Source organism: Populus trichocarpa, chromosome 2 (genome assembly GCF_000002775.5).
Source record: "Populus trichocarpa isolate Nisqually-1 chromosome 2, P.trichocarpa_v4.1, whole genome shotgun sequence".
Taxonomy (NCBI): Eukaryota; Viridiplantae; Streptophyta; class Magnoliopsida; order Malpighiales; family Salicaceae; genus Populus; species Populus trichocarpa.
The window spans coordinates 7,580,195-7,641,142 of record NC_037286.2 but is presented as its reverse complement, the minus strand read 5'-3'; the positions used below and the strand labels follow the sequence as shown (position 1 = coordinate 7,641,142).

The following is a 60,948-nucleotide window of genomic DNA, read 5'->3' as shown; positions in this document are numbered from 1 at the left end:
GTCGTGTTCAAACCAAGAAGAAGAAAAAATTCCATGATTAACATGGGAAGATGAGGTGTCGTGATTGGTGGCGTTGATATTGATACACGAACACTAGTAGCCTCCCGAATTTCTAGCGGAGCTGAAAAGGGCCATGATGCACAACAATCACGCCGCTGGTGTAATGTCCTGAGATCCCAGCTCCATCCAACTAAAAAGCCTAGACCACATCATTCACGTATCGCCCTTGATTCAGGGATGTTGTCGCCTTTTACTCTTAACGACCCTTGAGAGGACCATAAACACACGGTCACGGGCCATTTGTGTTTTTCTTTTTTCTCTCTCAGTTGCCTGACTGGATGCAAACGCTAATTGCGCTTTTAGCAAAGATGAGGGATTGAGGTTGGGTAGCTCAAAGGGGACCCGCAATAACAAGAACAAGAACAATAATAAAAAAAAAGCCTAAAACGTAAGGTAGATTTACCATGCCCATAGACACGCATAGCCATGCACTGTAGTGTAATTATCATTTTGACTTCTTTTTTTAATCAATAATCTTCTTGTTGTTGTTGAGATAGTTTGGTCTTTTCACGAAACTGTTAATTATTATTGAATTGAGTGGGGTAGATATGTTTTTTTCACTTTTTACTGCACGATAAAATTAATCTATTACCTTTGAAAACCAGTATTTTTAAATGGGAATCAGGGTTTTTTTATATTTTCTTCACTTTTAAAATTACAGTAAAATAGCTTGATTACTTTTATAATAAAAAATCTTAAACCAGCATACATGGTTTTTTCATCATTTTTTTTTATTATTATCAAGTTTAAGATGAATTTTATCTTTTAATAAATATAAAATATTATTTAAATGAAAAACCGGTTGGCGCGTGTGGAACTTCTTTACATTATTCAGGCAGTGTGTATGGCGTATGAATTCCCCGGTGTGGCGCTAACAACTTTTTTTTTTTCTATATTTTCTCTATCTTCCTTGATTTTCGTGTATGAACCTCTAAATTTTAAAAACAATCCTTTAATTTTTTTTTTTAGATTTGGATTATGTACTCTTGATTGTTATTTGTTTTATTTGAAATGATTTATAGAATTAAGTTTTTTTAAAAAAAGTTTCACCTCCCTTCAATTTTTTCATATGTCATGTTTGGTCTCAATTCTTTTTATTGCTATTTATTTTGTTTTCAATTTTTTTTTCTAATTGAATTTATTTTTTAATTTAATCCATCGACATTTGATTTCATTCCATTTTTATATCAAGCTCGATCTTTATTATTTTGATTATTGATTTTTATTTATTTTGACAATTTTCTTAGATTGAGATGTTTTTTATATCTCAGTGTAAATTGATTGAGAATTAAACTTCTTGGTTGAACCCGGGTATAGAATTTCTTCATGGGTTGCTGGTTTGAAAACTTAACACGGATTTAAGAGATTCGCTCATGTTTTACCGCAAGGCTATACTTAATGATACCTGGACATTGATCCATGGACTTAGTGAAAAATGCTCTGGTTCGGTTTCATCCTTCTGAGTTTATTTATTTATTAAAATTCATCTCTAATTCTTTTACAACTCTTGAATTTGATTTTATATTTAATCAAATCCATGATCAATTAAGACTCAAATCAAGGCCCAACAAGGAAAAAATAAAGGAAAAAAAAAAAGACATGAACTGACCAACTTGGTTAGCTCATTGTGTCCATATCCATTACTCGAGTTATAAATTTTACGTGTTAATCCGGGTCAATATAGTGTGTTAAAAGTTTAAGTTTTTTATTTATTTAATCCCTTGAAAATCTATTATTTCACATTTAACATGGATCTAGGCAGAGGTTAGAATGAAGATGGCATGAATTTTTTTATATATAATAAAATCATTATCTGAACAAGGCTTTTTTTTGCATTTAATAACACACATGATGATCATTTTAAAATTTTTATCCTCGTTTTAAATATCTTATCATATGCAAAAGAAAAATGGTATTTGCATGTTTTTTTTTAATGTAATAATTGACTTTTTACGTGTCACGCGGCGAAGCGTGGACATCGGGTGTAGTCGTTTTATAATTAGGAAAGGGAGCCCATTTATTGTGAGATTTCAGAGCTGCTGCTTACTTCGCTGTTAGCATGGCCAACCCAACATTAAAAGCTTAGGCTGCCAGGATCGAAACAAAGCCCAAACATGATAAGATACGCGAATGCCAAGACTCCCTGATTACGTCACCTTTGTTCTTTCTTGCCAGCTAGCTCAGTGCGTCACGAGTTTTGTTTTCTAGTTGATTTCATGACATTATTATTTTTTTAATATTTTACTAGCTAGTGCACCCACTACGTGAACGAGATATTTTATTGTGTTCTTTTATTTTTTAATATTTAATAGCAAGTGCCTTCTCAGTCTACTGCGGATTAAGATTTCAAATTAATTTGTAACCTTGAAAGTGTCGGTGTTGTAAATATGCTTTTTGCTATTATGATATATTTTAAATTGAAAAAAATAAAATAAAAAGATTTAATTGATATAAAAAAAATATCACAACGGTAGAGAAATTTATGCTGGTCACTATAAAAGTGTAATAGCTTTTCTATCTCTTGATTTAAGAGTGTGTTTGATATTGCGGTTGCTATTATGATTGTGATTTTAAAAAAGTTATTTTATAAAAAATATTTTTAGTTGATGTTGATTTTAAAAGATATATATTTGGTTAAAATTATGATTGAAATTGAAGTTGAACAAAAAGTAGTTTAATGTGTTTGGTTAAAAAAAATACTTTTCAAATTAAGGTTATAAAATAATTAAAAATATATATATATTAATATTAATGATTTTTAATTTAAATATTGTTGATTTAACTACTGTTATTATATCATGAAATAAATAATACTGATATCAAATATTTTTTATTATTCCATTAAATTATGTTGACTTTTGTTTATTTTTTACTAAAACAACGTTGTTTTGATTTTTTTTTAAATTGACCCGGATGACCAGGTCAAAACCCGGAATTCGAGCCTTGAACCGGACCGGACCGGGTCTAAATACTATGTTTACTGGAGCTTGAAAATAATTTTACAAGGGTTGAAATTTTATACAAGGGTAATAACATCATTTTGCAAGGTTTGAAATTTTAAGTTTACTGAATATATAAAATGTAATTCATCAAATAACAGAGATAAAATGAAAAATGACCAATGTGATGATTTCTCTTAAAAAAAATTACAATACTAAAAACGTATCCAAGATGCTGGTGTCCTTTACTCTTGCATTATAAACATGTGTCGTGTAAAATGAGAACATCACGTGAGCCGTCCAATTGGGAAAAAAAACTCCTCTGATCCACGGAACCAAAAACCTAACGTTACCTCACCAAAATCCATATGTGTAAAATAAAATCAACTTTAAATTAAACACTATACTGTAAAAACCAAGATAAAATAAAACTAAATTAAATTAAAGGAAAAGCTACCCTACGCGGCGGCTCCCCTCCCCTCCCCTCCGCAGACATCAATCGATCCATAGACAACCGAAAAACAGAGGCGAGATAGAATTAAAAAAAATAATCATTGGATGTCAAATCCGAACACTGCAAATTCTTCCTCTGAAAACCAAACAGGAACAGTTTCTCGGATCCCTATAGAACACGAACTATCTTTTTAAATTTTTCTAGGTTTCTGACAGACAACAGATATCGGTAAACTTGTTTCTTAAAAGAGAAAAGAAAGCTGCTGATTCTCTGCGCATTTTGGTATTCTACGGCATGGAACTCGAGGTTTCCAGTCCGATATCTTCGTCGGCTGTGGATTTGGAGGAGAGAAACAAGCAAACAGACAAGGATCAAGTTCGCGTGAGGAGAAAAACCTTGGTGGTGGTACTGGAGCAGTGCCAGAGAGCTCTTGAATTGCTAAACAACACTGACAGCGTTGAAGATGACGATGAAGGAGATACCAGTGGCGCAGAATCCAGGGAAGTGGAGTCGTCTCCGAGCCGAGACTGCTCATCAACTTCTTTCGGCGATCGAGAAGCCGATGAGGTAGAGTCTTGCTTATTTTTGGCTTAGTTTTCTTACTTCAAATTATAGGTGTTCGATTACAAGAAAACTTCTTCGTTTAGCTAATACCTCGGAGATAATCGATGATTATGATGGTTTATTCATAATAAAAGATTGGTTGCTGTGAGTTACTGGAGTAATTAAATGGAGAAACAGAAGAGAAAGTACTCAAATTTGCTTCAGAGATGTTAACTATTTAGCTGGTTCAATTTTTTTTTCTCAATGTTTATTTATTTCGTGAGAATTGTGCAAGTGAAAGAGACAATTAGTATTACCTAGACTACTAATTTACTTGGATAATGCCTCCTTAACTGTAAAAAGATTCCATCAGTATTCCTTGGTTTACATATTGGTCTTTGATGGAATTTGTTTGGCTGTTTTATTTGGTTAAATTGCAAAATGGGGTGTTATTTAGTTATCTTGTCTCAATAAGACCGCAATTAGTTCCTTTTCAAAGTTTTATTTTTTCCAGATTTTGATCTAGGTATGATTGTGGGGGTCGTATTTTTTTTCCTGATGCAGTTATGCGACCTCCTCAAATCAAGAGTTGAATGCCCTGAATTTCTTGAGAAGCTAGAGTTAGAGTGTGCTCAACTGCCAGGTTCACAATACATTACTGGTAAGTGCTGAAAGACTGTTACTTCTGCAACATAGCTGATAGTTTGCTATCAACTGCATGCATTTTTTTATTTCTATGTTGAAGTTTAGCTTTAGAAACGTCAGTGCTTGGATATCTAGGATAGTTGTTTTCTGTATATAGCCTAGATGCTAATGAGTTCTTGTGTGGTGGCAGAAGATGGTAGTTCCTGGGACATGGTCAGTGGGGATGATCTCTGGGAAGGTGAAAATGATGGATCAGATCAGGAAGATTATGTTCTTGTCCAGCAAGAAGATATAGTAGAGGGTATCGCTTGCTTCATGGCTGCCTATTTGTTGTCCCTTAAACAGACAAAGGTATGTAATGTTATTACTTCATGGTACCTTTTTCACCATTGTTTTAGTAATAAACTATGCTAATCATGATGATCTGCTTTGCTGTCTTAGACCATCAACCTTTTGCCCCACCTGTTGTATCTGTAACACAACTGTTAAACGAATTCTCCAGGCTGGTTAATTCCCAAGAATTAATAAAACTTTAGTCTCGTCTATTCCTCATATAGCCACATATTAAAAAACATGGATGTATTTACATATGCACACAGGCTTGAACATACACATGTATACACAGAAACACAGAATATCGAGGGGCAATCATATTAGTGAAGAAGGAAGCAGTTGGAATCAACAGTCTATCCTCTGAGAAATAACCTTATAACATTTGCATGGTGGAAGACGATCGATGTTAATCATTAGAATGAAATATCTTGTTTGACCAATGTTCACAGCTGTTTGATTTCTTGATGCAAGAATTTTGAGCAGTGAACTGTGCTTGTTGTATCACCACAATGAGTTGGCCTTTAATCTGCTGTAGGCTGTAAGGTTTTATCTTGGTGTATTAGTGCTAACTAAAATGGATATTTTTTCTGTTATTCTTACTTGGGTACTTTCTTCTTGCAGGACTTGGCCCCTGCACAACTCCAGGAAGGTCAGTCCAAAGCTTCTCTAATTAATTCTCAGCCCATCTTCTCCGAGCACATTTTATTCTTCAGTTGAAATAAGTTTCTTTTTCAGCACTTTGTGCAAAGGAATTCTGACATCTCCTCTCATATTTCCTTTAGCCCTTAGCAAGACATTCTCAGTCAAAAAGAAAACAGGAAAGCTTCGGAAGGCCTGGGATGGAAGCAAAATCATTTATAATGCAGCCTCTTGGGGAGCAACTGCCATTGGGTAGGCTATCTCATTTAAAAATTTTAGTGGTTGTTTCTTTCTTGCATTAATCACACAATTAATATATTTTTTTTGTTTATTTTTTTGTGGATTTCTTGTATACAATCAATATCCATTTATGTTTTGCCCAGTAAAACTTTCTGTAGCATTTACTGTCGGAATTGCTAAATTTTCTTTAAATGATATTTTGACATGCATATGATCATTCAACTATTATTGCAAAGTAATATTTTCTGACTTTTTAATAACTTTTTTGGTTACTCTACTTAACAGGTTATATCAAAACCCTGTGCTCTTCAGGGCTGCCTCTAAAGCCTTCTGGACTTCCTGTCATGTTATGTCCAAGCTTCTCTGAAGTCCTTGTTACATGTTGGGATCCACTGTTGTATTTATGCGTGTGCTGTGATTGCCGCTTGGTGTTTCAGTTGTATGCCATTCTTTTCAAGCCACAGATCAATTGATTTCTCTGACATGATTTAATCTGTAAATATTCTTCCACAATATTTCCGAGTGCCAATTCAAATTCATTGGTAAGATGGAGATCTTGTTAGTTCCGTCCTGTCATCTCCCCTGGAGTCCTGGACTGTTGGCTCTAATGGCAGAAATGTGATCCACATGTATCTACGATGTTTCATTGGATGCATTTCCATGCTCCATCTTTTTTGGTTTGCCGAATTTGTTTGTATGGTGATAAAAAAGCAATGTTTTGGCTGTAAAAAATGGTTTGGATGCACTACGAAAGCAATTTTGCGTGTTACTGTTAGTGCCTTGTATGTGGAAGCTAATGGGGCTTTTTGTTTCAGAGTTAAGTTAGTAGCTCTTCCTAACGCCAACCATGTCTCCGAAGTAGGAAGCCCCCCAGGCAATTGGAAAAACCTCTACAAGATCGCCTTTTGCCAGCCAATCGTTCCGCGTTTTTCTTTTTCTGGTAAAATTCCTATAGTTTTGCGTTTAGGTAACAGAGTAAGAGAGTGATTGGTAACCATGCTTCTAAAAATTTTGATTTTTTTATTTAAAATAATTTTTTTTATGTTTTTAAATTATTTTGATGTGATGATATTAAAAATAATTTTTTAAAAATAAAAAATTTTATTTTGATATATTTTGAAGTAAAAAGCATTTTGAATCGTCACCGCTACTACAATCCCAAATAGATTTTAAGATAAATAACCTGCATAATAATTCTAGCTTTCAGCATGTTTATTTGTGTTTTAAAAATATTTTTTAAATTTATATCTTTTGAAATCATTTTAATATACTATATTTATATAAAAATAATTTTTAAAAATAAAAAATATTATTTTAATATATTTAATTGCTACTGTACTTTCAAATATCCTTCCGAGGTTCAAATATCCTTCCGAGGCTGGCATCCTCTTTAGTTGCTAAGATGACGGAAAGTACCTTGCCGTCAAGCGAGATTATTTTCTGCCCATTGAATTCTCATAACATTTTTGCACTTTTCTTCCTGTTATTATTTTTGAGTTGCGCTGACCTTGTATATTTTAAAGCCAGGCATCTTCAACTACTGGACCAATACCTGAACGACTATCAAGTGAATTTTCCGAGCACAGAATGAATTTATTGACCTCCCAAATGATCTTGAATTGTTCAGACGATTTTTTTCCCACGGAGAATCGCACACTCCTCATCTTTCTACATGGTCCAGTTACGTGATCATGTAGAAACGTGCGACGCCTGTGGGAAGCTAACCCACGCAAAACCCTTGCCTGCAATATGAAAATGGGACTCTCTCTATAGTGGTTTGATTGAAAGGCAGACTCCTCTAAAGACCAGCAATTTGCTTACAATAGTATATTGTTAATAAATGACTTGCCATTCCATGGCATAAGTTGTGTTTTCTTCTAAATAAGCTAACGTGACTCTTCAGGTGCAGATATTGTCAGCGCCGTAATCTCCCTCCCTACCTCCCTCCCTCTATCCTTTTGTTTTGTCTGAGCTGCAGCTTCTTGTTCGAGTACAAAAGTTTTGGCAACGTGGGAGCAGTTCTGGTCAAACCATTCAAAACCCCACAAGCTCAATGAAACGCAGGTGGTAATGGAAAGCTATAAGATAATAATATATTTGGAAATTACAATAAAGAAAAGAAAAGAGTGTGATATCGTCTTTCTGCTGCTCTATACAATTTTTATAATAATACTATAATGACAGAACCCCTACTATGGTGGGCAAAAGAAGCTTGTGAATCTTGAGCAGCCAAGTTGCGTGCTCTCCAGACAAAATTGGTTGTAGCCAAGAAGTATACCTGACGGCCATATTGCATCAGGCCGATGAGATCATCTCATCCCATGGGTGCTTCGCATAATTAATAAGGTTTTCCAAGTTCATACTCTACGACCACAGCACCATTACCTCCAAATTAAACCGATGTTTAATAGTAATAGGTGCTGTCTTTGTGATTTGGAGCATCCTTGCAGAGCATTGAGCGAACTTCCATGATCGATCTAGGAGGCTCGAGGTCTTTCTCCTGCAGTGCATTTCCGAGCAGCTGCTGCATGTGCGAGGCAAAGGTATCATCCAAGACCTGCAAAAATTGATAAAAGGTGAGGTTAGGATCCAATGGAACGCAGATATGGAGCTCTTCATTTAACTGAAATAGGATATTTGCTAAAGCAATACTTACAGACACTGCAATTCGTGAACCTTTATACCATGATCGATTTTCTTTCCTGTTCTCCAAGAAGCTCAGAACATCCTATGATGCAAATAAAATAAAAACAAAAATCATGACATCAGCAAAATGGCTGACCCAGAATCTAAAACAAAATTAGTGATAAAAGAACAGACTGATCCACTCTCACAAAATTACCTGCCCCATTCGGTCCCAGTAACCTCGGCAGATAGCAACAAAGACATGAGTCTCAAAAACAGATTGCAGGTGGGTAATTGTGTTTGTCAGCTGGTCTTTCAGTGGCTGCATCCTACTTTGAATATCAGATTCAACCATTGATTCCTTTGATTCTTGGAGAATCTTTTTCAATTTTGTAGGATTCTGTAATTTGGTCTGTAACCAAATAAAATAAGTAAAACTCGGACTCATTGCATCAGTATCTAATCAGACTCTCAAGAAAATAAAACAATAATCTGCATAAAGGAACAGACTCTTGTTTGCATTGCATTGATACGAAAAGACTAATTTAAGTCTAAATTTAAAAGATACTCACATTCTCTGCTAGCTTTTCTACAACAGCCTGCAGATAACTTCTAAATTTGGCTCTTAGCATGACAGTCACTTCACTAAGACGCTCTCCAGGAGCAGTGTGTCCACCATTAGGCATGCAAGAACCCCATGCCTTAAATTGAGTTTCTATCTTGGGACGCAGGACATCAAGCATCCTCTTCATGGAATTAAGCAGAATTCCAAGCTGAAGAGAATAAAAAATGCAAACCATAAGAATATCGCATAGCTAAAAGCATGCTAAACATTGAAAGAAGTGGCTCACCTCATCAGGGACAATATATGAGCAAACAGATCGTTTTGTAAGCTTCTTCACATACTTGAGGCCGAATTTCGAAGGTTCCAAGTTCTCCTTCAATGGTGCTAGAACGTCTGTATATTGCTTGTCCAAAGCTTCCACTATAGCCTTTTCGACATCAGCAATAGCCTTTTTTTTAAGCATAGCCCACATGCATCAAACACGTTCAGTAAATATCATTATTATTATAATTTCATTTTCATTAAAAAAAAGAGGTCTCCTATCTATGATAAGATAAAGAGGATCCACTGTGGGTGGGAAAAACATGAAAGAGTCAAAAAGGCAAATGAAGCTCCATATAGAACTACCTTAAGCAGCTACGCACAAAGTGTTACCAATTGACTTTCTTCTACCTTACTTTTGCTTTACTTACACAGAGGCAACATCATCATACTAAGGGATTGTTTACCATCTCCATTGGACATGGGAACAACCACCTATTTGATCCCTTAGCCCAAGCTTGCACAGAAAGCAAGGAAAATTTGATAGCCCAGTGCTGATTGGACTAGACTAGGCACCTTGAGGAAAAGGGTTTAAAGATTTTGTTGATTAAAAAACAGCAAACTCTATTCTAAGTGAGCTCACCGAAAACACAACCAGCACACATATATATTGCGAAGGAATATTCAGTCCATAAAGGCCCAAAACATGCTTTTGATTGTATTCAATTTGGGTGCATCTCATGCACAACTATTGATATATGTATTTAAATGTTGAAAGAATTGAACAAAAATTCTTCATTATGAAACCCTTGAGATTGAAAAAATAATGGAAAATAATTTGATTGGCAAATATAAAGGAGAATGTTGGATCTGCATGACTTATAGATGTTTAATGCACCTCATCATGCCACTTCAGTAAGCAAATGGTATATCTACACATGAAGCATGAGCAACAAGAAGGGTTGAAGAAACAAGATCACAAAATCATGGGAAAAGAACTGATCTGAAACTTACATTCTCTAGAACAAAGATATACTCTGGCCATCTGCATATAATTACTTCATACTGTTCCAGTGTATCTCTAAGGCGGTCATACATGTCATCCACAAAGGGGGTTGTAGAATGTTGCGTCCTGACACCTGACCATTTTACCTGCAATTAAATAAGCTGTTGAGATAATTCCAAGCACAATCTTCTTGAAACAAACATGCAATGAAGTCCCATACAATATTCTTTGCAGATATATAAATTTTAAAGAAAATAAAAAAAGATTTGCAGATCACCTTCAAATCCCACAGAAATTGAAGGCAACTCACACAAAACTTCTTTACAAATTAAACATTCAAATGCAATATGGTGATCAAGCCTGGTAAGTGAACCATTACAGATGCCTTGATGCAAACTTCAGGTCATGCACGATCACTTTAAGGTTTAAGACAGCTATAGTTGGATGAAAACAGTACTCATAAAATTACTTCCTCAGTCCCTAAATAAGTTTCCTCCTTTCTTTTTTTGGCAGTCCCGATTTAAATATCAAATTCAAAAGTCAGTATAATAAATAGCCCATTTTACTTTTTCACCATTTATCATATTTTAAATTTACTAAAAAAAAAAATAGAGATGGAAATGGAAATGGCGAAACATAATTAAGGGTAGAAATGGAAAGATAAATTATCGAGACGAACAATAATATTTTTTAATGGTTTCCTTAAAAATTTTGCATTCTTGAGGATACTTAATTACATACCTTGTCTAATTTGCACGATTCCAGCAAAGAAAGGCGCTTGTCTTGTATCCATATCATGATATACAGATGAAACAGTTCTTTTGCATCCACTCCTCCTTTCACAGGACTAGAATAAAATAAAATAAAATAAATGACATAAAATGACCTGAAAACAAGGTAAAGAAACAACAAAGTTGCCTCAAGGATAGTACTACCTAATGTTCCAGCTTGCAAGGTCCCTCTGAAAATCAGCTGTTGCAATAACAAGTTCTGCTACAGGGGGTGAAGGACCGGATGGGGGGCATGCAAGCAAGAAAGCACGCAGTCTACTACAAAGCTCTGTGCTGTATATGGACGAAGATAAAATTGGAAGGTCTATGAAACTGCAGGAAAAGAAACTCAAATATCAGATTCTTGCATGTCTGACATTGAATCGCCAAAGTGCCAAGCAAGAAACCATCCAAACATATACACAAATAACACAGTTCACAAAACTTAATTCAATTTAGGTGCCAAAATTCTGATGCAAGAAGATAAACTGACACAGACACTGGTAAAAAATCTATAGAAATATCCGCTGGAGGTGCAAACACCTGAGAAATTGATGAGCAACTGTTCTCTTCCAAAGGCTACCATTAAGAACTTGCACTCCAAAATATCAGACACTATAACTTCAATGCCATATTCTTCTAGCAGTTCATACTTGGGATAAATTTCTATATGACATGAGCTGTAGCATATCCTTGGCAGAAAATACATTTGATATCAAGATCTAATTAGAATCTAATACATTATACCAGTAAGGAAAAAACAACTATTCCCACCAAGAAAACATCATCTAATATGTATCAGTAACTTCATTATATTAGCTAGTATAAATGATGCAGTTGTTCTCCACAAATACGTCATCAGAAATTAAAAAAAGAAGAAGCTAATTCTGCTGTCATTTCAAAAAGAAAAGAAATACCTGGGAAGTATATGTTGATTGTGTATTTCGATGTCAGTCTGAATTTCATTTTTTATGTTCATACAAAGAGAACTCATCTTCTGATAAGCAGTAGACATAGCAACAGAATCCATCAATGTTGCTTCATTATTGTTGTTAACAAATTCATCTGTCTCGGTCAAGTGCCTTCTTGATCTTTTCTTGGCTGCAGCCTGAAGAAACAACCCTTCAATTATAAAGAAATAAAAAACCTACAAAAAGGTCATTACATGAAAATTCTCAATTGTCTGTACCTGGAAATAATGAGTTAAATTTGTTTGTGCCTCCGGAGACAGTATGTCGTGAAGAAGAGTATAAAGCTTGACAGCAGGCTCCAAGGCAGGTGCTGCAAGCCCAGTTGCAGGCTTGAACACATCCATAATACCAGACAGTGATGATTCATCAAGAGACTTGTAGTTCTCAAAACCAACAGAAAGAACCTGTTCAATCTGATCCTTGATTTCTCCCAGGATTCGGTTCTGGTAAAGCAGACAACAACAGAAATCATGGAAACATAACAGCAAAACAAGGACTTGAATACCACAAAGCAACAAGAATAATGACAGGAACATACATAAAACTGAATTTTTTTATATGTACCTCTTGATGACTCAGCATGCTCTTGTTGTGGCCCTTCATAATAACAGGCTTTAACAAATCATACACCAAAGTCAGGCAGTCAGCTGTTGGTGTAGCTACATCCATTATATATGAAAGGTACCTGTCAACATCATGTATTAATACCACCATTCTATTCAAATACCAATCAAGACAGAAACTAGAATTCAAAAGCAACGTTGCTCCATATGGCAGTCAAAAGTTCAAAATCAGGTCGCCGTTTTTATCTTTCCCTTTCTTGGGCCCAACATCCACATGAGCACCTCAAGGAATTACATAATGTTGGGAATCAAAATCTATGTAGAGTTAGTTGAGATCTTATATCCTACCTCAGCTTGGTATAGACATCGGATACTCCATAATATGTGGCAAATTCAGCTAGGAGCCATTTCCATGAACCATAAAGCAATAGATTCCTTTGTTGAAAATGTTGAACCTTCATGGCAACTTCTAGAACGAGGTCATACGCAACAGTTTCGGCTACAGAGCCACACTAGAATAAAAGAAACAGCAATAAATATCATAACACTATTACATAACCTATGAGAATTAATTTCTGAGAAACAGAGCACACAAAATGTAAAATCAATACTACACTGAATTCACACAGTAAAATACCCTCTACCTTTTCAGGTGGGGTGAGGAAAGACTTTTGCATAAAACTCCAATCAATTATGAGAAAACAGGTACTACGTATAGCATAGCTTTACCTTGAGATTACTGTCATCTGAACTTGTTGAGTAATTTATGTAGAGCTGCAGTTTGCCCACAAGCTCATGTTCTGGTTCTCGGTATATAGACCACCAGCGGAGCTTATCAACCTGCATCCAATTTCGATACGAGTCTTAAAACAAAACAACATACATTGCTAACTGATTTTATCCAAGCTTAAAGATTTTTTTAGATAAATACTCAGAGAAGATTACCGAGTCTTCAGCAATACTAGCGACTTGAGCAAGGACACGGCCATAATATTTCCCTTTGGAATCTAGTACTTCAACAATTAGATCATCCCCTAGACTATCTGGAAAGCTGTAGAGTCCACCAATACCTTTCACAATTAGAATTGGAAAATCATAAAAATTAAATTTAAAAAGGCGAATATTGGATAATCATACGTACAATACATGAGTTTCACCAGATCCAGGCTGCAACTTGATGGCATCCTCTTCTGCTGAACTTTTCAGTCTCAATGAGCAGGAGTAAGTTTCTGTTTACATTTATAGAAAGAAATGCTGTTAAGAATATGAACAGGATTCAGCAGGCTCAGATGTTTATGCACAGCAATGAACGAAGCCACCGGTTAACATTTGAACAGTACAATTATCTAGATGGTTTGGGATGGCCATCCGATAAGTTGACAAGCCAAGCACCTCTATCTGACCATGCTAGATAGCTTTCCAAATCATTATATCTGGGGTTCCTATAAATAGCCCATCAAGGTCAAAATAGTAACTCTCTGATTGGATGACTTACTGATCCAAAGAAAAGCTACTGCTGAACAATTCAGAGCAACAAAATAGTATGATCCCCATGTAAAATTCACATTCCCCACCGATAAGTTTGGGGTTTTGAACTATGCATACCTTGCACAACTTCATATGATGATGAGCTGTTGCGTAGACTAGTAACACCAATCTTCAGAAGTCCTGAAACCTGTTTGATGTACTGAGTGCTGGCATGCACATATGCCAAGCTTTGGCGTGAGAAAGAACCATTTGCAGGCACACGAGGGGCGACACGGATTTTTCGAAAAGTTTTCCAAGCAGAAGAAAGCGATGACTGAAACTTGGATAAGCGATACTGGACCACATCCAATTTTAGCTTTGGTGCTGAAAGAGCTGAAATACTACAGCCACTGGGAGGGTCGAGACTTGTTTTAACTTTACGGACTGCACAACAAATGAGATAAAAGGACAGCTGAGAACAAGTATTTTGATGGTGAAGATGTTGATTCCGGGATAAGTATTACCTTGCACCTTCATCTTCCCAATTATTTTCTTAGGCTTTGGGGCAGCTCCCTCACAAACAAGCTCAGAAGAGCGCTTTGCCAATAGTTCCTCTTCTGATTGTAGTAGCACGTGATGTACACTGTCATATACAAAAAATGGGAGCTACAGTGAGATTGTGGGAAGTTACAAATTAGGAATTTAAGGGATCTTCACAGTGATGCTATAACATGCATGGTTACCTTCAGAATAAAATGATATCACATAAAGATTCTCCAAGTAAGAGAGCAAAAATGAACTTTGTTCTTAAATCTCAGACACTAAACAACACATTGATATGCTATAGTAAACTTCTTCACAGACTTTGGAGGACTTCCATTAATTCATAAACCTCTAATTTATACTTTGGGAATTGATATGGTTTCATCTGGAAAATAAATTTGCTTCAAAATTCATGTTGTTGTCTAAAAACAAAATGAGCATTGCACTGTTTTCTCCTAATTATATACAAATTCTTACACATCAAACCTGATGAAAACGACCTGGATGGCCCTTGAACTAATGGCTGCTAAAGCATCTCATCATAGAATATCACACAAAGCAATTATAATAAAAAAAAGGGGCAGGCACAAGTGTCCAGGTCAAAAAAACTAGTATGTCAGTCTGCTTTCTTAATGCTCCAGCAGCCCTAGGTCTGAGCCAAAACATTATAAATGCATATCAAAATATAAAACTGGTAATACCTTGAAGGAAAAGGAACTAAAAAATTTTCTGCACTCTTGCAACAGTATGGTGGAATTCAAGAATTCTCAAATATTTTTAAGTCAGAGGACATCCCATTCACTTTGTTGCATTTGCCTAGTCAATCAGATATTCTTCTTTTTATAGGAGAAAAAGGAAAAGGAAAAGGCAAACTCACCTAAATGCCTCCCGTAGTAAAGCACATTCATTTTCCAAGAACATTGGTGCTTCCATGCAACCCCTAGCCCAAGCATGAAGGCAAAGCCGCACGCACCCATCATATGCAATTACAGCATGCCATGGCCCCAATGCACTGTGTTAAATTTATAAAAGTTATTAAAAATTTAATGAACAGAAAAAAAGGCAAAAGATGAAATATCAGTTTTATCTTCTTCAACATCTACAATTATTGCATTAGTTACACAATACCTTGCATGAAATGTTGGGACTCGAGCTGGGTTTGAGCCAGATGTGCCAGCTTCTGCACCAGCAGTTGCTCTGTGAATGAAGAAAAAATATAAAGAAATTTATATGATTTATTTAAAATAAACAATTAAAAAGCCCATTTCAGTGAAATACCAATAAAGGGACTTCTAAAATAAAGAGCAGTTGCATCAGTTCAGCTAATACAGAGCCACTATTAGAAAAGCTTCACGGACCTTACAAACTTATCTGGATTCTGGTCTCCACTATTGTCCTTCAGTTCAACTCCGGTTGCATTTTTTATTTTATTTGGATCATTATTGGTATAGAGACCATGTGAATTTTCAGGGCCAGCTGCTTCATGTATTCCAAATGCTTTTTGGGCACCTTCTTTAATTTCCTGACCTCCACAAAATGGAGGCGCACTGGGAATGTCATCATCATGAGAAAATTTATTATTCTTCAGGTTTCTGGAATGCAAATCCTGCAAACCAACAAGCTCAGCAACTAAAGTCTGTAAAAACATGAAAGTGCAAAAACCATGCAGAAAGCTTATCCTGTAAAAATGAGCAGGTAATAGATGAAGGATGGCCCAAACACAATTCATCAAGCCACGGTTCAGATAAAATTGCTAACAAGTTACAGAATTAGTGAAAATGATACTAGTTCATCCAACAGAAAGTTGAAATTCAGATTATACAACATGGACACAAAACAATCATCCCTCATTTTGGCTCTCTAGACGCTTGCTTTAGCTTCTGATTCTTGTAAATTGTATATCTACAATATGGTATGCCAACCTCAAATGGTGCCTCACATCTGCTAAGGATGTTCTATACCATGTATTTATCGAATTGAAACAGCACACATGGATGCCTAAAAAGTGTTACTAAATCCTGAGATTTCTATGCAGATTCTTCATGTAGCCTGAGCAACCTCAGTGTACAGCAACCAAATAACAGCAATATGACTACAGACATTCAACATCAGGCATCTAAGCACACATGCACAACCAATCACAACCCAACACACACAGCATACGCAAATGCAGCCCCAACTCCGAATTACAATTAAACTGAAGTAAACAAACCTTGGCAGCAACAGTTTCTACATTAGCTTGAGAAGGTACACTTGAAGCATAACCCTCTGAAACATGTAATTTACTCCTCGGCAAAGCACTACTAACACTCCCAACTTGACTGGCAGAAAACTCTGAACTACCTGCCGAATCTGATCCCTCTTCCTCATCCTCCGTATAACCATTCCTTCCAACAGAAGCATACCGCGCATTCCCTCTAACCAAACTCTCAGAGAAATTCCCCCCTCTACCTGCCACAGTCTCCATAGAAGAACTAACATCAGAGTACCCATAATCACTGGCATATCGCGAGGTCCTTCGGGCAGCATTTCCATATCTTCGTTGATTAGTGGTGGAATTGGGGACTTTTTCGTCCTGTGGAGATGAATCTAAGGAATACCGTCCACCATAAACATCATCCTCGTCTGACTCCGTGACCATGTCATTGTCTGAGACAGACCGGCTATCATCGGCATCAGGCGGTAGGGTTCTAGGTAACGGAATTGCCGAGGATGGCAAGTGTCCACTTCTGAATTTAGAAGCTGGAGGTAAGCCAAACCCTCGGCCGTTTCTAATTGGATCAATTCTAGGTCTTAAACTTGAATGTGCGAATGCAGTTGCTTCTTTCTGCTTCTCAATCAAGAAACATTATTAGATCTCAGTGAACTACGACTGTTTGATAGTAAAAAAATAAAATTAATTTTGTTGAAATTATTAATATTATTATCTTTACCTCTCGAGCCCAACGGCTGTCAGGTCCTTCACGGAACATTTTAAAAAAAAAAAAAAAAAAACCTACACAGCCACAAAAACATGAATCTCAGTTTACAAAACAGACAGACAGACAGACAGAAAGAGAAACAAATAAATATAATGTGAAATAAAAGCATTGGAAGAAACCAACCGAATCAAACCTCTAAGATTATGAAAGCAACAGGACTTCAGTGAGAGATCACGATTGAGTGAGAAGGACTGTCAGTGTGTGCGAGTGCGAGTGCGAGTTCGAGAGAGAGAGATGATGAAACGAAATCAACTTGGAGAAGTGGAAGACAGTGAGATTTGAGAAAAGTTTGCTTCTCTAATAAGCTTTTTTTGATAGTACTGTTATTTTTTTCCAGCCACTGCAAGACGCTTAAGCTTCTTTTTGCTCCTCTCTTTCTCTTTTATGCGGGTAATTAAATATGAGAATGAGAGAGACAGCGAGGGTTTTCTTTTTCTTTCTATTTTAGATTCTCTCTCTTCCAAATCACCCAGATAAGGAAGAGTATTAATGACATCAACGTGATCTGTAGAAAACGCCGTCGTCTACGTTAATAGTGAGGAAATACGACGCCGTGGAAGGACAGCAGATGGTATCAATAATCAACAAATATTCTATACATCAGGCGGAAAATAAAGCGCACGTAAGAGAGATGAGGAAATCGTGATTCGTGAAAAAAGTAACGGGTGAGTTGACGTGGCAAAAGAGCTCCGTTTTCTTGTTATTTTACATTTAACTAATTACCAATAAATAGTCGAACGTTGTAAAGTGGGGACAGGCACTCCTTACTCTAATTCCCCGCTAAGCACACATTCACTACGCTAAGGAATCACTCACGTGCTTTGGTGGGGTCCCCACGAGAACCGCAACACCACTTTTCTTCTTCGAAGTGTTCGGCTCTTTCTTTTTGCTTTGTCGTAACCAAATTCAATTGTAATGACCACAATGCCCATCATCAACCGTTTGATGAACAAATAAAATGTTGTTTAACAAACGCAAAGACACAAGCAGCTTCACATGGTACAGCATCAGATATCTAATTTTTGACGTCGGAGGCGAAAGAGGAAAGTCGATAGGGCTCCGGCTGGGATGTATTCAAATAAAAAAAAACCGTGTGCTTGACGACGACGACGACGAAGATGGTCCATGGTCGACGCATGTGAACTTCGGATTTTATTGTTTTTGGCTATACGTGAGTTTGGATCGTACAGCAACATAGGTGTTTTTTTGAATTTTTATAGTGATAAGCCAATCATTCCACTAACATTGACGGTGGAAATCAGAGGAGAATAAACTTTAATTTGAAATTTTTTGAACAGCTGGAAACTGGCCTCGTTTCATTTTCAATTTACCAATCTTGTTGACATGGGGTACTTATGGCATTAGGCTGGGCCACTACTAGCTTGCCAAAGCTAGAGTGCTTCACCAATCCAATTACCTCAATCAGGTTCGGTATCAAGGAAATGAAGCCAGGCCCCGCTGCCTCTCTGATGACCCACCTAACCACCTACCATTTTAAAAAGGTGGAACAGATAGTCTTGTTGATAGATCAGTTCTCCCTGTCCATAAAATGCTCCAACCGTTCAAACGCATCGATTGCAAGCCTAACCGTCTCTCCGTGTACAAGTTGATTCATAGTCTCATTGCCGTGAACAACCAAAAACTACGCATAAACCTTAAATTCAGCCTGCACAGATTGAAAGCACCAGAGAGGTGACTGCTTGATACGGGTAATATAGGCATTGCCTTCAAATTTCTTGCCCTCCTATCTGGTGGTTTTCTTTCATATCTTCTCCAATTTGTCCCGAGATCATAAGATTTATTCAATATATTGTCTGACATCTTGCATAAAAGCAGAGAATTTAGGTCACTTGAAACTTGAGGGCAACCCACCGGTATAATACAAGATGCTTTCAAATGACACTTGATCCCAAACAAATACGTCTTACAGGGGGCAACTTTCTTGACAGTGGTTCTAATCACACACAAGGACAATGGAAACTTTTTTATTTTGATGAGTGCTCAAGGTTTAAAAAAATCTCAGCTCATGTAATACATGCAGTTCAAAATCAGCTTATTGGAGTTCTTTTTCCGAACTTGAAGACATGTTTTGTTATGATCTTCACTGTTATAAATTTAGGCAAATAGCTCATCCACATTACACTCTCCAAGGAAAACTTTGAGACTGCGCGGTGAACCACAGCTGCCTTCAGCTATAAGTGCTCTGTCATTAGCAGCCATGTGTGCAATTATCTTGTATATCATTTCAATCTGCAATCAATGAAAGGAAAGTTTTTGATAAAAAAGGAAAGAGAGAGAGAAAAAGTGTTAGCTGGACATTCATCGCTCAAGCAAGCTGAAAGGAGGTTATTGTACATACATCTTCGGTAGCATGGCAACGATCGGCTACTTCCTCGATTGTCAATGGTTCCACGGGCTGTTTGCAGCTGAAAAGCCAGAGGAACGTGATTGCAATCAGCAAAAGGAAAACTACTTCCAATAAAGTAAAGAAGAAAGCACAGAGATTAGAAGTTATATAAAGTTGCAAAAGTTAGATGGTTCAAAAGGTCAGAATTCAGGTCTGGCTGAAAAACGGTTAGGGAACTACTTTTCATCCAAAAGAGAGTTCCTTGGAGCCAATAGTACAACAAAGTTGAATCATTCTTCTGGCCTTCATAATCTCGTGGAGCTGAACTGTTACTATAAACAATTTAGGCTGATGGAAAAGGTAGTAATTGTATAGCCAGGTTGGTTTGAGCACATGCTATTTGTGAGTGGGGGCAGGGGGTAGGTGGACAGTCCTCCACATAAAGACAACATCATGCAAGTAGATTTTGCAATAGCACTAGCACATCAGATAAAGTACAAATGGGAGTACAATTGTGAGATTGTCATATCTTACCTTGCCTCATTGAGCACTGCCAAAACCCGCTTCTGAAGAGCTAAAACTTCTCCTGCTGCTTTCTTCCCTGCTTCCACACCTGGGATGGCGATTAGATGTAGATACTAACACTAGTAAGACACAGATCACTCATCAAATATGCATGCATGTATAGTAAGATCACTTAGACTAGAGGGACAAGCAAGAGCAGCCACAATAATAACCTTCATTTCTAGAATCAGATGTGATTTATAGGCAACAGGATACAGCAGTATTTACCAGGTTGATGATAAGCATTGATGTTGACAAGTGAGGCATATATCCCAACTGCCCGCTCATAAAGCCCAATAAGAGCCCCAACAGATCTGGGGGTCACTTCTTGCACTGTGACTGTTATAGATTCCCTGTCCTTGGCATACAGAGCTGACCGAGTTCCCTACACAAAACCAAATCAGTTTTAGATGGGAGCATCTTGAGCATTTATTAAAGGAAATCAGTGGAGCTGAAATCTCATCTCCACCGTCTAGAACTAAAACCACTATTAGTGTTTAGATACCGTCTCTTGTTTGCACATCTACCTGTAACATTCCAAATAGGTAGTCACCACATGTGACACCTGGTTCAAGCTCCCAATCATGGCCAGGGGGTCTATCTCGTAGCACTTCAATGAACGTTACAAAGAAATTGTGCACTCCTTCTCTCAGTTGTTGAATGTAACTAAAAAATATAACTGTGTGCATCAGGACGCAGCAAGACAGCACCAACAAATAAATCATAGAAAACTATACATGATCAGCAAAACTTACGCATGCTGATCCGTGCTCCCTTTATTTCCATAGACGGTAAGTCCTTGATTTACCTGAGAAATCAGAGAAAGTCTCATCACCTAGGAAATTCTGGGAGGATTCAATAGGTAAAGGGTGCGAGAAACAGTTTATAGAGCTCGAGTGACATCCCTGTTCACAGATGGGATGCCACCCCGAGTCCTCACATAAGAGGCAACGACTCTTGCAATATTATACATCTCTACCAAATGTTTTTACAAGCTTTAATCATAAAGCAAACTGAACTAACAGCAACCTTCAAGATGAAAAACTTGGTGAAAAAAACGCAACAAGGCAATTAAAATTGATAATTTTTTACTGATTGCACATACCCGATTACCATCAAGATCAAATTCCTTTCCAAGTGATTCCATGACCAGCTGTTGCAAATACCTACTGAATAGCAATAGGCTGTCCTTGTATGGAAGCACAACCATGTCCTGCAGAAAGCAAACAAGCGAGGACAAGCAAAAAAAAATCAATTCTCATAACTGGTTTTGAATTTCTGATAACTTGTATAGTGCCAACATTTAAAAGGAACCCGTACCTTAGATCCCACCCCCTCAGAAGCCCAATACCAACATAAAGCTAGCAAAGCTGCAGGGTTATTCCTAAGCTGGAGGAGAACTGTATTGATCAGAAGGATGATCCCAATGCAATGCACAAATATAAAACAGAAGATAAAACTAAGACAATAAACCAGACATCAAGCCACAGTTAACCATGCAACTTTCTAGTGGCAAGCAAGGTAAAACCTGCAGAGTAGATAAATCATTGACCTCTAAACAAAGAACTGAGCATGTTCATAGAAATCACAAAATAAAATAATTAGCTCTCCCACAGAACTAAATACTACAGCAGTACTTCAGAAGGGGCAACAGGATATCGTGGTTGAATTTTCAGGCCATAACTCCAAAGCAACCTAATTGCAATCATCTAGAAAGCTCCTCGACTATGCCACTGGATCAATCCCATTTATGCAGCAATAAAAGGAAGAAGATGAAACAGCAAGCATGAATTGGTCTTTTGCCTGCTTGGTTGGAACAGGTGAGTGATGGTTAATGCAAGATCCACTTTACACCACATTTACATTTATGATATCCTTAGATGACTCATTTATCTCCTACATAGCCTGCTCAACAGAAGGGGTGGAAGCAGAAAATTCCCTGCAAAGTTACAATTATACTTAGACCACATAGTATTTTAGAGTGACATCCACATTTTTCACCTTCTTGTCATACATTTTTCATCATCCTAATAACTTACATGGTTCATTTGAAAAAGATAAACTTCACAACAGTCTATAACTTATTTAAGAAACCTCCAAAACTTAAAATGTTGGGGATGAACTGACAAGCATCTAGATTTGTAAAGTCCTGTCCAAAATGTTCACCAGGCATACCTAAAAACCACCACCATAAATCACGCTTGTTTATATTTGAATTGCATGAGCTGAAGTGCAAGGATCCTGTTTTGATGACACGGAATTTTCAAATAAACTGGAACCTCTGAGCAAATTAATATGGTTTTTCTCCAAGGTTCCAACAGGTCACCTATAATTTGGAACCTCTGAGCAAAACAGTAACTAAATTGAATCAAGAAAGTGTTCAAAAGTTCAAGCAACTAGCAATTCAAAAATCAAATATGACAAATTCATGGTATAGAAATATAAGAATCAATACTTACCACTGTGGTCCTATTTGCCTCATCCATCAATGCCGCACCAGCTAGCATTTCTCTGATGTCAATCCCCTGAAGGAAAGATCACCCATAAGGAATCATGTATAATAAATCAAGATAAATGAACACTTAAGACTCTGAAAATAACGGTAATTTACCTGAAGCGCTGCTGGAAGCAGGCCAACTGCAGACATTTCAGATGTCCTACCACCCACCCAATCAAACATAGGGAATCTAGCCAACCAGCCCTCAATTCTTGCAGTGTTGTCTAGTAATGAATTTTCTTGTGTTATAGCGACACCCTGCATCAAATACATGCAACAATTTCATAAATAAAAGAGTGGGGAGGGAAACTGCATGAAGAGTACAAGGAAATCTTATTCAGAAGTAACAACTTCAGTATTAAAAAACAATGCAGCCTATAATTTTAAGAGACAGGTCAAATATTCATCATTCAAAATCAATAAAGTCATCTGTCACATAAATAGAATCAGACAAGTTAGCATCTCACACTGCCATCTCACAATGGACAGCACAATCAATGATCTAATAACAAAGTTAGCAGCTCAACACTAACCCTGACTCAGTTCTTCTAACATAATTGATGTATGCGACAAATGTGAAAGCTATGTTATTAACATGTGAGACAATCCATAATAAGTGACAAGAAACTTCAGTTCTTAGGACAAGACTCTACTAGAACAGTGCACCGTAGCAGGCACTTGCATGCACTGATCATCCTTATAACTAATACTGGGACACTGTCAATGCAATTTACTCATCTAAAGGAGGTTTGACCATGTCAAAGGGTTACATGCAAGGAAATGCCAAAGAATAGAATAAAAAATCAAGAAATATAACAAAATGAGCATTACCTAGATTGTTTACCGCACGCTGTAGCATTTTATTCCAGCTTAGTTCCAATTTAGTGGTGAAAGAAAATTTTTAAAATCCCTTGATAAGAAGCAAGGGAAAATCACAAAAGCAGAAACAAGAACCTGAGATCAAAACCTGTTTTGCAAAATCCAGTCCAGCTTCACGAAAGGCCTGCTGTACTTCCAACAAACCATTTCTAGTTTCAGGGGTTCCTCCACTCTGAGAAGAAATGGCAAAAAGATTACATTGGCAACAAACTTACTTTGTAGCAAAATGTAACAAACACTTCTGAGAAGAGAAAACGATAACAATAATGGAGAATTGCATCTTCCTAGGAAAGAAGCAGTATGTCCATATGGACCTTTGAAATCACAATGACAAGAGTAGAAGCCAGCTCGGGTCCAAGCTGAGCAATCTGATGATCAATTCCAGCAGGGTCTGTATTATCAATGAACCTTATCTGAAAGGAGACAAAGAAAATATTTATCTTCCGCATTCAAAGCATGACATTTACAAGAAAAAAAAATATTTTCATGCAAAGAAACGACAATCAGGTCATGTCATCAGCATGCATGCTTTCTTGGTTCTAAAAAGTAACACAAAACCCCCACAGCAGTACAAGTAATGGCATTTCAGCAAACACTAAGCAACTCCCCATGTGAACAGCAGCAATGATAATGATGATGATGACAACGACAATAGCATAGAATAGAAGAATGCATATTCAGAACTAACATATTTTAGTGGCTTATTGGAAATACCTTGAGAGGAGGATTATCGGGCGCCAATGCCTCCGCAACAAACTGCGGACCGAGAGCTGAACCACCAATCCCAACAGAAAGTATTTGAGTAAAACGCCCCCCGTCCGGAGTCTTAATCTACATTTTATAATCAGCAAAAAAAAAAGTATCAAAAAGTACTTGAATTAACCTTAATAATCAGTCTCCAGTGATGAAAAAAACATATATTAGCCCGTAACTAACCTTACCACTGACGACTTGATCAGCAAAATCACAAACAGCATCAAGAGCCTTATCAATCTGAGTTTTCAAAAACGACTTAGGCGCTAAGGTTGAATTCCTCAACCAATAATGCCCAACCATTCTCCCTTCATCAGGATTGGCAATCGCGCCCTTCTCTAATTCCTCCATGTCCTTAAACGCCTTATGGAATCGGGGCTCCATTTCCGAAACAAACTCGTCCGTGAAACCGATCCGACTCACATCCAAATACAACCCTAATTCCTTGTGCTGGTAGAGCCAGTCAACGTATCTCCTCCATAGAGAATTAGGATCTTTTTCTAGTCCGAGTTGTTTAGGCTTGTTCGGAAGTTTGTCGTTTGTTTTTGATAAATCGGCGGGGATATCGCTAGCGATTGAGCGAGTAGGAGTGAGTAGAGTCCGAGTTCGATATGTGAGCGAGGTTTTGAGTAGGGGAGGATTAAGGGTGGTTTTCCAAAGAGAGTGCTTGGGTTTGAGAGAGGGAGAAGAGGAGCAGAGGCCAGAGAGAGAGGCCATTTTTTGGGATTTTTGCGATGACAGCGAGAGATTATTAAGGGATGGAGAGAGAAAGAGAGAGGTTTTGGTTTGATTTTAGGCCATGACTGACGATATTTTTTTAGCGAAATGAGGTAAAGGAAGTTTGGTGTTTTGGAGGCAAGAGGGTTCTGAGATGGGTGTGTGTGGGTGGGTGTACAGCAGGATTCACACGTTTGATTGGTTGGTTTCTTTTTGTTGTCTCATCGATGGCAAATGGACGATGGGAGGAGGGGCCTGCTCTTACAATGGTGTCCTCGTCTATTCCTCAGTTTTTTTCTTTTCCTGTTTTTTTTTTTTTTTTTTTTTTTTTGTCTGTGGAGGCAGTATAAACAAAGGCTGCAACTTTCCACCAATGAAAAGGCAGGTAGTGTTGCGTGGAGGTGTTCAGCAAAAGTCAGCCAACCAAAAAAGCCAAAAAAAAACAACTAAAAACACTAAACTAAGAGAAAAAATCAAAGAAATTAATCTAAAAACTAGAAAAATCACTCTCCCTGACCCTGAAACATTTTTTTCTTTTTTCTTTTTTCCTTTTTTCTTTTTTCTTTGACAGCAGCCGCATGGCATATCTCTCTCCCTCCCTGTTGACACTTGAAAGATCACCTTGAATCTATTGATTGTAAACCTTTATTTTTTTCTTTTTTGACAGCAATCGCACCTTCTCATCTTCCCCGTGTCTCCCTCTCTCTTTCTTCCCTTTTGATCGAAAACCCGATCTATCAATTCTTGATCTTGAAATCTAAGATAATCTTCAATTTTCTCTTTTAATTTATCTTAAAATGGACTGTAATTAGTAGTTATAGTTTTTTTTTTAATCTCTTCTGAGATTTATTAATTTAGACTAAGTTCATTGCATAAACCCACATCGAAATGAAATTAAGATCGATATTGAACACACCCGTCGATCTAGTTCCCGATGTTCTTTTGGGTCCTCGGTATTTTTTATCTCCCATTTGTTTTTGTTTTTGTTTTTTCTTATTTGTTTATTTTGATAAATATAAGGTGTGCGACTTTTTGGTTGCCAAAAAAACAAGGTTTAATGTAAATGGTAACAAAAAAAAATTAATTTTTTTTTTGTGGGGGGGGGGGGGGGGGGGGGGGGATTTAATTTGGTTTTTGTCAGCTTCGTTTTTGTGTGTAGTTAATTAATTTGATTCTTATATTTAATAATGGGGTGCCGAAAATGGGAAGAATCAGAGTCTTAGGATGGGGCTCTTTAGTTTTACATTTCGTGAGCTTGCGGCTGCAAGGAGAAAGTTTTGGGAGGTTAACTAAATTTGTTGCCCGTGTTTAAAAAATCTAAGAAAAATTTGACACCCGAAATAGTGATTTAATTAATAATTTAAATGATGTAATTATCAAATTCAATGATAGTAAAAAAAATAACATCAAAAAAAATAAAAAAAACTCGATTTAAATTAACTTTGATTATAAAACAATTTAATATTAGAGGGCATAACTAGAAAAAAAAAATGAAATCAGGTTAAGTCGCAAACTCTGCAACCATGGATATGTAATTGAGATAATCCCAAATAAAAAAACACGAGAAAAAAAGTTTGAATACCAATTATTAATAAATCAAATCATAGCATAATAACTTCAGGGAAAAAAAAGTGAAGCTCAACCTCTGAAAAATAAAATGTTGGAGGATAAAACATAAAAAAATATTTTTTTAAAAAAAAGGTTAATAAAACTCAGCATGAGCCCACTTGAGTCAAGATGTAAAATCTTTGACCCAGTAATGATACCAAAGTGACCATGTTCGAAAGTAAAATTAATAAAATCACGAAGCTCAATTATCGAATAATTTAATGTTAAAGGAAAAAAATTTTAATTAAAAAAAATCAATGGAAAAATATAAGTTAACTCGAGTTAACGTTCAAACCTCGCGACCATGAGAATCATGAAATTCTTGAACCGGGTTCAACCATTAAGCTTAATTCACAACCAGTTTATTTTTTACGGATAAGATTATGAAAAAAAAATATTAATTTAAAATACTTGTCGAATGAAAAAATATAAAAATAGAAATAACAGAAATCAAAATTGATAGGAAAGAAGAACCATGAAGGATAAAATTGCAAAAAAATAACATAAAAAACGAGGAGAATAGCCCAATAGAAAGGAAATAAAAAAAAGTGTGATTAATTTTAAATAAATCAAATGTTGAACGATGAAATTGAAATAGTTCAATTTTAAAAAAAAAGAAAAATTCACGTTAACTTTTGAAATTGGTAACTCTGATCATGAATCCGGGAGTAACCCTATAGCAACGGGAAGAACTGAGTTAACCTGCAGACCCCGCAATAACAGACATGAAATTGGGATAACCTATAAAAAAATAAAGGAAAAAGGGAAAACTAGAAAGACTAGATCTGGATAAATTAGATGTTAAAAGATGAAATTTATATAAATAAATTTAAAAAAGAAAGACCTGAAAAAATAAAAGTCAACCCATGTTAACTTTTAAAATTGATGACTCTAGTTATAAACTCAAGACTAATTTCATAGAAGACAAACTATATAAAAAAAAATCCAAAAAAAAGTAAAAAAAAATAGCTTGGAAAAATGAAAAAAAAAAACCAGCAACCCAATATTGGTATACCTCTTAAACTCGATATAATATTTGAAACTCGCAATCTGTGAAATATTTGAACTGAGTTCAATAAAAAAATTAATTATCAATTAATTTAATTTTGAATAATAAAATCATGAAAAAATATCAATTTAAAATACTTATAAAAAAAGATATCAATAAAAAAATTTAGAATCAAGTTTGATAGGGAAAAAAAAAACCACATGAGGAAATTAAGGGGGAGGAAATCATTGTTTGGGGCACTTTTAGACGACAAAACTTGTTACTACTGGTGTTAATGGTTCTATTCCACAATAAAAGTTTGGTTTTACTTGTTTTGAACCTTCCCCTTACCTAAAGAAATAGAACAAGATGGAAGGAGTCGTGTTTTTCAGCTGTTTTAAGGGTTTTGTCTTGTTAAATGATTTTCCAAGGTTTTAAAGATGTTTATTAGGTTTTTTTAGTCAAAATAGGTGAATATATATATATATATATATATATATATAAATATCAAAGTAATGAAAGGGATGAGAGTTTGTTTGGGATTATGGTAACGGTTTAAAGTGTTTTTTACTTGAAAATATATTAAAATAATTTTTTTTATTTTTTAAAAAATATTTTTCACATCAGCACATTAAAATGATATGAAAACATAAAAAAAATTATTTTAAATAAAAAAATCAAAATTTTAAGGAACGCGAGTTTGCACTGCATTCTCAAACACACCGTTAGTCATTAGATCTGTGTTAATTTTAGAGAGTCAAAGACATTAGATTTTTTTATTCAGAGGTCAAAACAGTAATTTTATTATGTAAAAAAAATATTCAATTTCATATAATATATTAAAAACAATTATATCATAGTAAAAAATAATCATATCCTCAACCCCCAGTATGGTTTTTTTATATTATTATAATTAATACTAACTTGAATCTTGTTGGGTAATAACTTCGCAGGAGATTTAATTTTTTTTTTTTGTTAATAAACAAAAGTTCAACGGTGAAAATTTTAGCAGAAAATATATAATTTTATCAAGTTGCTAGTTGTTTACCATTAAGGAAGGAGAGCTTTCAAATAAACAGCTATGGTACTGGATTGATCCAATTCGAAGAATGGGTGTACTATGCTGAAATTTTAATTTTAATTTTTTATTAAAGTTATTATTTAGTGTTTTAAAATTATTTAATATTTTAATAATTATTTAAAAAAATATTATTTTAGTATATCTCTAAATAAAAAATTCTATAAAAAATTACTTTTATTATTATTACAAACACACCCTAAATTTTACCGATGAACAACATTGAAAGGTTTTTTCGAAGGAAATGTTTCCTGCCAAGTAATGTGGCTTGAGAACTTTCCCTTGGTTGTTCAGAGGGTTTTATTTCTAAAAACAAATAATTTTGTTCTCGTTAATTCCGTGAACAGCAGGCAGATATTATTGTTTGCAATTCGTGACTCGTTGGAATTTCCAGTCTGGCATTTTTATTTTTTTCAACTACAATTATTGATAGCTGTCGCTTGATCTGTGTGAAAATGATATTTGATATGATCTATGTCCATAGTTCTCAGTCCATTTGCGGTGAGAAACAGTGACATACGGTCCACTCCAACTCATCTGGGGATTTTGGACCACGCCACCAAAGAAATACTTGACCAAAGATTTTATTCTTGTTTTCTACCTGAAAAATATTTCTTGACCGTTTCAAGCAAGTTGTTTCAAAATGCGTGCTGCGGACCCCAAGAGCTTGTGCTTATTGAAATCAATTTTTTTGATTTACAGAGACGATAAGAATGCATGTTCCAGTAGTTAGCGATCAGTTTGTTCTAAATAGACAGGGTCTCGAAATCTTGAATCTTCCAAGACAAACCCAAATCAAATTACTTGTAAGACCAATTCATAGTTCATTTGACTGTATAGTTTTAATCGATTTTTTGTTTTTGTTTTACTGTTACAAGCATCTACCAACTGGAGTTTAATTCAAATTATTTTGGAGGTTTGAATCCGGGTGATTATTTTTGGTTCGGTTCGGTTTTTATCAAAAAAAATAACTAAACAAAAATTATTTAAAAAAAAACCGAAACGGGTCAAACTAACCGGTTTCGGTTCTGGTTCGGTTTTTTAGGACAAAAACCGGTTCAAACCGGTTTGGCTAGGTTTTTCCGGTTTTGCTTTGTTTGGCTCGGTTTTTTTTTTGCTCGGTTTAGGTTCGGTTCGGTTTTTTGCTTATAGAACTAAAACCGAACCAAACTGGCCGGTTTTTTTAAAATTTTAATCGATTTTTTTACGGTTCGGTTTTTTCGGTTATTTTTTTTCGGTTTTTTCGATTTAATCAGTTTTTCTGATTTTTTTACTGACCTTTACTTGACAACAAGAAAATAAAGATCATTGAACTTGCTGTTACTTTATGTTGGGAAGGACCAAAGTAGAAAAGAATTTCAATGATAGATTCAAAGTTCTCATAAAATTATCCACTTTAGTCCCAAACTTCATAGATTATACCTATCATGTACCTTTATATTTTTACAATTCAATTATGGTAAACAAATTTATTTTTGTTATTTTTTAGTCTCATGATTTCAGAGAGAAAAGATAAAGATAATCGTGATTCCAATGGTAGATAGAAAAAATCATTATTAACACTAATTTTGGTCATAAAAATGGTCAATCTTGGTGTCAACGATTCCCATTTGGTGAGAAAGGTTCCACTTAAATGTGTTTTCACCTTGAAATCGCATAAAAAAACAAATATAAACCTAGGAAGACTCTTGGTTTTAGGTTGATTTTAGGCATGTGTGTGTTTTTTAAAGGCTATTTGTGAGTTTGTCAATGTTTTTAAGTTTTTTTTTCAGGTGTTTTGAGTCAAAATGAATTTGAGTCAAAAAATATAGACCTTGTTTTTCCGACCACCGTAATAGGTGAAATTTAGGGAAAACTAAACGGCGAGTTGTCATTTTTTTTTGTTTGAAAAATAATGGGATAGAATACATGTCGTCTACCCCAATTTTATTTTTGAAAAAGTAAGGTCCACGCGCGGGCCCTTTCTAACACCTAGCCTTTTTCTTTGTTTTTTTTATAAAATATTGCCTTTTGAAAAAAATCAAGTTTTTTTTATGTGTTTTTAAAATAATTTTTAATTTGCATTTAAGTTAATACCCTTTTCTCTTATTTTTTTTTTGTACGCAAGATTTTTTAATTATTTTGCATGTATTTAATTTTTAAATAGATTATTTCAATACATCTATAATTTTTTTATCTTGTTCTATATAATTAAATTATTAAAAAATTTATTTATTTTTTATAGTATTTCTAATAAGTGAAACATTGCGAGATACTTTTTTTCCCTTTGATTTTACTCAATTAATTTTATATGCGTGTCTATTTCTATTATCGTTTGATTAAATAAAAAATTGGTTTTAATAATAGAGTCAATTAACATAATCAAGTAAATAACTTGTATTGTAAGATAAAATATCTTAATTTGCATTCATCTCCTAATCTTTTTCATATACATATTTAATTATTATTAATGATTTTATTTATTTATTAATACGTATAATTTTTGATTTATCAAATTAGATATACATGTAAACTTTTTAATATCTAACCCGCGGCTATCAAATAGCTAGTGTTAAACTTAGAGCATGTTTGGGAACGTGTAAATTGCGTTCCCAAAAATTCAGATTTTTTTTATTTAAAATAAATTTTTTATGTTTTTAGATTGTTTTGATATACTGATATCAAAAATAATATTTTAAAAATAAAAATAATTTATTTTAATATATTTATAAAAAAAAATAATTTAAACCGTATCACCACTACAAACTCAAACCCTTAATCTGCCTCACCCATGTGCGCGTGATCACGTATAAATGCAATGGTTTACTCTTTCATGTTTTTGTAGAAGCAGTGATTGAATTTGTTTAAAATTGTTGGGCCATTGACCCAAAAATATAATATTTTGAGTTTCTCTTATCAACCTTTTCAGTTCTTTTCTTTTTCATCCTTGACAGTGTCAATTTGCCAACCGTTGCCATGAGTCCAATACCAGGGTTATTGGTATCAAGTTCGAACCCTGTAATTGTTTATATGATAGTCATTGGAGGCTTACATGGTCGTTAACTTTAGGACTTGTGGGATTAGTCGAGATGCGCGCAAACTGACCCGAACACCCACGTTAAACTAAAAAAAAAGATGGTGCATGAGAAAATAATTGTAATTGTTTTTAATATATTTTTTATTAAAAAAATATTTTTTTGACATCAACGCATTAAAATAATTTAAAAATATAATTTTTTTTATTTGAAATAAAAAAAATATTTTTTTTTAATTTTTCAATTATACAATGATTAAAATAAATATTTATAAAAGTTTGATTTTAAAAAAAAAAAATCTATAAATATAAAAATTAAAGTTATTAGTAATGGAATTTCAGCCCCTCAAACTCTTTCTCTTTCTAAGTTTTCCACTTACTCTCTCTCATTTCTCATCATTTGAAGATCCAGATATGAAAAAAAAAATGATGATCAAAACATTTCAAGAAAAATGATAAAAAAAAAAAATGGTTGGAAACCAATCATTGCTGTGCCTTGAACACTGCTTCACCGCTAGAAAAAACTGCAAATAAAAGGGGTGTGAAATTACTTTCACCTCCTTAACTCCCATTCCAAGCACCCCATGAAAAGAAAACTGTAAATAAAAATAAATAAAAACCCAGGTACAGTGCCCTTCGTCCAGAAACTTCGTTAGCAAACCACACGAATGAAGCCTCATCAGTACAGGACAGAAATAATAATAATGGGGCACGCCGATACATACATGATTGATGATACATATACTGATACGTATCAGAGGACCGACCCACATGGCTGGTGCAGAGGTTTATCCTCAAGAGAAGCAAATCTAAAGTTTGAATCAAGAAAGGGCCTCTCACACCGTTGTCCTGTGTCTCAAGCTCTAACAGTAACATGATGATGTGGGACGAGTGGGACGATTCTCAAACCCAACAACAACAGCAACAACAACAACAACAACAACAACAGCCAGACCAGGATTCTTGCTTTAATTTCGATCTCCTTTCCCTTCTCTCTAGACCCAAGGTGGTTGCATTTCCCTTTGATTTTTATTTTTTTGTCATATTAGGGTTCGTAACTGGCAATGTATGCAGGATTATTATAAAATACTTGAAGTTGATTATGATGCTACGGATGATGCTATTCGATCGAACTATATACGCCTAGCACTGGTTCTTATCCTAGATTTCTCTCTTTTCTTTTTTTTCTTGGGTTACCGCTTTGTGATTTGGATGGAATTTTTTTTCGGTTTGTAATTGGAAGGTTTGGAACTTGTGCAGAAATGGCATCCCGATAAGCAAAAAGACGAGGATAGTGCCACTTCGAGATTTCAAGAGATAAACGAGGCTTACCAGGGTCTGGATTTTACTCGTTCCCTTTTATATTCTTAAATTTCTTTTTTTCCCCTCAATTAGTTAAGTGAGAATTTATGTTGCCTGAAAGTGCCCATAACACTGTTTCTAAGTAATCTCTCTGAGCGTTCCAAGATTGTGTTTGTGCGTGCCAATTACCTCCTATTTCCTTGTATTCTACATGTATAAGTTTATAGATTACTGGCTAGCTGTGTGCCTGGCCTTTATTCATGGCTATTCTTCTCCTAAGATAGTGATTCCAAATGGGTTGAATCCCATGTTGTTTTGCTCTTTCAGCATGAACTCTACAAGTGCAGCACTATCTGTTAAAATTTTTTGTGCTTGGGTGTCTTAGTGAATGTTATAGATCACCGTTTTAGCCAAATAATAATTTGAAAAGTCATGGGAAATAGCATACTCTTGCGAGTTTAAAAGGTGCTTTCTTATCATAAAGCACTCTGCTGCACCCACCCACTCAGCGAGTGGGTTCTCTAGGACATAAGCCTTTTGGAAGTGAATCTCGTAGTTATGATGTTTTTGAAACTTCTGGTTTCATGTTTCTGCTTCTGTTTGTGCACAATTGATTTTGGTGTCTTTCCATGAACTGATTCTAATAAATTCTTACTAGCTAGCTAATATTGATTCCCATCAATCATCTTTCACGCTGGGATTACATAAACTAACAAGTGCAAGAAGTGTGTGTAGCTAATACTTTATGCAGTGATTGGACTCTCTATGAACATGCCACTCTATTGTATTCAACAATGTGGTACAAATCATTCTGTCATTCATGATTCCATTGCATGAGCTGAGTTAGTCAAAAGGAGCACCAGCATATTATCACATTATATGTGAGGTCTTAACCAAACAACCATGAACGATGAGTTTGAAATCTTAATAAGAACGAAGGAAAGAAAAACATTTTAAGCTGACTTCCTTTTTTAAGCCTTTTTAAGAGGATCATTTATAAGCAATCAATCTGTTTCTCCTTTTTAGTGTAGGCAGGAGCAGTTGCTTCCGCGTTTGATTCACAGTTTATCAATGAGAATTAGGACAAATTTATACAATAACGAGCTCAATACCTAGCAGAGTTTCTGCTCATGTTCTGTAGGTCCCACATAATTAGATTATGCGTGGTTAGGTTGGTATTTCTCCTGAAATAGGGAGGTCATTTCCGATAGGATTTCTGGGGAGATTCATGGCTTTTAGTGGCCATGAGAATTTTGCTGCAAATATTTTAAACAGTGAACGACACCCAAATGTAGCAATAGTTAAACTGAGTTTCTGTAGATGGCTGAAATCTTTTTTGGGTACAGAGAAGCCTGTCATACCTAACTAATTGTTCTTTATCATCCATTATTTAACATATGATGAGAATCAATGCCTATTCAAATCCTCGAAGAAACACTTCTGCAGTATACCTTTGTGCCGGTCCTTGTCTCTGTGTGTGTTTGTTTTAATTATGTGAGAAGATGGATTCCTTGACCTGAAGTGCCATGAGCATGATGATGTTAAGGTCTTTGCCCCAGTTGAGGGCACTGGATGTATAGCTTACTCACAAAATCCTTAGCGAAGAACAGCACATACAATTTGTGGCCAGTTATCGTGCATAATTGACGATGGAATCTTGTAATTTTCTTTGACAGTTTTAAGTGATCCTGTCAGAAGGAGAGAATATGACAAGAAGGGGATGATGCACATCTATGATTACAACATAAGCGTAAGTCTTATTTGCTGTTGAACTTTGTTTTTCTTATGCTTGTGCATGCTCCGGCCTGATAATGCCCCCCAATTATTCTTGTGTTGGTTGCAGGAGTACCTCAACCGGTACAAGGGCCTTATATTAACATGTAATGGTCTTGGGATCAGGCATTCAATTTTATAAGCAGAAACAGAGTGCGTGTACATTTGCCACTAATCTTCTTACCTGGTGATTCAAACGAGTAGAACAGCTAGGAATTGGGAGCAGCACAGTTGGATGTATTATGGAATCTAATACGTGCGTCAGTGTATATATATGGGTAGAGCAGTATCCCTGCAAAAGTGTTACGTTATGTGACAATTTTTTTTCTATCTTGGGAGGGCTGCGATCTTACCATCTCGTGGCTGTTTATTTTTCTGATATTGTTGCTTAATTGATGGAATGTTTTAATTTGCCATGACGAAATACGTTTTTCTGTGTCTTGAAGACATCTAATGGGCCCTGAGCTGTGCAGGAGGTTGAAACTCTTCCCTTTACAGATCTCTACCGTTCTTGGCCTTTACTGAATTGGATCCTGATCGCTTGTAATACTATTACATTTCATGAGATGATGAGTTGACGGGATTGGATTGAGTATTTGGGTAATTCGGGTGGGAAAATTTGTCAATTGGATTTTTTTTTTTTTAATTTCCTGAACTGAATTAAGTTTTTTATTCTCTACATTATATTTTTACCAATTTACATTTTGGACCGAATTTTCTGAAATATTTTGAATTTTTTCTGGCGACCCGTGCATTTCATTTCTTTTCCTGTTTTTTTTTTATGTATGTAATTTTGGATAATTGAGCCTTTCAAAATTAAAAAAATAACAAAAACAAAATAGTGTTTTTGAAAAAATAAGTCACTGTAGAAAAGTGGTAGGTTTTGTACATTTTTTAAAAATCCTGTCTATTTTTACGTGATATTTTTATTATTTTCTCATTTGCTTATTTTCTCTCTTAAAGTTTGATTTTTCAATTTCATTTTTTTATGTTACATTTTCAAGTTTTTATTTCAAAACTTTCTTTTGTTTTGCATTTCTTATCGTGTTTATAGTTTGTCTATTTTTATGTAATATTTTATTATTTTCTCATTTGTTTTTCTTCTCTCTTAAACTTTGAGTTTTCAATTTCATTTTTTTATGTTACATTTTTAAATTTTTTTATTTCATGATTTTCATTTGTTTTGCATTTCTTATCGTATTTATAGTTTTGGACGTTGTCCTGTTGTTTATTGGGCATTGATGTTACAAAACTAAATTATAATAGTTAAAAATAACAATTAAAAAAGAGATTATCTAAGTTTATATTTTGAAAAATGGAAGCTTTCTTTGATATTTTAATAGACCACACGTGAAATTCAATGTGGAAAAAGAAAATAAAACAAGAAAAGAAAGAAGAGAAGAAAGAGTTGTTAGAGTCATTCTTTCCACCATGTAGTATCATGGAGGAAGACCTAGCCGGGATGATTTTCACAGCATTAAGGATGATCGTCATTGAAGCTTAGAGCACGCCGCTACAACAAGATGACATTCCTCGCGTGTTGGCGTGTGTGTTACACTTGCCAGACACACGCGCCATACATATTTTTCCTCGTTCATTCAATTTAATCCTTGATTCTCTAGTGTTTTCATTCCATACCCTAATTCTCTAATAACTCTTAGATGTTTTTCCCTCTTGGTTCAAATTGGTCCATGATTTTCTAATAACTTTTTAATTTGATCTAGAATCTTATCCCGGCTTGTTATGATAAAAACCGAATTGGAGATAAATGACTATACGAGAAAAGAAATAAACAAAATGGCTTAGTTGGCTTTAAGTATAGCCCAGCCGAACACAACAAGAAATTGGAAATATACTTGCACCTTGAAAACATATTGTTGTGTTCATGTTTAACTATCTGACTTGTACATTTCAAAAATACTATTATTTGTCACCAACTGTAGAAAAAATAGGCGCCCTCGACACTTTGAAACTCGAGTTGGACATGAAATTGGTTGAAAGGCTTAAGTTTGACCCACTTAGTTAGATTTAATGACAATATCAAAGAGTTTCTAGATCATTTTGACGTGTTAATGTAAAAAATAAAATTTTAAAATAAAAAATATTATTTTAATAAATGGATGTGAATTTTTAGGCAATTTTTTTATTAGCATGTTTTTTTTAAATATTGGCTAAATAACATAATTTTAATAAAATGATGAATTAACATAGTTTATATACGTTGCAATTGAAAAATGCGACATTAAAGCTTGTCGCTGCTTAGAATCGATATTTTTTTTAAAAAAATTATGGAATGGAATACACGTGTAAAGAAAGAGGAGAGAGAAAGAATAAATAAAAAAAAGACATTAAAGACACACTGAAACTTTGATTGTAACACCATCGGTACTATTTAGAAAGATCTTGACAAAAAACGAATTCTATAACACTGACGAAGATCACCAACGGTGACCTGAGTGTACATCATTTGTCACTAAAAGCAAGTGAGTCATCTATCACCTCTGGACGATAAGTGTGACACACTCAAGTCCTTGTTTGTGATCTTTTTAGGTATGATTGGATTTATTTGATCGATATATTTTTTATGGTATCGGTGATATTATAATTAAAATTTTAATACACTTTCATGATTTTTTTTATTTTATTTTTTTCTCTCTTCTCTTTTAATGTGTGACCCCTTTTATAATTTTTGTTTAAATATTTCGACTCTAATTAGCGGCAAGTTTGGATGCTGTATTTTTTAATAAGTATATACTGGGTTATTTTAATAATTTTTTTTTTAAATTGTGTTATTTAATTAATACTTTTTAAAAAATTGCTATTTTTTTTTAATCTGAATTTCAACCCGCTCCCTGAACTTGAAGTCAGTCCATACGATCGTACGGGCCTGACTGATGATTAGCGTTTATGTTTTTGCTTATCAGGATGATGTCACGAGTTTTAATTTCCGAGTGTGGAATCGTGGATTGCAGATTCAATCCTCAGAACTCAGAAGCGTCCTCAGCTCACATGACTGACATCAATCAATGCCAATTGGGTTTTTAAATTACCGCTTCAACAAACAAGAGATATCTCCGTAAATCCAAGCTATTAAGATAATATTCCTTTAATTTGTGAAATCTCATCAGGTGACTTATTCACCCATCAAATGAGTGAGAGATTTCACTGAAAAATGATTTTTGGAAAAAAAGAATATTTCTTAAACTTGGCAGGCAGCGAGCCATTAACCTCTTGAAATTAATAATTTCCTATTTGGAATATAATATTTTTCCAACCACTAGATACATTTCGAAATGTACGGTGATCGGAAAATCCAGTGGCGCGCCGGGAAGAGAAAAACCCTGGAGGAGGGACTCTTGACAGTTGACACCTCCAATGGGAGAAATAGGCTTTGAATTGGTACCGAAAACTAGTTCTTGACAGCCCTGTTGCAGCACAGGCCTCCACTCCTAACAAAAGCACAAGTCAAAATTCAAAAGAAATTCCTAAAACTATAATTTGACCTAGAAAAACACAATTATTATCCTCCTAAACCAGGTAAAATTAACAGAACATAAAGGGCATGGCTGAGGGATTGTAGCAAAGACTTCATCTACTGTATATCGACACAACGAAATGACATATTTGTTATTCTTGATAAAAAAAAAGAATTAATTGGATTTGGAGGGTAATTTTTTTTTACACGGGTAATATTTGTCATTCTAAAATCATTAAGTGGCATCTTAGTTTTTTCTGATTTTTTGAACAATTCAATTATTTAAACATTCTTAAAAGCAAAAAAAATAAAAAAAATTGACTATGATCTATGGACATTATTTTTATTTCCCATTTAATAAAGCACAATGTAATTATTTGATTGCATTTAAACTTGAAATTCTCAAACCATGATTACAAAGGCTTATTTATCATTTCTTTACTTTTATTGCATGATAATTATTTGATTTGATGATCATTGTAGTTATTTGATGAATAAAATAAAAAAAATAAAAAGCTATTGACACATTTATTTTTGGACAACATGTGTGGCTATCTTCAGTAGTTAGAACCACTATTCTATCATGTCATTAGATTCTTCAAGATTTTTTTTTTAGACGGTGCGTGCATGGTGATTTTGTTGGGTTTGATACTAGTTTAACTTTTTTTTTCCTTTCATTTCTCTCCCATCCACCTTGATTTGTGCTCAAAATCTAAAAACATCATAGTAACTCATCAATTTCCTTTTCTTTCATGTTTAATCCCTGTTATTTTAATTACAAATCTTTTACTTGAAAATATAATTTTAATTTGAAAAGTTTTTTTTAATTTCATCATTCTTCAATTTTTCAACTCTCCGACCTAGTTCTCATTCTTTTGATTGTGATTTTTTTGTTTTGAATAATTTCTAAAATTTATTTTTTTAATGATTTAATCCCTATTGTTTTTTTACCAGGTTTTATTCTCATTCATTTTATTACTATTTTTTCGATGACAAGTTTTTTTTATTGATTTTTTTTATTATATCCCTTAACATTAATTTAATTGAGAATTGAGTTTTTTGCTCGAGTCTAGTCTAGAATTTAACGGATTATAATTTTAAAAGACTAACAAGCTTGCTTAGTTTTTCATGTTATTAGATTATGGTTTTTTTTTTATATATTTTTAAATTAATTAAACTTATTCGACTCAATGATTCGGATGTTGATTTCTTTTACTTCCTTAAAATTCCTAGCGTCCCTTTAACTCTTTTATTCTCACACTTAAAAAACTTTTTCTGAGCACATGACATTGTGCCAACACTAATATAAATTTGCTTGAGTCACATTTTTTAAAATGATATTTTTTCTTCTCTTAACATTTAATATTTAATTAATTATGTTTAGGATTTTTAATTTATTTTGATATAAATTTAATGTTATTATTATAATTTTATACACCACATCACAGGTTTCAAAAAATAACCATAGTTAAGATGCAAGTTAATTCAATTTTTGGTCGTTCCGATAATTTTTTTTTAAAAACAGGTGTTGCCATTTAGATAATTTTAAATGTTTTTCTGTCTATATAAATTAAATTTTTATCTTTCTAATGTCTTTATATTATTTTTTAGGTTTTTAAAAAATGATTCCAAGTGCGACGTGGCGCGGAAAAAAAATGGTCTCCGTTTTCGGCCATGAAAATTACCCTCTTACCCTCTGGAAAAGGAAACAACCGTCTCTCGCACAATTCCCCGTATCCAAAAAAAACCACCAACCAACGAAACAAAGAAAAACCACTCTGCTCTCCTACTCAGCTATTCCTCCTAAAACACAAATCCCTCTCTCCTCTTTCAAAAGAAAATGGCAACCACCACCACTGTCCCAGACAACCTCACCAGAGACCAATATGTGTACCTTGCCAAGCTCGCCGAGCAAGCCGAACGCTACGAGGAGATGGTCCAGTTCATGCAAAAGCTGGTCCTCGGCAACACACCTGTCGGTGAACTCAACGTTGAGGAACGCAACCTCCTCTCTGTCGCTTACAAAAACGTGATCGGCTCACTTCGTGCTGCCTGGAGGATTGTGTCTTCAATTGAGCAGAAAGAGGAAGGGAGAAAGAACGAGGAACATGTTGTGCTTGTTAAGGAATATAGATCTAAAGTCGAGAGTGAGTTATCTGATATTTGTGCTAGTATTCTGAGGCTGTTGGACTCGAATCTGATACCGTCCGCTACTGCGAGTGAATCCAAGGTTTTTTATTTGAAGATGAAAGGGGATTATCATAGGTATCTGGCTGAGTTCAAGGCTGGTGATGAGAGAAACGCTGCTGCTGGAGATACTATGCTGTCTTATAAGGCCGCTCAGGTATTATTAATAATCATAATTTTCGTTTTGTTTTTGAAGTTTATCTTGTTCTGTTTGGTTTATTTTTTATAGATTTTGCTTAATGTAACACTTTTGTTTCTAGGGTTTGGATAAATAATTGGGGGGGGGGGGGGGGGGGAGTGGTGGCTTTACTGTAAGAATCTATGATTTTCAAGCAGTATCGGTGATTTTCCAAATTTTTGTGTGTGTGTGTGTGTGGTGGGGGGGGGGGGGGGGTGTGTGTTTAGAATTGAGTGAAGAGTTGTGAATTAAAAGTTTGATTCCATGGAAAGTCGTGTCTCATTTTTTTTTCTGCTTTTCGATTGACTAATGTTGATGTATTGTAATTTTGAAGGATGCTGCGTCTGCGGATCTTGCACCAACACATCCAATAAGGCTGGGTTTGGCACTGAATTTCTCTGTGTTCTACTATGAGATTCTCAATCAGTCTGACAAAGCCTGCAGCATGGCAAAACAGGTATGCTCTTTTTATTTCTAAATACTTTCATCTAATAATTTAAATTTTTAGATTATATGGTTTTATGACATGATATAGAGTCTTGATAGCTAAAGTGTCCCGAGTTTGAATCTCACTGTCATTATTCTCTTTTCTAATTAAAATCTAATTAATAATATAAGATAGTGTAGTACCATGAAATAAATTATCAACGTTTTCTTGTGTGAGTGAATATGATCTGGAATTTCTGAATGGGAAAATGCTCATACTAGAGTCTTTATTGATGCATGGAGGAACATAATCACTTGGGACTCTCGCGAGCTTTTCAAGTAGTTTCAACTGCTCAATCTTTATGATGTGGTGTTGTGCTAATGTACTTGCACTTGCTCATATGCACACACGAAACTTGACAGAAGTTCCAGGTTGTTCCTTCAGTGTTCCTGGCATTCTTCACCACCAATGTTTGTTTCAATGTGTCTGGTTCTAGTCGTACATTGTTTCTCAGCCATTGTGTTTTGAAATGACCAAGGTCCGCATTGCCCTTTGGTACACGCCAACAGGAGATTGCTACAAAGTTATGTAGGCCTTTTGTCCATGAATAAATGTGAGAACTTTTTTTACTTGTCTTACCATCTTTTTGTGCAGGCGTTTGAGGAAGCTATTGCCGAGCTAGACACTTTGGGAGAAGAATCGTACAAGGATAGCACTCTGATCATGCAACTCCTAAGGGATAACCTCACTCTTTGGACTTCGGATGTCCAGGTTGGTGCTTCTCTCCCTCTCCCTGTGAGCTTCTAGTCAATGACTCTTCTGCTGGAAGTTATGGTTTCTCTTTATTACTAGAGAACCTGATTGATTGAGATCTAACCCTTGGCTATTGTTTTCTTCAGGACCAGTTAGATGAGCCATAGAAGGCATCATAAAGCTTGACCGGTTCTAGTCTTCTTCTGGAGGAGGTGGGCTTTGAATGTCATCCATTTGTGTCTTGATTACCAAGTGTGTTAATTTAAGAAAACTGGGCATCACCCTTGTGACATGATGTTTTTTTTTTAATTATTATTTTGACTAAACTTGCTTTTGAATTTCAAGTGCTTCGGAAAGGGTGGGCATTTGATGTGGGTATATTTTAATGTCATGGTTCTTGTTTATACCATAATTTCTCCCTTCTAGACTGACTATACACGGAAGATTTATATGTTCAGGTGACGGAAAATACGTAGACTTAACTTCCCAATGCTTACTCTTTGGAGAAATCTACCCCCTATTTTCATTATCTTAAAACAACCCAACGCAAACAGGGCTCCTGTTTCTGTACAGCTTTTCTGTCAAGCACCAGCCTCGCTGGTTAGTCATGGTTTCTGGTTAAGAACACCATCGAAATAGCTGGAAAAGATAAGCGTAGTTCGAGTTCGTTACTCGTGCTATAGCAAAAAATTATGGTATTCCCAAACTCAAACCTATGGAAGCTTGTCGTTGAAAGATCTAAAGCCCCAAATAATAAAATGAATTGACACTTGTTACGAAGCCATATTCATTGATTTACAGAGCCTGACTTCCATCTCCATATGCACTCGACGCATGGGCTCCTGGCATCAGTGGCCGAACAAGGTTGGATTCGGGTCAAAAAAGAAGATCGTTGGGAGCCGATGTCCTAACAGCAGTTCAAATTATTGGCGATTTTCTACACAATCACGTCACTGCCAAATCGTAAGTGACCAAAAGCACATGCAAATAGTTTCTCACGAGGAGGCCCAGCCAATGACCACCACACATGCTCCAGGCCGGCAGAAGACACCCAGAGGATAATACAACCTAAATAAACCAGCAGATGACTTCGTTTAACAAAGCAAGCAAACACCCATGAAATACATACTGCGTGCTAATCATACTTGCAAAGTCGCCGACACAACATTAAGGGAACCCTTGGTATATAATAACAGGTCCCAATTATTACAGCTAAATACAATACGCAACCAACCACTGACGGGGGGGGAGAACGTCAACATGTGCAAACCCAACTGGTGATGCTAGCCGGTCCCAAGCACTGAGATTTTATATGCTCAGATTGTACAGATGACACGAGTCAGTCCCTTGTGCTGTCTTTGAGCCATTTTAGGTATGGAATGCTTCCACCAGTGATGGGCAAGGAGATTACTTCTGGTACCCTGAGTAAAAGAACAGAAATAAAAAGCAGAATAAATCTCACTGAAAAAAGCTATTCTTTTGCTAAATTCATTTCCGCCATCCCAACATCATGTTCTTCCTGAGCCTTGAGCAAATGCAAGCGTATAGAATCCTAGGAGACATGGCAGCAACATGCCTAGTGGATAAAAAGTTTAATCTTCTTGCGCACCCATAAAACTGCATGTGTTTCTTAACATCTTTAGCCTGCAACAGAAATTTTCTAAGAAACTTTGTTACTTTATTGTGTACATGTTACATAAGCTTTATGCTTACTCATATTCATGGTTTGCTTTGACATGCTCTGTTAGTGCTTCCAGCAAGGATTGCCTGGTCTTGATAATCAACAGTTCCTCAGCATCTGACTGAATCTACAATCAAAATCAAAAAAAGCAACTTTAAACTTGCATAAGGGCTTCGATGCCCAAAAGATCATACAGGAGATTTAAGCATATAATCTCTTCTTCAAGTTTAAGCACATCTTAATTAACCAGGGGAAAAAGATTTATACCTCTCCCTGCCATTGATACACCGATTCAATACCTATATTCACGAAAAACATTGGTTATTTCAGAAAGTAATTTCATGAAGAAGCTATAAAACATCAAATCTGCAAGGTTCAAGGTGATGTGATGACGAGAAAGAGAAAGCCTGACTTAACGAATAACTAAAGCATTCCTGAAAACTACAGAATTAATAATCTATGGTGAGGTGAGTCGCCACCTAAAATTAAAGCAAAAGAACAAAAGATAGACAACTGTCAAAAGATATGTGTATAGGCAAACCACTATGCATAGATCAATCGTTTTTCCTATGGAAAAGAAAAAAGTTTGGAAAACATACGATCGTTCTTAAGTTCACATAAAACCTATGGTTGTATTTACTTTCACATAATTGTTTTGCAGTTTAAATCTCTAGTTTTCTTATTTATTCTAAAAGATTTTTCCGTGAAAAATTAAGAAAATATGTTCATTGGCTACAAATTACTGGAATGAAAAGCAAGGCCCATGTTTGGCTTAACTTAAAACATATAAAGGAATGGATATAAAAGATTAGTTGAACCAAACAAGGCCCTTGTTTTTTATGATGGAAAACTTGGAAAACAACTTTTTTGGTGTTTTCCAGTTTTCTAGAAAACTAGAGAAATATAAAACAAGTATTTCCAAGAAAATTTTTTAATTTTCAAACAGCAAACACATTTTCTATAGTTTTCTATTTCCTAGAAAAAATCTCAAGGAAACTGAAAAATTCTCCGCAGCCAAACACAACCTAACTTGCTCCATAATATATCATCCAACGAAAAAAGTGATAGAAAAAAATCGTTGTGCAACATGAAGGTACATTGAATATTGGACATGTTATAGATGATATGATAAATCTCCCAGTGCTCTCGTCTTTACTTACAAAGCAGCTACAGGGTTACTTATAGATGATATGATAAATCTCCCAGTGCTCTCTTCTTTATTTACAAAGCAGCTACAGGGTTACCCTTCTTTTATTTAGGGGAAGAGGGAGTGGAGAGGTGTTGTGGTACAGGGATGAGTCTCAGCAACAGAAAAGCATCAGGGGAGAGTACATGTGTAGCAGGGTGTTGGGCAGGACGTAAAAGAGTGGAAATCAATTCATAACTCAGCCTGTTACAATGTTGCATTCCTAGTCGTAACCTGATATTACAGTTTATTGTGGTCACACTCCATTTCTCAAAACAAACTCAGATTGTCCAACATGGAAACATAGATTTCCACTTAACCAACACACTCTGAAGCGGATACAGAACCTTTATTAAAATCTGAAAAAGCTATCGTATTTTGCCTGGCTAAAAGGAAAGCAAAGATACATAGCATACAAGAAGAAAGAGGCACATGCCTGGTACTATGTTTACACACGCTGCCAGCTTCTCTTTGACTATGCTGTTAGCCAATTTCTTTCCTGCAGGCATATTGAGAATCATAAATTACAAAATCAAGCATTCAAAACATTGTGTTTTTTAAAACGAGATAGAGATCAAGAATCACAAGAGCTAAGAGATTGAATCAACTTCTGCTATGTTGTGTGCAGATTGGAAAACAACATGAAAAGCTGTAAGAACCAAGAAGTACAAAATTAAGAAAACCTCAACTAAAATAAATAAATAATAAAATGCCACTTAAACTAAGTGGGATTGATACGTTTGATTCATTAATAAGGAAATGAAGAGAATATATATATATATATATATATATATATATATATACATGTTATCAATAAGCAGAACTTCTCCAATTCTGCGGGCAACAATTGCTTAATTATTTTTCAAGTAATGAGGAGGATAATGCTTGATTAAAATCAGAATTGAGCATCTAATTAATCCTTTAAGAGGGGGGGAAAACAAATAATAGACAGAATAACAAATAAAGAAGAGAAACGAAACAAAGAAAAAGACACAAACCTGCTTCTCTATTAGGGACAGTAACATAAACAACAATACTTGGTACGGTGTCGGAATTCCCTTCCATTCTGATGTTCGTAGCTTGTGTTGCTGCTGCTTGGCTGCTGCCAAACTTTGATCTAATCCAAACGTTTGAATGGAATTAATTAAATTACAAGGTAATTATATAATCAAGGCACAAAAGAAGAAGAGATTTTATGGCTTTTTATTTACCTTAAGAGAGGAATAAAGGGGAGAGATTGAGCGCTACCCGTTTTGAGAGAAGAAGAAGAGAGATTTGTTGGGCATAGATTAGAGAGGCCTAAGCTTATCATGCAAAACGCCCCGACTAGAGGCAAACGCCGTCGTATTGTTGTTGAAGGGAGGATTGATGCAGCTCTTGAAAAGACTGAGGAAGCCATTGCTACTTATAGTCCTGTCAAAGAGTACAATATTATTCATTTCTTGATCTCGAGTTTAGTTTGATACTCTCACCGTCTGAGGAGGAAAGTTTTCATTCCAGAACTATCTGATTCTGCCACGTTATGCATTTAGGAACAGTTTGATATAATCTAGCGGTCGATGGGGTCTTGTTTTAGTTATGAAGGAACGACAATGCGTAACAAACACAATCTTGCTTGAGTGACATGTCGTTCAGAATCGTTAAGAGAAGGAGAAGTTCTGGACATGCCTCCGAGGAAAGACTTGCCTATCGTGGGAATAGTGAAGAAATAAGAGTTGAGAATTCTGTGGGAATTTGAAGAGAAGGGGTTGCTTCCATTTGTCACCATGGATGCTTCAATCTTGGTCAAGCTGCAGATATGTTTGGTATATTTCATACAGATATCAAAGAATAGGTGGTGATAATTTCATCAAATTCACGAAGGTACAAAATCTTCACATTCATTTGCTGTTAACTCATCAAGCAGTTCAAATGCAAGTAACAGCTTTCTCTCTCTGCATACAAATTCAACTAAAAGGGCCCAGGAATCTTGCTCTGGTTTGAATCCCATCTCCGCCAATCCATACAACGCCACAACTGCATCATCTGCCATTCCAGCTTTACAAAGGCCAACTAACAACTCGTTTGAAGTTGCATGATGGGGTACAAAGCCTCTGCTAAGTGTCAAACCCAAAAGCTCAAGAGCCTTGTCTAAGTCACCTTTCTGGCACAAGGAATTCAATACAATCCTGTAACTCGCCTTGTTTAGATAAATACCTTCGCTAGAGAGTCTGTTAAGCATCCCAAGCGCCTCCTCAGTCCTACCTTCTCCACAAAATCCTCTAAGTAACACGTTAACAGTTACAATGTCAGCTTTGCACTTTGTTTCTTTCATCTCTTCGAGCAACGCCATGGCTTCATCAATTCTACCAAACCTACAAAAGTAATTTATCAGTATCGTGTATCCAACTGTATCTTGTTTCAAACCAAAGATCTTCATCTCTTCAAAAGCATCCATGGCCTCCTCTAACCTTCCCTCTTTGCAAAATCCACTCATGAGGGCTGAGTAATTAAATACATTTGGGCTACATCCATTACTCTTCATAAACTCCATTATCTTCTTTGCCCGGTCAACTTTTCCCCAACAGGAAAAACCATTGATTAGAACATTATAAGTAAGGGCATCAGGCAAGATTTGATCCTTCGACACCATCTCCTCGAACAATTCAATTGCTTCTTTTAACCTTCCACTCTCACAGAGACCATCCATCAGAGTTGAGTAGGTAATTAAATTAGGATAAGAAATGCTAGACTTCTTCATCTCCTTCACCACTGCAAAAGCAGATTCAAGATCACCACTTTTACAGTGATACTTAATAAAGATGTTGAAAATGCAGGTATTTGGCTTCAGCATGTGATCCTTATTCAAATCCAATAAAAAACCCCGCAACAAATCAACCTGCTTTGATTCAACCAGAAGATTCAGACACGTGCTGATGGCTTTAAGCGATGGCTTTTCACGAACAATTGGCTGGATTTTATTAAACATCTCGACCACTCTTTCAAACTCAGATGACTTGGCAAAATACTTCATCAGATTAAGGAATAAACTCTCATGAAACTTGCAAGTTTCATACATCATTTGCCGAAGAAGAGCATCAACAGCCTGAAACTTCTTAGCTCGAGCAAGCTTATCAATTATAGTTGAATAGGTAGCATGATTATGATTAAAACCCTTCTGCTCCACTACCAAGTTAAATATTTCCAAGGCATGTTGAGGATCCCGCTCATGTTTGATCAAGTTTACGGCAGTCTCGTGAGAAATAAATTTGGGTTTCCTTCGTGGTTCCAGAAGGGTTTTGGGTGGGGGGTCCAATTTAGGTGTTAAAAAATGAAGAGGAGAGATCCATGGAAGCGAGGAGAAAGAGCGATGCTTGTGGCAAATAACAACTTTCACAGAATTCATCAAAACTACTGCTTCCCCTTTTTATAGCACTTCATAATCTGAAAAAATACGACCCCTGTTAGCTTTTCTTAATATATACCAGAAAAGCAAAACCATTTTGAAGCCAATTTTAATCACTTATTCCATACAAAATCACCATTCAGTACAAATTATTATAGCAATCTGAGAGTTTAAACATAAATTACAACAATGATTACGTCGAAGACAAGACAAAAAACATAGTTAAGGTTACCATTATCCTCGTGATTAATTCAGCTATAACTAAGGAGCTAGCACATTGTCATCAATAGAATCCGCATAAAGGAATAAAAAAATCTAAGTGCGTGAAGTTAAATAGCTAAATCTTCATGAAAACAATGAGATAAGAGAAACACTAGCCTGTTTGTGTCATAGGGGGGCCGAGATGGGAGAGTGACTGCGCGAACTCCGTTTGAAGAGGTGAGGGCAGGGCGGAGGTGGAAGAAGGAGACGGGGGGTCGAGTCCAGTAGAAAGCAACAGGTTTTTCTCTATGATGGATAGGCTTGGCCCATTAAGTTTCTTTCATTTGGAGAAATGGACAGAAAGTGGATCTAGGATTCATTGCAGACCAGGCTCTGATTCGGGCTTCCAGAACTGTTATGGGCTTTCAATAGGTAGTGTATTTTGAGAAAGAAGTTCAAAATAATCAGCTAAGGTTACTGTAGTTTAGCAAAACCAATTTATTAGTCCTTGTGATTTCATAAAATATATATTTAATCATTTTTAAATTTATTTATAGTTTAATATTTTTCATCCATTTCATTTTTTTAAAAAAAATAGAAAAATAAAAAGAAGTTGGTGAAGTGGGAAGATTAATGCGAAAAGAGTTTAATTGTTTAGAACAAAATAGTTCTAATTTGAGTACAATGGGCACTAGCCAAGTAACTAATTACTTATTTTCAATATCAAGAGAATAGATTAATTTAATATGACAAATCATAAGGACTAAATTATAATTAAATGGTATGTAGATTTATCATTTTTTTAATGAATTTTTTGTCCCTCAAATTAAAAAAAAATACAATTTTATTATTTGTTATTAGTGATTTGCTTTTGCTTTCTCAGTCACACGCCCCTATCTTGGGTTTTCTTTACCTTAAAAAAATATTTCATAAAAAAAATTTTCATGCGCTTTGTTAACATATAATTAAATGAAGAACAATGAGTTGCTTTTTACCAATTTCATCTTTCAATACTGAATTAATTAAGGATTGGGCTTTTCAATTTATATTTTTCAAGATTATCCCCCGCAAGTTTCACATGTCAACCTAAATTAACTTAAGTAATTCCAAAATATTTTCATCTCAATATTAGATAAAAATATATTCCAGCATGCAACTGATTTTGAATTCATGGTTAAAATCCTTTTTGTTTTTGGATACACGTTAGCAATACCTAAACAATTTATTATGAGATACTAAGTTATTAGATATAATTGGTACATGACTAATGTTGTGAGATCAAATTTTTTTAATCTACATATATCTTTTTATTTTTTGAGTTTAGTCTTTAGTTACCGTTAATGATTTGTTTTTATGTTTTATTGACATAAATTATTGTTTGATTACATAAAATTTTTATTTAAATAAATAAAGTTATTAAACACGACTGGATAAATTCTCGTGTTGTGAGATTAAATATCTTAATTTATATTCATCTCTCGATTTTTCCAGTTTAAGTTTTATTTGTCATTAATGATTTTTTTTTTTTTACATTTACAAACATGAATAATTATCGATTTATTTAGTTAGATGTATGCATAAATTTTTTGATATTTTATTGTGAAATTTTGTATGACTAAAAATATATTAAAAAAACATGTATATTTATTTATTTATTAAATAAATTATTCTTGATAGAGCACGTATCACATATCTAATTAATTCTATATAAAAACGAATTTTAACAAGTAGCTAAAGAGAACAGGGTAGTGTGTACCAAGCAAAAAGAGGTGGTGTCCAGTAGAACAGACAATCGCAAGGCATGCTTACCGAACCAAAGGGATTTGATCATCTATAGTTATGCGATGCCATTAATTGGTCCATTAAGGACAAAACCTTCATATATGCCAGGTTGGTTGTCATGACGTTTTCCCATTTGGCATTTTGCAGTATATGTGTATGAGTGCCTTTGACTGAGTAATTAATCATGAATTCAAGTTGATAATTAATTAATTAGCAATGTAATATATAGAGACAAGAGTGGCTTATAACTTGGATTATAGAACTGCTTCCCTCTTACTCCCTCATGCCGAAGCATCTGGTCCCTGGCTCTAACTTGCAGAATCCCAAAAGTAAACCAAAATGTGTTTTTTTTAAAGACACTGAGAGCTTTGATAAAGACATAGCTCAGGCCAAGATAGGAGGCTCTGCCAGCTCAAGTCGATCCATGGTTGTATCGCATGTACTATATTCGAATGTTAATCCCTAACGAGGGGACCAGTCAGCATCGCAGACAACACGAGATTAAAATAACACAGGAGGCACCAAAAGACGGGGACGTGTGGACCCGATTGCACTCCACGTGGGATTTCTTTTTTTCTTTTATGGAGGGGTGGTGTTTGATAGTGCAGACACAGGAGATACGGCGGATGTTCGGGATGCTTTTGATGGCGGACCACGGTGTTGCAAGGAGGTGCACATGCCTAGATCGATGACCAATTGCTACAAACTCAATGCAGGGAGTCTCTTTTATGTCTTTTTAATATACCAAGATTTCTTTAAATCTCTGGATACGCAGTTTTGTTTTACCAGTAAACTCTTCTTTCTTGGTGTTGAAGTGTAGATAGGTGTTAATATATTGATTTGGTGCAACTCAAGAACTTTTTCAAGTTTGTTTAATAGGCAGTATGAAACTATTTGTTAAGAGAGTCGGTCACGCCTGCCTAGCACTGCTTTATTTAGGTCTATCAACGCCTTGAGCATACTTTCTGGAATTTAGAAATATTGATTCACACACACGTATACATAGAACACTTGGCCACATCAAATCCATTTTATATCTACCAGTATCACCATTCAACGAGGATTAACATGTTAAAGGACAGTGGAGTACAGGGACGTTAACATTGCATTTAATGGTAAACAGCGACAACAACAACATGGGTGAATGAATGGTTTCAACTCGAGGATTAATTTTTTCAAACTCGTGAAAATGATATAGGTGGTTTTGAACGGTAGATTGTGAATCTGATATAATTGCACTACATGGATAACTTTGCAAGGATATTTATGGCCCGACGAGAATGGATAAAATCTAAAAAAATACATGAGATGTGTAGAATGATTGATCTGATGAAAGGACTATAACTTTTAACTCGATCGTTAAATGACGCTCAAATGTATTGTAACCAATTGAGATTCAAAAAGCCTCCAAAATAGTTCTAGAAGATGCTATTTAAACTAGTTTTATTATTTTCTCTTTATTTTTAAATTTTCTAACTATCTTAGGATTTTTATTGATTTTTCCTTTTCTAACCACGACTTTTTGGTTTGTTTTTAAAAATTATGTAAGAAGTTGTAACCTTTTTAAGAAGCAAACTATTTGAAGAGAAATATTTGATAATATAATTTTAATTAGAATTTCTGTGTGGTAACCTATTCGGTAAAATGATGATGATATTAGAAGATTCCTAATCCAGTTAGGAAAAATGATTTTTTTTAGAATCTTTATTTAACTAGTTAATTATAATAACTAATATTTAGAATTCTTGCTAAAATAAGATAGTTTAAGCTTATAAACTTTCTATAAATATAAAAAGCCATGTGTTTAGAAATTTTGTGTGTTGAATATCAATCAATAAAAAAAATAAGGTTAAATACTTTGTGTTTAGTTCTTTTAAGAATTGGTATCAAAGCTAGAAAGAAAAAGGAGAGCATAAACGAATCAACAAAAACACACACATGGCAACAAATCATACCTTTTCATAGCAACAAGAAGAGCAGCCTTCTCCCAATGCAAAAGCTGAAATTCCAGCAACAATTCAACGTGAAAAGCAAGAACAAGCAAATTGGCAGCAAATAAAGAGTTTTCTGAGGAGAGAATAAAGATTGATCAACTAGGGGCGGACAAGGTAAAATAAATGCCAAAATCAATTCATTATTTACCCGCATGTTAAAATAGATTCTCATTTGCCTAGAAAAAACTTAGTTAGAGAAATAAAATTTAGTGCGGTAATTAGTAATGAAAACTACAAGTAATTAATGAAGTTTAGTGTGGTAACTAATTATTCATATATTATCAAATTAAAAAATATATCCTTATGTTATATGAAGTTGCGAACCTGTATATATATCCCTCATAAATTATAATATAGAAGAAGATAATCATAGGTTGAAGAAGCTGCTCAGAAAACTATGAGAGTTCCTCAATACTAAATTGAATGTTTACGAACATTAATTTATGAGAATAATTATTGAGGTAGAAGAAGGATTTCTAATTGAGTTAAGAGAAATTTTCTAAATAAAAAATGATATGTGTTTAGAATTTTTATTTAACTAATTAATTAGAATCCTTATTAAATTAGTATTTATAATCTTTGTTCGAATATAATAGTTTGAGTTTATGATGTAGATTAAATACTTTGTGCGTTAAGTGCTGTTTTCAACATATATATGCAATTAGAGTTTATTTATGATTCTTCACCAGTTTTCATTGTCAAATTATCTTTTTTTTTTAATAATCATCGAGAGTATATTAAGAAGGTTATAAAATTAATAGTCAAAGAGAAATACAAAGGATATATTACAACAAACAACAAAAAAAACTGTCTAAAATTTTTTATTACACTATAATTTAGAAAAGACCGCCATCGTAGCTCAGTGGCTTGTCTGTCATTGTCAAATTATCTTAGCTGCTCCTATTCTTTAACAGTTACCTAGTTATCCTTTTGTTCTGACTTGATTTTCAAGGAGGATCCACTCTATTTTCATTACCAATGCCTTATTGAGAATATCTCATGCATTAATTACTTGAAGTTGGGTTTTTGGATTAATTTTTGTTTTCTCTTAATTTTTCCTGTGGAGGAGGATCAGAAGTTTGTAGTAAGCTGAATCTTCTTATTTTTCATACTAATTAGTATTATAAAGGTTTGATATGTGCTTTTCTTCTACCTTCACTTCATAATTTCTAGATGATTATCTTAATTCTTTCACGATATTAAAGTAAATATAAATACATATGTCATATACAACTATGTGAAGCAATTGTGGTAAACTAATCTCCGTTAAAAGCTGTTGGATATATATACGAGTGGGTAAAAACATTTAAAAAAAAAATTAAAATATGATTAAATTTTAAAAAATTTTAAAAAATAAAAAAATCAAACCGGAAAAAAAACCAAATCAATCGATTAGATAACCCAATATATAAAATATTGATACCAAGTTGAAAAAAAAAAAGCATAAAAGTTTCTTAACTAAGTACTTTGAACCACAATTTCTTGACATAGATTTATTATGATTTTGTTTTTCTTAAATTAATAAAAGCCCATAACATAAGTTTTAGTTTAAGATGTATATTGAATATTTTTCAATAAAATGTAAAAGCAAAAGAATTAAGAACCAGTCTCTTATCCTAGATCAACCTATGTTAAAATTCTTAAAATTATTCAAAAATTTATGATAATACACGAGTTTATTTATGTATTATTTGATTTCTTATTATTTTTTAATTTAATTATGAAATTAATTAATACAATAGTATTTCTTTAGAAGTAAAGCAATTAAAAATTTAAAGTCAACATGAATAAAAAAATAAATATATTATATAGTTTTTTAAAAATTTACTAAGCTTTGATTTTAGTTTAAGGATAGAAATTTCTAAATTCAATTTCAAAAAAAAAAAAATTTAAAAAATGATATAAAGTTTAGGTTGAATATTTTTATGGATTGATGATACACAAACAAGATTATGATAAAATAATCAAATAATTAATTATATACCAATCGAATAACTAAAATTGTATATATTATCTCTGTAACGTGGGACATGCAACTAGTGTACTTAGTTTCAGGAGGGGTGACAGATTTTTTTTCTTTGTTAGGGGGGACTAAATTTCACTAGTTTTTAGCACTAAAATTCAAAACTTCGTTGGATTTATGGAGGGGAGTATTGTTAATTATTTTTTTCAGGGGCAGGGCCCTACTAGCGGGGCCACTGAATTTTCTATGATAAAGTGATAAAATTATGTATACATTTTAAAGGCTAGAAAAAAAAATGATAGAATCACGAGTAGGATTATTTGTGTTACACTAAGTAGAAATGGTAGAAATTAATGGCAATGATTTTTGTAACTTTACTAAATCTGCTAATCATTATTGTTTTTTGAGTTCTTTTTATATATGTAATTGCTGTGTAGCAGGGTGAACTACTACTACCTTGTTCTTTTTGATTAATGACAGTTCTCATTCATTGGGAGAGAGAGAGAGAGAGAGAGAGAGCTTATCCAAGTATTTTCGAATATTTCCTCAATGATGCAAAAAACAAGATGAAACCTGTTTTACTAATTGTTATTATATATTTTCAACATTATGTGAAATTTTCTAACAATTGTGTGGATCTCCATGAGAGCAAACAGAAGCATGTATCGAAGGGAATGCCCCATCAGACACGAGAAAGAAAAAAGATTAATAAGATGGTACTATATTCACGTAACCAAATAACAAAATGAGGAATGGGAATCCTGCATTACGTGATGTATTGTTAAAGAAAAAGGTTGTATAAGCGTGTATCGGGTTTTTTCTTTCTTTCTTTTCTCTCCCCTTCTGCCTTGTGTGAGACAGTGCAGTGGCAAAGAGATTCAGTCAAATGCAGAATATTGGGTTAATCCTGGTCATGATCATATGACCTGACATTGGGTTTCTAGCAGTAAAAATAAAGGAGAAATTAGATCAATGGATAGGTTAAAATATTGGGGTAGTGGGTGTGAAAATGTGGATGACACTCTGTTAAGCTCGGATCTCAAACGGCAAGAGAAGACTCTCTTTAGACCGAAGATGTGAATTGTTATAGGAACAGTGGGGGGCCTCGCTCGTGCCTCTCAGCTCTCATTTTCTAATGGAACAGAGTCTTCGAAATTAGCACAGAACTGACACGAGCCATATGAGGAGAAAGTGTCTCATTTTTTTAAGTTGACAGGATTTTTGAGAGTGAAAACTGCGAAAGTGGAAAAACACGAAGAAAAGGTAAAATTCAAAGTAAAGAAAAAGAGCATTTCAAAGAAGTGATAAGCGAGAAAAGGGTTAGAAATTTGTGTCCTTAAAGCCTCTTTAGAGACCCATTTTTAAGCACATGTCCATGAAAGCAATATCAAGGATCCTAAGTTAAAAACCCTTATCATCTACTGTTAATCTTTACCGGATTTTACTGTATCGCGTCTTGCGCATTTTATTAGATCCGTAGGGATGATCAGCCCCCATTAATTAAGTCTCTACTACTTGATCAAGCACCTGTTGTTGCAATGGGGTTATATGATCTATCAGTAATGAATATATATACTGCAGGTTTTCGATACAATACCTTCACCAAATACCCTAGCTCTTAAACGTGGCCAGCAAGCCATCATTCTCAAATAGAAGGATAAAGATTTTATAGTACATCTAGAGAAAAGCGAAATTGACCCCAAATTCTCCGGGCTATAGCAGAACAAAATTGGTAGACAATGGATCACTCAGCCAACAAAACCTAGTCGAGGGGCATCTAGTGAAGAAAATGAAACCATTGGACCAACTGTTTGGAGATCTTGCTGCTTGTATGACCCTAAAGTTGGTCTTGACTTGCAATAACGGTGATTCAAACTCGTTCTTGCACCATTCCCTAGTAAAGTTAATGATGGTTTTGTTAAAGACTTGTGGTGAATGTACTTAGCTTCATAATCACATTTAAAATCCTCTAATTGCCCTTGATAAAACTTGTTTATCTTCCTGATTAACCATGCCATCCAAATCGAGCAGTCATTACTGGATGTTGGAGACAACTTGTACTTTTTAAGATTTTTACGTTTACAAAAACTAAAGGAGACGCTCCTAAAGGTGGAAAAAAAAAAGCGAAAGGACAGCTCTTTTTGTGATTCTTTGGCCAGTAAAAGACCACCCTTTAATTCCCACACCATAGATTTTGGATGATTTTGAGAAAATTTTCTAAATTCATCATTGAATTCTAGCTTTTTTTATGAAAGGGGCGGGGACATTTGGGTACAGGTGTCGCTAAAATGCAACGCATGCCTTGAACCCCCTTCTTTCTCATTGGAAATTTTAGATTCTCCTCGTTGCCTGAAATTAGTCAGTTACGAGGGAAATTTCCTCTCAGTGAATAACACGACTCCATCGTTCACCCGCTATTGACAAAATTCAATGAATCCATCCATCCAAAATAAAACAACATAATTAATTAAAGACTCTGCATTCTTTACTGGTAATTAACCCGGATAATGAACACGTCATGATCGATCCAACGAGCATTCCCCTGTCCGAGCTTGATGTGCATTTGAAGCTCCAAGCGAGAGATGAAGAACGATGCAAGAAATAAAACTCTTCGATCATGATTCAATTTCGTACAGATTTCACAACCACTGCTGCTAGAACATGTAATCCTGTGTGCGATGAAAGATAACCAATGCTTAAACAATAACAATATTAATGTAACCTGTTATTTATCCATATATAATTCTAATGATTTCATGCATTATCTTTTCCTTTTCAAAAGTGGGTTTCGCAGCCTATATATACTCTTTTCTTTTGTTCGATTCTCTTCGATGAATAGTAATAAATAAATAGATGAGTGATCGTCATATAACATGGTATATTACGAGAATGAACAGTACTGAGATTTAGTGAGTGTCCATTAATTTCATCAGATCGCTCTATCGATCAAGAGAAGTCTTTAGGTATAATTTGATATCATCATGGTTGAACGTTGCTCATCATTGAGTTATATCACATATATATGCGTCCTAAAATGAAGTATGAAAATTAATCATATATAGAAAAATAACTTCAAAAGTTTCTAAAAGGGGTTTTTTTTAGTATTACTGTGCTGTACTTTGCCTACAGTATTATGGGGTTGTGTATTAAAAATAAAAAATCAATTTATCAAGAAACTTGTTGTTTTATTAAGTAGAATTATTGTAATTTAAAACTACATCGATCCACTTAATTATTAAACACTGCTTCTGCTAATCTTATTTTAAAATCACACCATGTCACATTAATAGAAAACAAGCCTATACATGAGTACATCTACTCGAAGAAAAATAAAATAAAAAATAGATAACTATAACTATTTTTTATCACGACTAGATAAGCATAATTTCTGACTAGCCGATCCCTCTCCTTTTTATCTGCGAGCATGGTCTGAAATCCCTATTTTATATATATATATATATATATAAAATAAAAAAGTGAGAGAAGAGGAAGAAGAACGGTCGAAAATCCATCCAAATTTGTTGCTCTTCGCACATTCTTTTTAATTATTGTTCTAGACTCTCCAAACTCGCATCAGTTTCGACCGAGGAATGCTCTCGGTAAGATCATAAAAAATAAACCACAAAGGTTCTTTTTGGTAAACTGATAGTTACAGAATCGATCATCATGACCATGGTATATAGTAGGATTTATTTATCGGTGTGGCCCTGCTGAAGAAATAAAGCGGTGCGATATTCATCAAATACCACTACCGTTTTATTACTTTGATCCATCATGGCATTGCGGTGGTATTCATAGAAAGCTTGACAGAATTGTGGCAAATTACGGCTACCTTTTAGGCAACCAAATTTAATCTCCGAGGTAACTTGTAAAATGCCTTGCCAGAGATGGCTTCTACTGTATCGGTCAATTCCTCAACGTTTCGATGGTCGACGGCAACGTATAAAAATATGGAAAAAACACTCCAATACTCCATAAGCAACAACTAATCAAGCAATTTCCATCGAATCGAGCCACGTAACTTTTTCTCTTTTTTTTTTTGCTTGATTGTAGGAGATGTTATCTTACAGATCAGTGGACTGTCTTAATCTATTCCCAAACTAAATTCAACAAAATCAAAACACGTGATTCCTCTTCCAACTCCATTCTCAATTAAAACGCATCATTCCCGGATAATATTTCATATTGTAATATTAATTATTTTTTGAAGAAATTTTATTCCAAAATATATTAAAATAATATATTTTTATTTTTAAAATTTTATTTTTAATATTAACACATCAAAATAAATATATATAAATTAACTTTAAACAAGAAAAAAATCAGATTTTTGTCAAATAGTGATTCAAATACACTCTCAAACACTAGCACAAATAACAATATTTTGTGAGGAGAGAGAGAGATGTGACAACAATACTAATGTCACTTATTTGGTATTTGGATCCTCGGAGGATTTTAAGATAAATGAGAAAAATTCTGCCATAAATTAGAGATTATATATATATATATATATAGGTGACTCCGTTCGCCAAATATTTTCTAACGCTAAAAAATGATATATTAGGTGATGATAATACAATAAAATTGTAGTTAAATTTACTAAATGTGATTCGGGATATAAGACCAAAACAACCCACATAAAAAATCAAAAAGAAATTATAAAGTGATTGAAAGATTGAAGATTAAAACTGGATAAAAATCAAATGAAATTAAATATTAAATGATAAAATTAAAAAAAAAAACAAATCAAGAAAAAGAATATGAATATAGCAATCGAAAGAATAAGGATAAAAAGTAGATTAAGAAAATAAATGCAATAAATGGTAATGGATGAAATTGCAAAAAAAAAAATCAAGAAGATTATAAAACACATAAATAGATCGATCAAAAGTAGAGAAATCAAATTGGATAAAAGAATCAGATTGAATAAAATGCCTATGGACAAAATAATAAAAAAGGCTAAACTTCAAACGGCATTAAAAACCAAATAAATAGTAATCAAAACAAGGAAAACTAAAATCGATAAAACTACAAACCAGATGATCAACACGATTGTTTTTTGAAAAGTCGTACGTGAATTTCAAGGGCACGAGAGAAAAAAGAGAAAAACACTTCACCACAACTTAATCAGATATTCTCCGTGAGCACGCGCCGCACCGATAGAAAGAGAACAATTTGCCGCTCCCAATGCTACCGGGGAAGCAAGATTTTGGTAATTGAACAAGTCATATGCACTATCTAAATAGTGTCGGGCTCGTTATGCGACTTCAACTTTTTTATTAATAACTAAAAATTACTAAACAACCCACAATCAAATTGAAAAATAACAAAAAAACAAGAAGAAAATTATTAAAACACCCTTAAAATTAACCCCTTTTTTTTCAGATTTCAAGGATAATCTCGACATCTCACTGTTTAAAAAAAAAAACAAATAAGCCTCTTTGTGCATTTTCATTCTTTTCTCTCCAAAGTGCATGGCCATAATTTTATTGTATTTTTATTTTTGAAAAGACCAAAAAGTTCTTTACCAAAAGCTTAATTTGTTTTTAATGTTTAAGGATAAAATAGTTATTTTATTATTTTAATAAAGATATTTTGATTAATTTATCGAAAATTAATTTTACAATGAATAATGTATTATTTAGAAAAGACAAATTTATCTGCATGACAGGTCAAATGAGTTTTTTTTATAAAGGGAAAAAACATATTTACATTGCTCCGGTAAATTGAAACTTGTGTTTAGGATGATAAATCACTTATGTCATTTAGTTTTTTTTTAATATATATATATATATATGAAGCGAAAAAGTTACCATTAAGGGCACAAAAGGTGTAATAAATAAAAATATACCCAATCTTAGTTTCGACCTATTCTCTACTGTGCCATCAATGGGGTGGTAGGTGTTAAAGAAGTAAAGAACTGTCCTTGGACAGGCAATAAATCCCTACAAAATCTTGTAAATGCCCTTGTGTTGTGTAATATTTTGCTCGTACTATTCCATTTCTCTGTGATTCTCATGCCTATATTGCCCCCACCCTCCTCTCTCTACCTGCCTTTTACCCTAAAAAGAGCCCACTCATTCTCCCTTCATAAACCCCTGCTTGGAGTAGCGGTCTTTTCAGCCCCCAACTTCGATAGATACTGGGTGAGAGACTGATAAACAGATATACAGAGAGAAACACTTCACCTATATAGGTTTTGTTTTCACCTTCTTTTGTAAAAGACTATTCTTTGTTCTTCTATTCTTTGATATAAAAATCTGTTCTTTGTTCTAAAACACATCTAAAATCTCTACACACACACAAAAATCCTTGCTTTGACACGCTTGCTGCTTGATGAACTTTATTGCCTAGATATACAACAGAGAAAAGGAGTGATTTTTCGGAGAGGTATTATTAAATATGGCACCAAGTTTTGATTGTGCAGTTTCAAACCTTCTATGTGCGGAAGATAATAATAGCATCTTCGATGATAACGATCACTATGATGCTACCGTGGAGGAGTTTGAGGCCACGTGGCATCATGGGAATCATCAAATCTGTAATCAAAACGGTGGTGGAGATGGCGGGTGTTTGCCGATGCAGAGTGATGAGTGTTTGGTTTTGATGGTT

At 34.5% G+C, this 60,948-nt stretch overlaps 8 protein-coding genes across 13 annotated transcripts in view; 4 read left to right on the top strand and 4 right to left on the bottom strand.

Annotated features, from left to right (window-relative positions):
- Window positions 1-3,391: 3,391 nt before the first annotated feature.
- LOC7467193 (uncharacterized) lies at window positions 3,392-6,540 on the top strand. 3 transcript variants are annotated; one of them, XM_052450516.1, is made up of 7 exons: window positions 3,392-3,917; window positions 3,948-4,020; window positions 4,561-4,657; window positions 4,832-4,992; window positions 5,596-5,623; window positions 5,757-5,865; window positions 6,139-6,540. In XM_052450516.1, exons 1-7 carry the CDS (start codon window positions 3,748-3,750, stop codon window positions 6,218-6,220), a joined length of 720 nt encoding a protein of 239 aa, XP_052306476.1. In that variant the 5' UTR covers window positions 3,392-3,747; the 3' UTR covers window positions 6,221-6,540. The 3 variants fall into 3 exon arrangements, with proteins under 3 accessions (XP_052306476.1, XP_024449919.1, XP_002302334.1); XM_024594151.2 differs by having other exon boundaries at window positions 3,393-4,020; window positions 4,835-4,992; XM_002302298.4 differs by having other exon boundaries at window positions 3,396-4,020.
- Window positions 6,541-7,921: 1,381 nt separating this feature from the next.
- LOC7467192 (uncharacterized) lies at window positions 7,922-17,619 on the bottom strand. Of its 2 annotated transcripts, none has more exons than XM_024595494.2 (22): window positions 17,558-17,619; window positions 16,837-17,454; window positions 15,983-16,230; window positions 15,753-15,821; window positions 15,502-15,636; window positions 14,606-14,724; window positions 14,220-14,525; window positions 13,756-13,843; window positions 13,560-13,665; window positions 13,344-13,454; window positions 12,963-13,126; window positions 12,616-12,736; window positions 12,270-12,494; window positions 11,998-12,188; window positions 11,246-11,413; window positions 11,052-11,157; window positions 10,319-10,456; window positions 9,330-9,491; window positions 9,051-9,251; window positions 8,696-8,890; window positions 8,510-8,581; window positions 7,922-8,410 (listed from the first exon to the last, which is right to left on the bottom strand). In XM_024595494.2, the coding sequence occupies exons 1-22, from the start codon at window positions 17,594-17,596 to the stop codon at window positions 8,258-8,260; spliced, it is 3,735 nt and encodes a 1,244-aa protein (XP_024451262.1). In that variant the 5' UTR covers window positions 17,597-17,619; the 3' UTR covers window positions 7,922-8,257. The 2 variants fall into 2 exon arrangements, with proteins under 2 accessions (XP_024451262.1, XP_052306475.1); XM_052450515.1 differs by having other exon boundaries at window positions 16,837-17,451.
- A 1,843-nt stretch (window positions 17,620-19,462) lies between these two features.
- Window positions 19,463-25,639, bottom strand: LOC7461813 (glucose-6-phosphate isomerase 1, chloroplastic). Its single transcript, XM_002301048.4, has 14 exons — window positions 24,829-25,639; window positions 24,607-24,723; window positions 24,207-24,305; window positions 23,981-24,064; window positions 23,128-23,271; window positions 22,976-23,041; window positions 21,837-21,905; window positions 21,622-21,729; window positions 21,272-21,324; window positions 21,044-21,182; window positions 20,745-20,901; window positions 20,487-20,565; window positions 19,965-20,031; window positions 19,463-19,855 (listed from the first exon to the last, which is right to left on the bottom strand). The coding sequence occupies exons 1-14, from the start codon at window positions 25,360-25,362 to the stop codon at window positions 19,721-19,723; spliced, it is 1,851 nt and encodes a 616-aa protein (XP_002301084.1). The 5' UTR covers window positions 25,363-25,639; the 3' UTR covers window positions 19,463-19,720.
- Window positions 25,640-32,664: 7,025 nt separating this feature from the next.
- LOC7461812 (uncharacterized) lies at window positions 32,665-35,719 on the top strand. Its single transcript, XM_002302297.4, has 5 exons — window positions 32,665-33,055; window positions 33,124-33,201; window positions 33,310-33,385; window positions 35,028-35,101; window positions 35,195-35,719. The coding sequence occupies exons 1-5, from the start codon at window positions 32,924-32,926 to the stop codon at window positions 35,264-35,266; spliced, it is 432 nt and encodes a 143-aa protein (XP_002302333.3). The 5' UTR covers window positions 32,665-32,923; the 3' UTR covers window positions 35,267-35,719.
- Window positions 35,720-40,333: 4,614 nt separating this feature from the next.
- LOC7467189 (14-3-3-like protein GF14 kappa) lies at window positions 40,334-42,556 on the top strand. Of its 2 annotated transcripts, XM_002302296.3 has the most exons (4): window positions 40,338-40,943; window positions 41,299-41,421; window positions 42,046-42,162; window positions 42,291-42,556. In XM_002302296.3, exons 1-4 carry the CDS (start codon window positions 40,440-40,442, stop codon window positions 42,309-42,311), a joined length of 765 nt encoding a protein of 254 aa, XP_002302332.1. In that variant the 5' UTR covers window positions 40,338-40,439; the 3' UTR covers window positions 42,312-42,556. The 2 variants fall into 2 exon arrangements, with proteins under 2 accessions (XP_024450333.1, XP_002302332.1); XM_024594565.2 differs by lacking the exons at window positions 42,046-42,162; window positions 42,291-42,556 and adding an exon at window positions 41,814-42,001 and having other exon boundaries at window positions 40,334-40,943.
- A 647-nt stretch (window positions 42,557-43,203) lies between these two features.
- LOC7467188 (protein CutA, chloroplastic) lies at window positions 43,204-46,448 on the bottom strand. Of its 2 annotated transcripts, none has more exons than XM_024594566.2 (6): window positions 46,223-46,448; window positions 46,010-46,128; window positions 45,448-45,510; window positions 44,093-44,124; window positions 43,858-43,952; window positions 43,204-43,788 (listed from the first exon to the last, which is right to left on the bottom strand). In XM_024594566.2, exons 1-6 carry the CDS (start codon window positions 46,408-46,410, stop codon window positions 43,737-43,739), a joined length of 549 nt encoding a protein of 182 aa, XP_024450334.1. In that variant the 5' UTR covers window positions 46,411-46,448; the 3' UTR covers window positions 43,204-43,736. The 2 variants fall into 2 exon arrangements, with proteins under 2 accessions (XP_024450334.1, XP_002301083.1); XM_002301047.3 differs by having other exon boundaries at window positions 43,204-43,565; window positions 46,223-46,443.
- A 386-nt stretch (window positions 46,449-46,834) lies between these two features.
- On the bottom strand, window positions 46,835-48,899 carry LOC7461811 (pentatricopeptide repeat-containing protein At5g18475). The gene is made up of 2 exons (XM_002301046.4): window positions 48,775-48,899; window positions 46,835-48,434 (listed from the first exon to the last, which is right to left on the bottom strand). The coding sequence occupies exon 2, from the start codon at window positions 48,394-48,396 to the stop codon at window positions 46,867-46,869; it is 1,530 nt and encodes a 509-aa protein (XP_002301082.1). The 5' UTR covers window positions 48,397-48,434; window positions 48,775-48,899; the 3' UTR covers window positions 46,835-46,866.
- Window positions 48,900-60,302: 11,403 nt separating this feature from the next.
- LOC18096243 (cyclin-D2-1) overlaps window positions 60,303-60,948 on the top strand; it is a 3,337-nt gene continuing 2,691 nt past the window's right edge. Inside the window, exon 1 of the mRNA XM_006386360.3 lies at window positions 60,303-60,948. This exon is cut by the window's right edge and continues 105 nt beyond it. Within this exon, the coding sequence (XP_006386422.1) occupies window positions 60,739-60,948 (210 nt within the window). The 5' untranslated portion in view covers window positions 60,303-60,738.

What these genes read in the sequence shown, in the direction of transcription:
- LOC7467192 (XM_024595494.2), bottom strand. Translation starts at nt 17,596, where the DNA reads ATGTTCCGTGAAGGACCTGACAGCCGTTGGGCTCGAGAG. An exon ending in CATATATTGTCCCTGATGAG is followed by an intron (nt 9,252 to 9,329) that starts GTGAGCCACTTC and finishes TATTCTCTTCAG; the next exon opens with CTTGGAATTCTGCTTAATTC. An exon ending in ACTGGGACCGAATGGGGCAG is followed by an intron (nt 8,582 to 8,695) that starts GTAATTTTGTGA and finishes TTTGCATCATAG; the next exon opens with GATGTTCTGAGCTTCTTGGA.
- LOC7461811 (XM_002301046.4), bottom strand. Translation starts at nt 48,396, where the DNA reads ATGAATTCTGTGAAAGTTGTTATTTGCCACAAGCATCGCTCTTTCTCC.
- LOC7467193 (XM_002302298.4), top strand. Translation starts at nt 3,748, where the DNA reads ATGGAACTCGAGGTTTCCAGTCCGATATCTTCGTCGGCTGTGGATTTG. An exon ending in GCGATCGAGAAGCCGATGAG is followed by an intron (nt 4,021 to 4,560) that starts GTAGAGTCTTGC and finishes TTCCTGATGCAG; the next exon opens with TTATGCGACCTCCTCAAATC. An exon ending in TGGGGAGCAACTGCCATTGG is followed by an intron (nt 5,866 to 6,138) that starts GTAGGCTATCTC and finishes TCTACTTAACAG; the next exon opens with GTTATATCAAAACCCTGTGC.
- LOC7461813 (XM_002301048.4), bottom strand. Translation starts at nt 25,362, where the DNA reads ATGGCCTCTCTCTCTGGCCTCTGCTCCTCTTCTCCCTCTCTCAAACCC. An exon ending in GGGAGCACGGATCAGCATGC is followed by an intron (nt 21,183 to 21,271) that starts GTAAGTTTTGCT and finishes TATATTTTTTAG; the next exon opens with TTACATTCAACAACTGAGAG. An exon ending in GCAGTGCTCAATGAGGCAAG is followed by an intron (nt 20,032 to 20,486) that starts GTAAGATATGAC and finishes CTGGCTTTTCAG; the next exon opens with CTGCAAACAGCCCGTGGAAC.
- LOC7467188 (XM_002301047.3), bottom strand. Translation starts at nt 46,410, where the DNA reads ATGGCTTCCTCAGTCTTTTCAAGAGCTGCATCAATCCTCCCTTCAACA. An exon ending in CCCTTTATTCCTCTCTTAAG is followed by an intron (nt 46,129 to 46,222) that starts GTAAATAAAAAG and finishes CGTTTGGATTAG; the next exon opens with ATCAAAGTTTGGCAGCAGCC. An exon ending in GTGTGTAAACATAGTACCAG is followed by an intron (nt 44,125 to 45,447) that starts GCATGTGCCTCT and finishes TCGTGAATATAG; the next exon opens with GTATTGAATCGGTGTATCAA.
- LOC7467189 (XM_002302296.3), top strand. Translation starts at nt 40,440, where the DNA reads ATGGCAACCACCACCACTGTCCCAGACAACCTCACCAGAGACCAATAT. An exon ending in TGTCTTATAAGGCCGCTCAG is followed by an intron (nt 40,944 to 41,298) that starts GTATTATTAATA and finishes GTAATTTTGAAG; the next exon opens with GATGCTGCGTCTGCGGATCT. An exon ending in TTTGGACTTCGGATGTCCAG is followed by an intron (nt 42,163 to 42,290) that starts GTTGGTGCTTCT and finishes TGTTTTCTTCAG; the next exon opens with GACCAGTTAGATGAGCCATA.
- LOC7461812 (XM_002302297.4), top strand. Translation starts at nt 32,924, where the DNA reads ATGATGATGTGGGACGAGTGGGACGATTCTCAAACCCAACAACAACAG. An exon ending in GATAAACGAGGCTTACCAGG is followed by an intron (nt 33,386 to 35,027) that starts GTCTGGATTTTA and finishes TTTCTTTGACAG; the next exon opens with TTTTAAGTGATCCTGTCAGA. An exon ending in TCTATGATTACAACATAAGC is followed by an intron (nt 35,102 to 35,194) that starts GTAAGTCTTATT and finishes TGTTGGTTGCAG; the next exon opens with GAGTACCTCAACCGGTACAA.